This window comes from Thunnus albacares, chromosome 5 (genome assembly GCF_914725855.1).
Source record: "Thunnus albacares chromosome 5, fThuAlb1.1, whole genome shotgun sequence".
NCBI classification, from domain to species: domain Eukaryota; kingdom Metazoa; phylum Chordata; class Actinopteri; order Scombriformes; family Scombridae; genus Thunnus; species Thunnus albacares.
The window spans coordinates 948,632-1,000,969 of record NC_058110.1 but is presented as its reverse complement, the minus strand read 5'-3'; the positions used below and the strand labels follow the sequence as shown (position 1 = coordinate 1,000,969).

At 40.5% G+C, this 52,338-nt stretch overlaps 3 long non-coding RNA genes across 3 annotated transcripts; all 3 read right to left on the bottom strand.

Annotated features, from left to right (window-relative positions):
- Positions 1-14,866: 14,866 nt before the first annotated feature.
- LOC122983185 lies at positions 14,867-25,995 on the bottom strand. Its single transcript, XR_006403613.1, has 3 exons — positions 25,576-25,995; positions 22,405-22,410; positions 14,867-14,876 (listed from the first exon to the last, which is right to left on the bottom strand). It is a non-coding gene; the product is annotated as an uncharacterized LOC122983185 (long non-coding RNA).
- A 7,918-nt stretch (positions 25,996-33,913) lies between these two features.
- LOC122983184 lies at positions 33,914-37,818 on the bottom strand. Its single transcript, XR_006403612.1, has 3 exons — positions 37,798-37,818; positions 34,180-37,580; positions 33,914-34,094 (listed from the first exon to the last, which is right to left on the bottom strand). It is a non-coding gene; the product is annotated as an uncharacterized LOC122983184 (long non-coding RNA).
- Positions 37,819-46,291: 8,473 nt separating this feature from the next.
- LOC122983193 lies at positions 46,292-47,274 on the bottom strand. The gene is made up of 2 exons (XR_006403621.1): positions 47,204-47,274; positions 46,292-46,532 (listed from the first exon to the last, which is right to left on the bottom strand). It is a non-coding gene; the product is annotated as an uncharacterized LOC122983193 (long non-coding RNA).
- Between the last annotated feature and the right edge of the window lie 5,064 nt (positions 47,275-52,338).

Genomic DNA, 52,338 nt, shown 5'->3' with positions numbered 1-52,338 from the left:
AAAGTAGCATAAAAAAAAGACAAACTCAAACCTCAAAAACTATTCTGTCAGCCCTTTGAGAATAATCAACTGTTCTCTGTGGACATGATATCATTTCATGTACAATTTATAAAGCGTTTATAAACGCCACCAGACATCATCCTAAACGTCTGGTGGCGTTTGATTAATGATCTCCGTCCTGTGATTTTCACAGCCAATAAATGTGAATGGTAATCAACCAATCAATAAAGAAGAAGGGCAGACCACACTGATCAAGCACTGATCTCCTTTGCTGTTTGTTTGGGATTATATTATTATTTATTTATTTATACATATGATTGTGTTGTAACGTCCCTCAATAAGCAGGCGATGAGACGTTGGCTGGTTTCACTGCGACTTTATTGTGCACAGTATGACAGGCTACTGTGAGCCGTAGCCAACGTCATAATAACAAAGACTCTACAATAAGCTCTACACTAACCTCTCGCATCACTCCTGTGAACCCTGGCAGGAAGAACAACAACCCCCCATCTCTCAGCCAGTTACAGGTGCACTATCTCCTGCGCTCTCTGTCAGGTAGCTGACGTGACAGACATGTTTCACAACATGTTCACCGACTCTGGAAATATCAGTGCTTCAACTCAACTAGACCATCTTTCTGAACTGAACTAATGTTTCTTACAGTAACACTCATAACAGTTAAACACTCACATGAACACAGTCCGTTACAGTATGTTCAGATATGTGAAGCAGAGTGAAGTTAAATCAGCCATTTAATAGGTAACAGATTCATTCATGCTTGTTAACAGGGATAAACCAGCTTGTCTGCTGTTACTGTAACATTCCTGAAGGTGGCAGCAGAGGAACATAAATGTAATGATATATATATATATATATATATATATATATATATATATATATATATATATATATATTCCCTTGTAAAAAAAAAAAAAAACTTGCATGGGATTAAATGACATCTTTTCTACTGTAAAGAATCCATTCTAGTTTTGGTATAATACTGTAGATATTGATGTTATAGAGTGTTATTGATATTGTAAAAAGGTACACAGTCATTTTAATTCATTTAATTCTAGTGAATCTATTCAGAGGTGAAGAGCTCATAATGATGTTAAACAGTAGGCTGAGAGTGCTAAGTGTCCACTTGACTTCCACTATTGCTGTCTTAATGAGGCTATCCAACAACAACAAGCTATTGATGTCATTCCTGCTGAGTAACTCATGGAACTGGATTTATTCTTTAAATCATCTAAACTGGCTTCATGTCTTCTATTTTAACTCAATTACCAATAAAAGGTAAAAAAAAAAAAAGAAAAAAAAATTAAACATTTTTAAGTGTCTGTTGTATTTGACTTGTGTATTGTTGAAGTGTAAAAATACAGTGACACTGACGAATGTGTTTGTGTGTCACTAGTCCACTGTACACAGGTAACAGTGGAGTAAACAATGTTTCATCATGTTTGTGCTGAATATGATCAGATGTTCAGATTTTGGGTTTAGACTGATCAACAAGGCATTTAAGATGCTTGAAATGTTTGTTCCATGGTACAATCTCCACAACATTTTCTTCCAGGGTTTTTGTAAAATACAGCTTCACCTTGATTTGGGGAGAAGTAGAGGTTAGCTTTGTCTTGGTTGGCCTTGTCCTCGCTGAAAGCTTCTTTTGCAGCTGGCGTCTTCCTCTTTCCTCTGCTGCTCCTTCCTGTCCCCGGCACCAGGCAACTCTGGTTGTATGAAACAAGACAGAGAAGAACTGATATGGGTGAAATTCATGATAATACTTTATCTGTAAGAATCCTGTATTGTTATTGTTTCCACTTCACGTTGACCAGATGTTTCTACTGCATAGGTTTGGGCTGTGATGGTGTTGCTGACCTTTGAAGGTCAAATATGTTCTCTATAGTTAACCTGGTCTTTCAGGTTGGAAGAGGACATTGTGTACAGTGACTTACGCTGGGACCTAATGTTTCTTACAGTAACACTCATAACAGTTAAACACTGACATGAACACAGTCCGTTACAGTATGTTCAGATATGTGAAGCAGAGTGAAGTTAAATCAGCCATTTAATAGGCAACAGATTCATTCATGCTTGTTAACAGGGATAAACCAGCTTGTCTGCTGTTACTGTAACATTCCTGAAGGTGGCAGCAGAGGAACATAAATGTAATATATAAATATATATATATATATATATATATATATATATATATATATATATAAAAAAGCTTGCATGGGATTAAATGACATCTTTTCTACTGTAAAGAATCCATTCTAGTTTTGGTATAATACTGTAGATATTGATGTTATAGAGTGTTATTGATATTGTAAAAAGGTACACAGTCATTTTAATTTATTTTATTTCATTTGTAAGTTTATTTTATTATGATTGTATCACTATACGACCACAATGTAAAGTCTTTCAAGCCAACATAGTCACCTACAGCAGAGAAGGATTTTCATGGTGTTGTGGGAGCAAGCTGTGCTGATCCGTCTGTCCGTCCTCCTGAACTGACTGGTTGTGTGTCTCATTATAGAATAAAAGACTTGAATCACCCTGACTCCTGTGCCATAGATGCTCATGACATATTGTTTTACAGCAAGCCCTCCTGATGTATGAACACAACAATGTAATCTATTTCTTCACCATAAGATGGCGTCTGATGTAACACGAGCGTTACTGGTTAGAATGAAGGGCTGGAATCAACGTCTACACCGAGCACTGTGTTTCCAATACTTACAACAAATCATTATTTTAGTGTACAGCAAGACTCTTCATGTATAAACACAATACTGATTCTATTTTTGAGAGTGGTGGAAGATATGTCTTCACCAGAAGATGGAATAATCCACAACGGGGGAAAAACTCAAGACAGAGACTCATCAGCCAGACATTTCTCCGTTCTCTGTTAAAGAGCGGCTGAGATTGACACTAAAAGAAGAATTGCTGGCAGCCCTTTTGATAGACGAGTATTTTCTTTGTGTTTATTAACTGACACACAGTCTGTACTCTACATTTACTGCCTTATTGACAACTTACTGCTAACCTTCTTCTTTGCTCCACTTGTGTTCACATCACGTTTCTGCTGCTCGCTCTCTGCAGTTGCTCAACCACACACACACACACACACTGACACACACACACACACACACACACACGCTGCCTTATTCCCTAACGGAGCGACGCTACTCTCGTACCTTTCACGTAGACGTCCTTTGAAGAAGGAAGAGAGGGAGGATGACTAAAAAGAATCCACAATAACGTAGAGTGTGAGTGAAATCATTAGTAGCCTGTTGATATTAATGATCGTCTGATATTTTAGCAGCGGCGCTCATCATTTAGCAGCGGTGGTGCTGCCGCTGCTGAATGAATATAGTGGAAACACTGGAACCAGGTGAAGTGAAGATAACGTGTTACTGGAGGCTGATGGGTGTTTTTCCTGATGACTGCATGATTCCAGACAGGAAGTTTAGAAGAATAATGGACTTGGTTTCAAAGCCGCACTCCACACTTTGGTGTGGAACATTTTGGGTTTAATGAATGAGAGAGAAGAGTCCGTTAACATGAACGAGCCAGTATGTCAACTTGGCAGTATGTTGCCTGTTAAGGATTGAATGACTCTATACTCCTGTGCCAAATGTTTAACAGTAGTAGGAAAAGAAAAATGGCCAAACGCGTACTGTGCCGGGGATTTGACAAATCATTTGAAATGCTGGTTAACTGCATTAGAATTGAATAGTTTTGATGAGTTGTGTGATGTGGCGGTCTTGAACAGTTCTAGTTCTATTAACAAACACAGATTCAACATAAGGCAGATGTTCTGTATGACATGACAAACTCAGATTTGTCCCCCGTTTTAGGCTGATGTAAATCAGCATTTAGCCGTCATAGAAAAAAGGGTCAAAGTGATATTAAGTTGTGTGAAAGTTGAGTATTCATTAAAGGCAGACATTGAAGCAAGATCACTTTTATTGGAGATTTATGTTAAAAAAGAATCTAAAGTTCTACGCACGCCACTTTAAGGTGCTGCCCATTTAAATTCCCCAAACTTCATAGTTATCAAGCATGTGTTTGTTTGTTTGTTCAGGTCATCAACTGAAGAAGCACCTCAACCCCAACACATTTGTGTTTGGAGCTCTGAACAAACTGGAAAAGGAGGAAAACACTTAGATGTGACTCTTTCTATGGTGTCGTCTTCAGTCAAACTGCATTCAACTGAATCAAAGCCCGGCGTTTCTGCCAACACCTCTGTTAAACTGACGGTCAGACCCATTCAAAGCATCCTATTGGATGATCACTTCCCTCAGCAATCAGGCTGCTGTCATCTGTGTCACCTGCAGCTCCACCTGTCTTCACTTTGCAAGTAATCAGTACCATCTTGTGATCTACCTCACTGTCAAACAGTGGCTCCTACGATGCATTTTACACAAAATCCAAGAACCTTTGAGAATGTAGAGTCCATGTAGCAACAATGTTTCATTTATGTATCCAAATACTTTTGTTTTAAAAGCCATAAATCCAGATTTCCACCTCATTTTAAATCACTTGTGTTTAAATCTGCATAATAGTGTTTGAATAAAGAAGAGACGAGTCCAGTCTGTTTGCTTTCCAGGCTGCTCAAACAATCACCAAAGCATCACAGTTGAACTTCTACAGAGGACAAAACAAGGCCAGTGAAAATAAAAACTTTGGTACACTTTCTAGTGTAGAGCGCACCAATATAGGTATAATACTAGCCGTAGTGAAAATTCAAAGACATGGTGCTTTTGGATCTACGTCCATTCAGTGTGTGGAATTTGTATTTAATAGATGGACTTGTGATTGTGTGCAACACCTATGATAACAAAATCCTCATGTCACAACCGTCCTTACAGTTTTAGTTGTTGTCATGGTTTGGGGCAGGCTGGGGGGGGGTGTTCCACCACTGCAGCTTATATGAGTCCCAGCTCAGTAACCATGGTAACCATGGTAACTTAGTCAGCAGAACCAGCTGCTCCGTGTTAACGGTCAAGCTTAATTCAGCTGCATGTTAAAAAATGTCCGACAGACGGAAACAGACTGTCAAAAACTACGTAAATCTATTTCTGTACTTTACTCACAGTTACAGTGATCAGCTGTTTATATGGATCAAAAAGCTCTGAGACAGAATCATTCATATACAACATTTATGCTGTTTAAATGAGTTGCCTGTAGAAATCAAGTAGAAATCAAGCAGTCCGCCTACAGTGATCATTTTGGGTATCTTCATACATGACAACATGTGGAAAAACATTTTAAACCACGTCAATCTATTTCTGTACTTGACTCCCATCATAAGCGGCTGCTGCTGCGTGAACACTGACATCATGACGGAGACAGGAAGTCATTTTCTCTCAATGACCAACAATGTCTCCTGGAAGATTATGACAATTAAAGGGGGGAAGAAATTGAAGCAGAATTCACTGTCTGAAGTTGTGTACACCATTATTTTAATGATACATGTGATATTATCTAGTCTAGTGATAATATAACCACACTGATCTGAAGGGCAACACTACTGAATGTTCATTTATTAACAAATAAAGATAAAACCATCAACAGGGACAAGTGCTGCTCTTCACTTTCTCCACCCAGACTCATCAAGCCGGATGCGGTGATTGAACCATCAACCTTCTGGTGATAAGTTCACTCCTCTAACATCAGTTTTGTGCCGAGTCGTCTCCTTCACCTTGTTAACTGCAGTAGTTTTGGTCTTTTTGGTGAAAACTGCTTTATATTCTTCTTCTAGTTTCATCAGCAGGTTTGTTCTGCTGCTCTAGTTTTCTCTTCTTTTTGTGACATAATGTCGTCTTTTCTACAATCGACTGTTCTGGGCTGCTTATGTCCTCTGTGCACGCGCACACTTCAAGCTTATTCCAGTCTGGCTGGACTTAACGTCGACTGGACGCATCTAAGCTGCGTTAGAGGAAGGACTTGATCCTCAAGTGAAAGCTGACGTTAATTCCAGCCAGACTTGTTCAAGTAAGCACAGCGTCCTTTAGCTGCGTTGATGGAACAACTCTGGACTGAAACTGAAATATGTTATGTTAACTTTTAGCATTTTTATCCTCTATCATGCTGTGTCAAAACATTCATCATTACTTTATTTAGGTTTTATATTTTGTCCTCTCGTGCTCTGTGGAGCCTCATTGTTGTCTTGTTCTCTGTCTTTTCTATTGTGTGTATTTTTTGTGACTAACCATACTGCTGCTATTTTGAGGTTTGTAGTAACTGATTAAGTTAATAATCTGGCATTTAGCAGTGTTTGACATCCACATATTGAATTCAATGAAATCAAAGAAGAGAAAGAGATGAACCGAGAGGATTCTGGCTCTAATTCACAGACTGAGAAACCACTTGAGATCTGAAACTTTGATAGAAGCGTATGTGTGCCGTGCTGTAGTTGATGTTGTTGACAACGGTCGCTTAGATGCCACTGTACCATGTACTAGTTTTTAACTTTGTCAGTTAGAGCTGTTGCTTAACAAATGCTCACCTGTGTAGACTCTCAGGAAACAGGAGCATCACGTGCTTTGTGCATGCACACTTCATGCATCGTGAGAACAGCCTTACTGCTGCTAGCCTACTGCTCATGTCTTTATTGTTGATTTTAACTCATTTTAATTCATTGTTTGTTTGTGTATAAATCAAGATTATTATGATTTGTATTTGCCTTTAATCACATGAATCAGGGGATATCATTAAAACATTTCTTCTACTTCTTCACCCTATCTGTTATGAGATTTTACTGTTTTAGATCCTTGAAATGTTAAATATTTGATGTCTGTTATTGTTCATGAAATCGTTATATTCCTGGAGCTTTTAATGATGGTACAGTTTTTTGGTATATCTAAGAAGACCATATATGGAAAAAACAGGAAGTGTGTCAGGTGCCTTACCTGCTGATTGCTAATCAGGAGCCACCTGTGGCAGGTGAGTTGATATATAGGGTGAAAAAGTCTGTCAGTTGTTGCCCTGAGAAAGGTCGGTAGAGCTGAAACATTGGTCCCTGAAACAAATAATATTTGATGAAAAGATGGCTGCTATAGTTCATCATTGCATCAATGATCGGTGTGACTACGACTGCAACGTATGTCAGACTGCCACAGCCATCCAGGCAAATCTGTAAAATGTACACACTGAAAGCATATATGATCATAGCACAGTTATGAGGTGCACAAACACTCTCCAACATACAGGGTTACACCATGTAGCTGAGTGAAATCCTGTGAAAAATGTTGTAGGCTATAACTCATTCCTCAGAGATACACATCCAAAGGGGTACGTCTATTTGAAGGGGAGGTATCAGCACTGTGGAGAAGTCCAGATTATATATATATATATATATATATATATATATATATATATATATATATATATATATATGGCAGGAGAATATACTCTCCAATTACAGGCTTCTCTATAATATTGGAAAAATATACTATATGAACAGCAATATGGGTTTAGATCTAATAGGGAAACTTGGAGCTTGTGGAGGAAATATCACCTGCAATAGAAAATAAGGAATATGCAGTGGGAGTATTCATGGATCTCAAAAAGCATTTGATACAGTCGACCAGGACTTATTATCCAAGAAATCAACGATAACTGTTACTCACAAATACTGAAGGTGACTTGTGGGGTTCCCCTGGGCTCAGTGTTAGGACCATTGTTGTTTATTTTGTACATAAATAATATATGTAAGGTTTCCAAAATATTAAACTATATTTGCAGATGATACAAGTTTATTTTGTCACAGTAATAATTTGGAACAACTTTTGGATACAGTGGAAAAAGAACTGGAAATGCTAAAGAGTGAAACACTTAAACTAACTAAGACTAATTTAACTTTATAATATTTGAGAAGTGTTCAACTAACTCATACAGGAAACCCATGATGAATGATGTTGAATAGAAAGAGTGAAATTAAATTTGTTGGAGTAATATTGGATAATAAATTATGATTGAAGCCACATAAATTATATCAAAGTCAATTTCAATACTATATAAAGATTCTCTAAATAAAGTTTGTTATACACCTTATGCTGTTCCTTCATAGTCCCACATATAACTTACTGTGTGTGTATATATCTCAAATGTAGCTCAGTCTAAAAAAAGTTTTCATTTTAGACAAAACTGTAAATAAACAAAGATCAATAAATCATTTTTAAATGTTTAAAAAGTATTCTATTCAAACCAGTTAAGTTGAATGTTTAATACAGTTCATAGTGAATTAAAAACAGGCAGATGAATAAATCTTTGTCATTGTGTTGGTGAAGTTCATGCAGTTCAAGTAGTTTGTTTGCTGTTCACATGAGAGCAGCGTGTTTATCTCACAACCTAGTCCCAGAGGACATAAAGTTGTCCATCTTAACATGTTGTTGATTTGATTGGTTGTTACCAACCTGTCAGCCAATTGTAAAGGTGGAGGGGCGGGATGTAGAGGAGACCCCGCAGAGTAAAGCCACGGGCTGGTCAGACGACGAACAAGAGCTGTGTGAAGGTTGTTTACGCTGTTGAAGACATGGACGTATAAAGAAATGACTTGTCTCTCTATCAGAATTTGATCCATTTGGTCCGATCACATCTCAAAAGCCTAGAGGAGCCGCACGATTGAATTGTTTCATCCCCATTCAAGTTAGCCGGAGGCCTAAACCGGAAGTAGTCGACTCGGCCGGCGACCGTTACTAGTGCGCATGCTCTATGGGCCGCACAGATGCGGAAGTTGTTGAACTTTTTTGGCTTCGTGTGTCACTGGGCAACTTTCATAGGAATGAACGGGGCCCCGCCGCCGACGCTGTATCCAATTCTCTTTGTACATCCATGGATGAAGACTGTTTATGTTCGTTGTGTTGATGGATGCAGAGTTTTACCGACGGGTAACGGACATAATAGCCACATGCAGAAGGTAAATAACCTCTGTGTATGTATTTTTTGTATCGCTTCATCACGACGTAGTGAGTGTAAAAGGTAGATGCTAATCGCGATTAGCGCATTAGCGCGCTAGTTATATTAGCACATATTTCACCGTAGTAGCAGCTAATGTTACTGTTTGTTGCTAGTATGTGTTAATGTCAATTAGTTAAAAGCTCAAAATGAACTCGGCATGAGAAGTAAAGGAGCTTTAGGACGAGTTAAGTGACTGAGAACAACTGTCATGTACGTCTAATAGACTGAGGACCAGGAAACAGTCCTTGGACTCTATGGACGAGTTGATGTCTCCCGCTCAGCTTTCACTTCGTCTGGACTTGTCGCCCGCCAGCCTGTAACCTCACTCATCATTCCTCTCGTCATGCATCGCCCATGCTTCAACTCAGAGATTTGTGAGTAACAATTAACCAGTGCACCGGCTATTTTATTTTGTAGCTTGCATTTGCTAGTGCAGCGGCCATTTGTTTCAGTTCACTACGCTCCGAGCAACGACTCAGACCTGCAACGTTTGGTTCTGGTTTTAAAGGACACTGTTTTAATTTGGTTGCTGTGTGTGTGTGCCCTTAAATTAGGAGCTCTGTTATCGGTAAATAAGATAAAGAGAGGTCATAACTTCTGAGAAAGGTGGGAAAGCAAAAGGGAAATACATTTAAGTTTTGTGTAATAGTTTTATTTTATTAATTGGTTTAAATATTGGTTTTATTAAAGGGGACGTATTATGCTTTTCCATATTTTTATTTATATATATATATATTATGCGTGTATTTGTGTGTCGGATGTTCATGTTAAAAGTGGCCAACGTGTCAAATAACGAGGTAAACATATGTCGCAGTAATCCCTGTGAGCAGAAAGCAGCAGCTTCAGACTGCTCTGAACGCTGTTTCTAACTTTTTTTTTCTACTTTCAGCCCAAGCTGACGTCAGTTCGTGACAGATTTCTTTATATGGACATCTGCTACATGCACAGCACACAAGTTTGTGTAAACAAAACCACATAGAGAACCAAGAAGCCCACTTTTTATTAAATTTAAAGGCTCTAAAATTTAAAGATTAGGTTGAATTTAAAACGGTTCAAATCATGTACAAAGTTAAAAATCAATTGTTACCTAAAAGTATCCAAAAGTTGTTTCAAATGAGAGAAAGTCAACATGATTTGTGCAATAAATGATAAGTGAGGACTAATGTAAAATATCATTGTATTACAGTCAAAGGAGTTAATTTATGGAACAGCTGCAGTGAGGAACTGAAAACATGCAGAACATTTAGTAAGTTTAAATGAACATTTAAAAATAGCATATTAAACAAATATGACATGGACAATCAGAAAGAGACTGGCATAGAAGGACAGGGGAAGTTGTTATTGGTTTGTTTTTTTGTCTTAATATCTTGTGATCATTTTAACCCAAAACATGAGTACTAACAGCAACAATGAAAAGCTTTATATACCAAAATAAAGCCCTTCATCTGCTGATTTCAGGGAGCCTGAACACGTTATTTGGCCCTATAGTATTTGTGAAGCAGCTTGAACTAATATGTCTGTTTCTCATGTTCCTGCAGTGCTATAAAACTGATATAACCTTTGACCTCTGTGTATCATCCAAATTTAACTTCACACAAAGTGCACATAAAACAATCATCACAGCTGTCTTTTGACCAAAAGTGACCAGAGTGTGATATGTATTACAGCTTTTGAGTTAGCTGAGCTATCTAGTCCAATTAAGGCATTTTTTATTATTGGGCCCTTTGTGTTTACGAGGGAGTTGTGCACTAAGCCGCCATCCAAATGTTATTATAATAAGACAAGCTATACTTTAACATACTCATTCTGGTTTGTTTGGCTGTAAAATGAAAGTTTAAACAGTATATTAATGACATTTATTAACACATCTTACCAGAGACCTGAGACAGCTATCAATAGAACAACATTTTGGGGGGGAAATGAATCATGATGGTTAGCTTACTTTGAGTGCAGCTGGTTCAAGTCATTGGAGGCCTCCCCGTGGTAGAGATGAAGAACCATTCATCTTCCTCTGCGTCACCCCTCTTGTGCGTCTTGGAGTTCAGGAGTTGTGGCTGCACCTGTGTGAAATACATGTCAACCCACTGTTGGCAGAGGAAAAATAGAAATAAAGATTAAATTCTGCTCTTGAACAAGTTCTGACAGATTCTCTCAGGAAATTTGATGAACTTACAAACTCCTCTTCCTGTGACAGCTCAAACGTGGCCACTTGTTGTGCAGCATTCTTGTGCTCCTTTACACTAATAATGGTGTTGCCTGACTTGTTCGTCTTTCTGACAATCCACACCTGCACCTGCACAAAACAAGGATATTACATTTATTAACTAAGGATAATGACTTCAAAATCAGAAGACATTTACTAATAATCACATAAAGTACTCTGAAGTTCCTTTGGTGCCACTTACGTCTAGCTCCAAGAGGAAACCCGGCCACCAGAACTGTTTTTATCTCAGGATAGAGATGTTTTACCGCCTTTTTGAACTTCTCATACTTCTCGACCTTCCTTTCCTCCACATCCACCAGTGTGCATTCTGTTTTTTCAAACAGATAGTCACGTCAAGAATCAAGGCAGTGCGATCCCGGATCATGATGAGGTCCAGTACTCCCGTAACACTGTCTCCAGACACAAGTCTTTTTCCCTCATCACTTGCCAGCCCATGTCTTCACCCTCCTTTTTAAGGTCGTCACATATTTTGTTTCGCTGGCCTGCGATTTCCTTTTGAGCTTTACACAGTTCCCAATAATATGCTGCATGGTCTCTTTTTCTTGTTCACAGAGTCTGCACTGTTGTGACTCTTTGGGCCCCCTTCCTCTCGACAGCAGTGAGAGGTTAGGGAGTGTGTTAGTACGGAGTTGCAGTGCCGTGATTAGTTCGGATTGTTTCAGCCGATGCTTCTCTGGGTCCCGGGTCCAGCTGTTGGAGATTTTGTCATTCCTGAACACAACAGTGCCCAAGCCCTGCCTCACCAATTTGCTCCAGTTGTCAAACACCCTCTCTCTCCACACTGACGTGTTTACCCCGCTTGTGTCGATTTGCCCTAGGTCCAGCTGACTTGTTTTCTCGGGCTTTGGGAGGGAGGCTCTGGATATTGTTTTGGTGCACTGGTAGGTTGAGTTGTACAGAGACATCGTTCTCTTGAGCTGGATTGCCGGGATGTGTGCAGCCATTTTCGTGATGAAAAGTCCCCCATCCACACACCTGCTGTACAGCAGGCCATTGGTGGTGAAAGGCTCCAGATGGAGTCATTTCTTCACCTGTGTGCGAATGTCCCTGTCACATTCGTCCAGCGCCGTTTGAGAGGCCGAGCTGTGGTCTGCGACGTACACCACCCGTGGAATGGCGTACGTTCTCAAAAGCTTGACCTTCTGAGATGGTTTCAGGGGGACCTTGGATATCTTGTCCATCAAATCTTTTATTGTTTTCTGAGTGGGGTTTCAGGATCCTTTTCCAGGGAACTTTTGAGAGAGTTCCGAGTGGGTCAGGGTGTAAGACCCGCCACTCTTGACTGCGATCTAAGTGATGACAAGCGATCAAGCCAAGTGACCCCTCTGACTGACTGTGATAGGACAGGTCGCCTGCTGTCATAGAAGGAAAGATGTGGTCCACCCCGAGACGGGAGCATGCTCGTCAGCCGACGGCATGTGTTGCTGGAGTAGGGGCGGCTCCAGGCAGCACGGACATGGCGAGTGGAGTAGTAGTCAGGAGCAGGCTACTACTCAAGAGAAGGAAGGAGGAGAGCCCGGCTGGGACTCCTACCAGGAGAAAGGTACCACCTGGAGCGAGGAGAGCTCTCTTCCCGGCTGGGAAGAGAGCGGGAATGATCTTCCTTAGCACGGAGAAGGGATGGAAGCCCAAGCGGGCTAACACTGAACCCCACACCCAGCCTCTCCAACATGTGGAGAAGTGGATCAAGTACCAGATTGAAGCGCAGTGGAGACATCGGATCGCCCTGTTTCACGCCCACCCTGATTCCGATCTTTCTGGTGTCGCCTTTAGCAATTTTTACCGCCGAGTAGCAATTCCTGTAGGAGTCCTTGATGAGACCTTTGATCAACTCATCCACTCCACGTCTCTCAAGCACCTCGGCAATATGCTTGTGGGAGACGGTGTCGAAGGCCTTGGTCAGATCAATGAACACTACGGCTAGCCGTGTGGCATGTCGCTCAGTGTGAGGTCTTAAAAGTACTTACACACTTACCGCAGATGAAAAGAATCACCCTTGGCTTGTGGGCTTTCCTTAGGTGAGTCTTGGCGGCCCGCACCAACCCACTTCGAGCTCTCAAAAGCAAACGGACAGCAGCCAAAGTTATCAGATCGAAGAAGATAAACTCATTCATCCATTCATGCTTGGTGGGGTCAGAACGACCCTGCCTGGTACCCCTGCCACTTACCAAAAATTGGAGCATTTTCATCTTGACGTTCAATTTTATGGGCAGGTGTCACATTATTATGGGCACCGTGGTGTCCTCCTGATGTTGAGTGCTCTCTTTTCACTAATTCTTGGCCACTCCTCCTTGTCCGAGTGTTGTCTTTAAAAACCCATGCTCAATTTGCACGCTACACTCTTGGACTTCCCGTGAGTCCAAACTTTCCATATTATTTAGTTGGACACCAAATATTTTAAGTGTTCCACAAGGATCAGAACTCTCTGATCCCATTGCGAATGCCCGTTGGTGCGCCCATCTGTGCTTCCAGGATTTACCCTCTTCGCCATGCTCTCCACAAGCATGTTACCAGCGGGACCACTAGGAGGTGAGGGCCCGCTATGATGCTACCATAGCCAGAGCAGCCCTTACCCAAGGAGATACTCTTTACCAGGCTATGGTTCTCTTCGCCCCAAAGGCTGTGGACAGCCCATGGCTGCCGCACATCCCAGGAGGCCAGCGGGAGTGGCACGCCGTAGCAGTCCAACCTTTGAGTCATGGTTACTCTCGCCAGGGTCAGCATGGTCCCGGCAGAGTGCTGAGGAGACGATCAAACCTGACTATCTAGAGGAAGTAAAAGTTATAACAAGGTTTCTGTAGGTGAACCGGCGGAAGGATCATTACTGATTTGCCTACCGTCGCAGGAGCGCGCACAGCAGTCGCCTCCGTAACGCTGAGGGCTGGGGTTGGTCTCTTCCCCTCTCCTGTCGTGGTTGTTCTTAGGAGGGGGACACCTGCATTACAGTTTGACAGGTGTACTGCCCCAGTCAAACCACTGTCCCCGGAGCAGGGACTTTGCTCTGTGGACAGTGGCACACTTGCAACGATTTCATAATTCAGATGAATCGTGTTGCACACAAACATAAAATGGGTGTCCACGCATGAAGTGTGAGGCCCCAAGTCTAACGAGATAATCTGTGTTCATGTCAGACGCTCCTGTGAATTCACAGTAATTTACCTTTTTAGTTTGGCTTTTTGCAAGCTCGCAAACATCACATATGCTGAAAATGGGACCCCCTGGATCATGAAAGGAAAAACCTTAAAAACATTGAAATGTGGGTCTTCCCTCAGAGCCTTGGACTATCTTTTAGTGTCCTGGAAACTATTTTTCATAATTTTTCATATATAATAGGGTTTTTATGAATTTTGACACAATTTTACTTATTTCCTTGCAAATGGTCACATCAAAAGCACGTGCAATGAAAAGAGGAGGCCATACCGTGTGTTTTGAGCTGTATTTTGTCTGTTTTTAGTAGATTTGGCGTTTACATTAATTTGTTTGAGTAATATGCCAGCCACTGGATCAGAGTAGGGAGTAGCATCATCTTGGACATGCTACAGTTCTTCTATAATTAGTTTGATAGCTTTGATGACACCCAGCACTGCAACCCACTCACATTCTGATATGTTTACCAGACTCCTTGTCTATAAAAGGTATGTGCACTTTGTAACCGACATCAGTCTGCAATTACACTCTGTTGTGACTGTATGCTGATCAGGAAAGAGTCCCCAGTTTTTTTTTAACCAAGGTTTAGTAGAAACCTGGAGCTGCACTGATGAGTCCACCTTAAAGAGAGTTTACTGTTATCACAATAGTGTGTGGAAGAATTATTACTGGGTTATAATATTGTGTGAAGTAAGACTCAGAAAACACGCATAGAAAACGTAGATATTTTCCCTGTTCTGATCACCTTTTTGGGTATACTAACATTGATTAGTTTTCTGATATTCTTAACGGGTGTACTTTGGAGATTAGTTGAAGACATAACTTAAATCTTTTACTACATTTTTTTTGTCTTTTAATCTGCCAAAATGGGTAGTGTTAACAGTAGAAATCATCAAACAAAGGATAGATATGATAATGTGGACCTGTCCGCTCCAAAAATAAACTACATGAGAGTGAACTATAGTGATTCATCTGTGAAACAAATAAAAATTTGGATTACTGAATCTAGCTTTCCGAGTACAGGGTTAGGGTTAGTTTCAGTATCAGACAGCTAAATCAGCTGAGAGAAAGACTGCAGGAGAAGGAAAAAGAGACTGAGAATAAAAAAGGCAAAAGTAAGTTGATAACAGATTGGAAAGCTTTTAGTTTATGGATGAAAGAAGCACAAAACAGGGACAGGAGACCACAGGCAGGGACAGGTAGGATCTCATCTGTGTCTCAGTGTGTCAAAATGCAGGATTCTGAACTCGACCGGGTGCCGCCCAGGAGACGCATCAACCCGCCGCAACAACAAGATGAACAGCAGCCCAAGCTCGTCAGACGCCTTATCCACGGCCAAGAGCACCACCGCCACATAACTCTGACTTTCCTCCATCTCCGGTTCCCCTCATCTACCCTGATACATCTGTCTTACCAGGACATTGCAACAAAAGATTAACAGGACAAAGCTGCCTCTCCTTCTCATACCAGGTCTGGTCTGGTATTCAAAGGATCTCAAAATCCATCCATCGTCTCTATGAATCCATTCATCACCCTCCCATCTCCAGTGAGAACTGACACAGAGGGAAACATGCACCGGATCCTGAATCTCCCCATGATGGAGGTAGCAGGTGCAGATGGACATGCGATGTTAATCCACAGACCATGGACTATGGAGGACGTTAAACAGGCAATGACTCACCTTTCATCACCATCAGATGGAGGTGGCGCGAAATTTGCTGCTGAACTGATTGTGTTTGCAGAGAGTTTCGCCCAACAAGCTCTGAAGTGAGACGGCTCCTGGTGGTAAAGATGGGCAGTAACTGGGCCAAGATCTCAGCAGGATATCCAGAGAGTGATGTGAGACTGGCTGACCCCGACGGCGCATAATGACAGCACAGCCTATAGAGTTCACATCACAGATCTCTGTGAGCGCATCGAAGCAGCTTTCCCTGTGAGATTGGACATGAGCAAAGTATCCTCATGTAAACACGAAGATGATGAAAGTGTTTGCAACTATCTCACTGGTCTGACAGAAGTTCACAACACACACAGCAGCCTGACACCTCCAGCTGACCTGAATAATAATGCTGTTACAGTATGGGAAGCACATTTGAGAAACAGCTTCCTAAATGGACTGAAACCTGATATTTCCAACATGGTGAAACATATATGCATCACCTGGGACTCAGGCAAATTAAGCCTCATGGAAGCACATGCTGTCCTCAAAGAAAGCCAGAAGAGGAAAGGAGAAAAGAAAGAGAAAGATCTCCACACGGCTGCATCGACTATGTTCCAAGGACATGCCAGAGGGCACGGACACGGCCGCAGCAGAGGTGGACTTAGAGGGGGCCGTGGAGGACGACGCACGACTGATCCAGATGCTTGTTTTCACTGTGGCGAGAGAAGAAAAATCCAACTTACAAGCACAAGGCCGATGGACTCGGGGCGGCAGCCCGGGAGGGGGAGGAACCGGCACCTTTGACCACACTGACGCATGATGAGAGACAACCTACACATCAGATGGGTGATTGCACCACACACACACACACACACATACACACACATGTATGCACACAGTGATTGATGATGCCAAAGCTCAGTTAGAGAAGAAGCAGGAAACTGAACTGAAGCTAATGCAGACATGCCGACACACACACTCCTTGTACATGGTAAGCATGTAACATTTCTTGTTGATCTGGTGCAGACCAGTGGTGACAGGGTTATGCAACGATTTGGCAATATTATTCAAGTGGTTAGTTATCTCTTGTATGGTGGCATTGTGGTCACGTATGAAAGTACAACATTCAGCTCCAGTTAGTGCACAGGTTCTTCCTTGAGAAGCCAGTAAATAATCCAATGCAGCATGATTTTGTAAAGTCATCATTCTAACAGCAGTCATTTCTTGTGAGAACATGGACATGCCTTTTGCAGTAGTGTTTGCAAGGTCTTCAACCAAATGAGAAAGGTCTCTTATTTGATCCAAAGCCGCCATGACTCTGTAACTTGGAATGAGAGCACCGAAAAATCTTGTCCATGGTGTTTGTGTGTGTGTGTACAAGTCTCTTTTAACATTGCATGCTTCAGGTGGCACAGTAAAGACTCTCATGGCTTGTATCACATGATCCAGACCGCATCTTCCAGACCATCCGGTAAAAATTCATAAGCTTTCATGCCACAAATCCAGTATACACCCTTTGGTAGTGGTATAGAACAATGACCGATTATTGTAGCAAGGTGATTATAATCATCATTTTAGAGGCACATTCCTTTTTGACTTATCAGTGAGTTCTTCTGTTGAATTGTAAATTGTGTCACATTTGGATGTTCCTAAGTGAATAGTTCCTTTACCTTCAACACACCATTTTAATGTCTTTGGAACCATTGTGAGGGTGAGAGGGTTCAGGAGTCTTGCAGGAATAATTGTTGATTTGAGGTGGGTTGGGACAGGCACAGTGTTCGTAGGTTGAGTTAAAGTGTATTATGTGGCAGGTGTCACAGGAAGTAATGTGCAAGGCCATCAATGGAAGTCCGTCTGAAAAACAAAGCTACAACCTGACCAGTTAAAAATAAAATAAAACAAGCTGAATACAAGCCAAATTAAAGTTCTCTCTGTCTTTGCTAAGGCTTCCAGTGAAATGCAGATTATAAACAACATGTTCATGCTCATGAACGTTAATGTGAAGCAACCAGCTTTTTGAATATCACCGTTTGGGTTTAGCCAAAACACTTTCCTGTTGCTTCATATGTCCTTCATCTGTCCTGTCACCATGACGATGTGTTTCTTTGGCTTCTCTAAACAGGCATCAACATGCCGATGGCTTTTTATCTTCATCAAGGTGCCTCAGTGTTTCAGCATAAAAAGGAACATATCATGCTGTAGCAATATTGGTTAATCAGATATGAAATATTCCGTTTAGACTGGCAGTTTGGAGACACGTGGTTTTTAGTTCATATTGATATCAGTAACTGACAGATGTTATTTCATCAGAAGCTCAGATAACCTGGAATAACATGTAAATGTATATCATTGCTTCACATTACATTGCATTGTATTCTGTTAAGATACAGAAGAGAAGATATGTTGCAGATTATATTTAAGGACCAGTGGAGATACTGATGCTTGTTGCATTGAACCTTTGTCCAGACATTTTACTGCCTAGTTCATAATACATGTGCTCGATTGGAAGAGCAAACAGAACTGAAGTGAAATCTGAAATACTTTTGTCTTCACCTGGTTAATACTGAGAATATTTGTTTTATGACCAGATTGTTGTGAGAATGTGTTTCAGGCTAGTTTCTCTGAGCTGCAGGTTTAGTGTTTTTCATACTTTTCACCCTCCAACTGGTGAAGTATCAGTTTTTGGGTCATGGAACAGATCTATGTTTTGGGACTTTAAGCCCACGTAGCTCTGTAGTGTTTTTTGTTTGTATTTGGTCTGCTGGTATTTAAGGCTTTCTTGAGCCTGCTTGTGTTTTTGGTTGTCTGTTTGCACTGTTTCCCTCCTGTCTTCCTGTGCTCTTCCCCAGCCTGCTTTTCCCTCACACCTGTCCTGCATTCAGCCTCGTAGGCCCTTTTCTCAGTGTTTTCTCCAACCTATCAGCTTCTTTCCTGTTCTCCTGTTTCATCTCCTCATTAACCTCACTTGAGTTTCGCAGCCCATCTCCCCACCTGCACCTCATCTCCTCGTTAGTTCATTTAGTATTTCAGTCTTGTGTTTTAGTTCAGTCTTGTTGGATCCTTTGTAGCTCAGTTTTGTTCTGTCCTGTTCAGTTTTGCTTTGCCTGCATTTCTGAGACTTAATAAAGATAATTCTTCAGTTCCTGTGCCTGATGTCTCCTGCATTTGGGTCCATCTGCTCTGCTACTATGAACTCCTGTACTAAAAGTGAACTTTATAAATGTAGAAAAACAACAGTCAGTCACTTTTCAAATCAATTTAATATGATTTATTTCTGGCTTCAGGTTTATTTCTCCCAAAAAAGAACAACTCTGCTTGAAACATCTTGATATTTCAGTAAAAGCAATAAGTAGTAAATCATCAGAAATTGTTCTGGGCTGCTGTTTTTATTCCAGATCATCTTCATCCAGGACTTCAAATCTGTGAGTTTGCACAGATTGCATCTTTTGGCCTTACCATTCTGAAAAACACCTCAATCTTCCCTGTGGTGCAGAGAGGCAGAAAGAAAGGTTAAAACACTTAACACTTATTTTAACACTTTAATGTCCTAAAATTAAAAGCATGATAAAAACAAAAACTGGATTTTTTCACCTATTTTCACTTTTATTTGAATACAAATATAAATAATTTTGCTACAAATATAAATACTGGGCTCTCTGCACATCACTAGTAAGAATACAATTCAACATGTAATTTTCAATAATAAATGAATATTTACTTGGCTTTAAATTGAAGAATTGAGGGAATTTTCTGTTTTCCCCTAAATTCAGTACCAAATTATATTTTTCTTTCCAGGATACTTGCATGGAAGTAATTAGGACCATGAAATAGTGTGAACCAATCCTTGGCTGGAAAAGTTCAGTTAATATAGTATTTTGTTTTTACAGTTCAAATAATTTCAGAGAACTTTGCAGCTTGGCAGTACTCATAGGGGAAAATAGAGACTGTTTAACTGGAACACTTCTAATTAATTAATTCCAATTTTTTAGCCAGCAAAACCTAAAGTATTTTAGTAAGTGCACAACAGGTCAGTTGATCATGCAAAAATGTGAAATTTGTCAACATGGTAAAAATGAAATTCATTATATCCTTCATTATATTATATCCTCCTCCATTATATTAGCTATAACAGCTAATTCTCACCTCATTTATCTCCTTTTTGAGCCACGGGAGATTTGGGTTGAGACACATAGTTATGCCACTGTCGGTTATAATCCTAGAAACAGGAAACAGAGAAATGAAACAATTAGACATTTTTACCTGAATGTTGGCTGATGCTTCTATCCACAACACCTTATTAAACATTAGTCCCACTGTGTTTTTTTAATTAAATATTGACTTGAAGAGAGCCCAGTATTCCTCTGTTGTTGTTACAGCAGTGTCTTAAGTGTCGAATATCAGACAAACATTTATCATTTGACAGATTCCTTCATGCAACCAAACCTGAATGAAGCTCAAGTATCCTGTAATACAGTATATTTAACCATGAAACAGCTATGATTTCATGTCACTGAGTGGTGTTCTGGTATCATAAAGTTCTTCTCGACTAGTTTTCCAGCAGATTACAGTAATGACATCAGAGAGAGATGAATACAGATTTATTCAGGTTAAGTATGTTTAAAGACATGTTCAAAAAAACATGCTACACTTACATGAGGGCATGGTGCCGGCAATGAGGTCGTGGATGCTGTACATAACACGCCATAATTGGCCCAATAGAAGTCTTCCTTGGAGCACTGCTGGCTGCACAGCAGTCATGTCCCATACCACGAGCTGTGCCAGACCATCACACACAGAGAGAGAGTTACTGTGAATCAGTTTTTTACTCATCAATACAACAAGCATGACACACTGTTACACACTGGGAGGTACCCAGACAACGTGATCGGTCCAAGATTGAACACTAATACTTCTTTATTCATATAGACATCAGGCTGTGATTCATTTCTAAAGGGGTTAAAAACTTAGAAACGTAGGTCTTTCCCAGCTTGCAGTTTTTATTGAAGCAAGACTCTACATCTGCAAGGGGCTGCATAAAGGGCCAGTATAAGATCAATAAGGAGCTTTTAGCTGTAAATCATACAAAGATATTCCAGTAGAGTCCAAGAATATAAATATAGGCCTAGACCTTTAAATTGTCACTGTTGTTGACTTCTCGTAATCAAATTATATTACTATATTTATTGTTTCTTCTGTTGGTTTTTACTGTCAATCAATCTAACTTTATTTGTATAGCACCTTTCATACAGGTCAGTGCAATTCAAAATGTTTCACAGATCTCACATTGTAAACAAATGTAAACAGTAGAACAAGCACTATGAAACTATGTTTGAAAATGTGCTAAATAGATGAATACATAAATAAACAATAGTAATAATAATTGTTTTTACAAACTGTACACTAAATGCTATTGTGTGCAGCAGTCTATAGGTCAGAGGAAAACCTTTCATGTGCAGTACTACATTACTGTGCAATGTTCTATAAAAACATGAGATATTTCTCCTTATATTTGTTGCATTAAGCACAAATTCATAATGACATTGCAGAACAATAGTTTGTTGACTAGTATAACTTCATTACTCTGTACTTAAAGCCGGTGACAAATTAATTGTGAGAAGGACGCATAAATCAATGACTAATTCATAGTTTTAAAGATAGAAGATTAGAGATAAAAGGATATTGAATTATTAAGTGGCAATTTTAACAATTGTTTCTTTATCGTAGCTTTTTGAAAAAAAATCAAATTAGTTGTATTAGAACTTAAAACTGAAAAGGTGAATAATTATTCCACTTTTATACTCTAAACTCTACAAATTAGACGCATTTTCTTGCAAAATAATAAATAGAAGCAGGTTTTTACTTTACTTCCAGAAGTATAGTATGATTTTTTTCATTCTTTTTTTCTTATTGGTTTACTTGACAGAATATACAAATGGATAATATTAATGTTAATAGAAAAATTGACAAAATATCATCTACAGCATGTTTTACACTTGTTATGCTAGTAGCAAATTTTTACTGTATATCCAAAAAGTCAAAGGCGGCTGAATTTGTTTCAGATTCTTGAAAATATCTTCAAGAATTTAAAACAAGTCCAGTTGCTCTTGACTTTTTGAATCTACACCAGTGGAGGCTGGTCCATAGAGGCAGAGGAGGTTCATCCTCCATTTTTTGAGAGGCAAAAGGGAGATCAAAATATAAAAAAGAATATTTGGTTGAAATCAACCATTACAAATCTCAGTATTATTTATAAAGTATTTTTTCTCTGTTCTTTGGAAAAAATCTATTACTGAAATTCTGTTTAAAATGTTTCAACAGTGACATCTGCAGGGCAGGAGGAGAAAGGGCAGTGTGTGAAGTGGAGGGGGGGCAATTGGTGGAGGTGGAGTGGGGGACAGAGGAGGACGGGTGCCTGCTGTCCTCCGCAGGGCGGGATCTCTTACATTGGACTTAATGTATTTCAATTTTTTTCATGCTAATCTATGATTGGCCATGACACGTAAAATGACGCTCCAAGGGAGGCTGTCCTCCCTAACCAATCAACAACCAGAATGTAATATTGACATCAAGATGGTCCAATGATAGTTTCCAGATTTCATCTTCAATTCTCTCCACTGTAAGGCAGAGTAGCAGCAGTAGATAGCTCCTTGCGTTAGCCAATCCAACAGCTGGCTTGTTGTGGCAGCCTGAAGGACTCTTTATACATGAATGGAAGAACTGTTAAGGACTGTTGTTAAGCTAATGGGAGAAATTATCTGGACTGTGTAGCGCAGCAGCAGCAGGATGCTGCCGGGGAGGCTGGAGAGAGAAGCAACCGGAGAAACAACCAGGAGAGTTAGCTTGTTTGTCATTGTTGCTAATGATATCAGACTGGTTAAGCAGCAGCCATAAAGTTCTGTTAACTAACAAACAAGATGACCAACAGCCACAAATGGACGTTATGACATGAATACTTCATCTCCATGAAAGACAGAAGACGACGTCAGATAATGTGAGTCAGATACAGCTTCTCTCTCTCTCTGTCTCTTTGGTCTCTAATTTCATCTCGGATGGTTAAATGTGTGGCTGTTGTGTGAATTTATCTCCTTAACAAGAATGCAGCAGAGATCATATAATGTGTTGTGGGTCACGTTAGTTTGCTTGTTGAAGTTACAGTGAGCTGTCTGGTGAATGTTATCAAGTTTTGATGATGGACAGAGGCTGTTTCATTCACTGTTTAAAAGATGACGGTTTCATGCCTCATATTGCAATAACTGAGCATTGAATATTTTATATATTTTATTTTATTTTATTTAAACATCGGACATCTTAAATGTTGTTTTCATTTAAGACCATGTGCAAAAGTTCCTTGCTGTTTCTGGCTGTAAATCTGTTGCAGATAAATAGAAAACAAAGTTTTATTTGTCTCCCCCCTTTTTTCCCGCTGATCCTAATACTGAGCTGATCCATGACTCAAATCTGTGATACTTACTGAACCATGAGTTTTGTGTTCATGTTAACACTCCTAGTGTTAACATGTCAGCTTTGTAGACTATATTTTGTATGTCGTACATATAGATAAGAGTGTGTAAGTCATGTATTTAATACATGCATTAATACTTTCTGATGTGAACCTACACTTTTAGATGTTTTTCAATCTTTTTAGTTTTCAGCACTGATCTGAACCTGTATCACATTATAAGCTTTGTGCTTCTTTATATATTTCTGTATACTAAGAAAATATATTGGAAACATGTGTAAATCATGTGATATGTTGTCTGTTTTTGATGAGAACATAAATTTGTTGTCACAATAAAACAATACTATAAATTTGAATTTCACTTTGTTGGTAAAATCACACATCTGTACCACTCCATGGCTAAAATTATCTCTTCTTTGTTTAGAAACAATATGTATATGCTAAATGCCTTTAAAGAAGCAGCCTTTTCACCACTCAAGCAAAGTGTTTTATTGGCATATAAAATTGCCCCCCACCCCTCCGATTTCATCAGGTGGGACAATGATATAGTTTGATGTGGTTTGTTGTAAGATTCCATGTTGGTTTTCCTCCTGTCCTCCCCAATTATTTGAGTCACCAGCCGCCACTGATCTACACTCACTGGTAACTTCATTAGATACACCTGTGCAACTAATACAATCCAATACAATCCAACATCTCTGCCATGAATTCTACATTTAGTAATTCAGTGAAAACCGCTTAAAGTGATCACTTCTATCCGGGTCAAATTGATCACTATAAGCCATTTCTATTTCTTAATTTCTCATGAAGATGACCATTTAATTGGCATCTGCATATTTATTACATGAATATAAAGTAATGAAACGGGCAGCTTCACTATTTACTGAATTTTATTGACTGTTTCAAAAGCAGTGGAAGAAAGAAAGCTGGTGAATGAGAGGAAGAAAATGTTAATAATGCAGCAGCCGCTAAATACATATCATAGGTGTATTATGGGAGGAAGGTAAAAAGAAAATAGAATTACTGTACTTTAATTTTACTTTCTCCATATGTTATTATGTATGAAGAGACCCAAAAGGAACACTGTAAGCCGACTATTGATTACTGTAATCAAATTATTTAAACAGCATTTGTATAGGACTGATTCTGTCCTGAGCTTTTTGATCCATATAAGCGGTTGATCACTGTAACTGTGATCACTATATGCAGTTTCCACTGTATTTTTCCCTCCTCATGTATGTTAACAGAGTGGACAAAACGTTAGGAACACCATTCAATATAATGCACTCCAGTGCACCACCACAACCCACTACGACCTCAATAATAAACATAAAGAAGAATTATCACCTTTCTGACAATGTCAACAAAAACTGAAAATGTAAAAGCTTCATAAATGTAGAATTTATGGCAGAGCTGTTGTATTGGATTTCATTAGATTGCACAATTGTTCCTAATAAAGTGGCCGGTGGGTGAACGATGACCTGGATGACTGAGAATCTAATCTAAAGCTAATAGTGAATTGTTGTGAACAAGCTGAAAACAAACACTAATTAGCGACATATCTTAAATAAGTTTCTTGTAGACTTTGAGGCTGAGACAGGAAACAAAATACCTGAATCTTTTCTAAACAGTGGAGTTGAAAGGCTTTTTGTAACTAGTGAATGATTTTTGTAGCTTTTATATGCTTGTCAATAAGTAGACAAGGTCTGATGTTTGATTATTACAAACAAGTTTACAATAAATAGATTGTAAAAGCTCGTTAAACATTAGTGATATATTAGAAAAATAAACCTGTCAACATAACAATAGCCTTTATTGTGCTCTGATTAACATTATTGGTTATCGATATCAGCTACAACACACAGATAATTGTTTATCATTTTCTGCATCTCTAGTTATTAGAAATAAACATACACACATACTAATTAAAGTCTAATTAACTTGTACTGCCCAGTTATCACATACAGTGTCTTTACAGGCTCACATCCTGAACTAGCCTGAGTTCTCTGACAAGACAAGGCCTAAAACCTTAAAACATAAGAAAATGAGAGAAAGCTCAACAGAGGCAGTTGAAGTGTTATGATGTTTTGTACTTACGGTCCGGGCTGATGAATTCACACAGACACACTGGGAGCAGGAGGAGAGTGATGATTAGGATCCTCATGGTAGCTGATCGATTGACTGCACAAACTGACAGATGATATTTATTGGTAACAGCAGAATGATCGTCTTCAGGTGGTTTTGGTTACTTTTAAACTCCAGCCCTCTAAGGGCAGTACTGATGACGTACTTTCTTACGTGTTATTTTTGTATGTGTAAATATTGTGTGTGTGTGTGTGTTTGTTTGTGTGTGAGGGGTCATGATGCTATCAGACCTCCGTCCCTCGTCACAGAATCTTTATAGCCCTCTTTGCCACTTCAGACCACCAACATGTCAACAACATCTTTCTGAGAAACAACCTGATACACTTCTAAAGAAGACACACACAAAACCACACAGAGGCTGCGATTATAACAGTAATTAAAGCTGAAAGTATATATTTGGTGGCAAGTTTGTGTCATGACTCCTCTAAAATGAACTCAGGTTGACAGTGGCTCACATTCTTTAGTGTTGTGACATAATCAACTGATAAACACCTTAAACTGCTCAAAATGAACTCGGATAGTCTTGAGAGGCAAAACACTTTATTTTAGTCCTTATTGGACCAAAGATAAGAACTAAATGATGCTTTAATGCTCCTCAATCTGCACTTACATGAATGATTTTTCTGATTATTTTAATGTATAATTAAGCAACCGATCCCCTAAACTTGCAAAGTACTGGAAAACTGAGCCGTGAAATGAAGAAGAAAGTCGATTGCAAGAGCCAATAAAATCTTCTGATTTTAATTGAGTAAAATATACTGTAGGTGCATTTACAGCCCGTCTTAATTTGGTCTTTTATTTCCCCTCTAACATCATATTTAGTGCATCTAAGAATTTTTTGACAGGTTATCATTTCAGATAACTTTCTCACACACTTTAATGGAAACTAATTCGATGACATGAATGTGATAGTGTTGACATACATGCACGCTCAGACCACCACTTGTCATTTCGTTTCACTTTATAATTAGCATCAAACATAAAACTTTTCAGCAAAGATGATGCGTCCTTTTCGAAACTTTGCCCAGGTTACTACAATAAAGTATGTTTCTTTTGATGGTTGTCTGCACCACCATTGTATGTGTTGAGGCAAAAAAAACTTTGCTGTGTGGTGAGGAACAAGAAATTACAGGATGATTAACAACACTGAGCTTGCTCTCAGATTTAAGGAATTTATTACAGAGTATCAAGTCAAATTAAAATGAACCAACAGCAATCAGCAAACAGAGACAAAGTCTCGCTATTCGGCCGAATAGGGTGCAGCCTCTCTTAACCAAGGTGGCATCAAGAGACTGAACACAGGTCAACCGAAATGACTGTCCTTATATGCAAACCGATCCATGCAGATGGTAATGTATCCATTTGATGTCTGTCCTGATTTCACCCCTGCACACAGTTCAACTCCGTCCACTGTCTAGACGCAGGGCTGTCAGTTTGTTTAAGACCAGTCATTTGAGTTCAGTGCTATTTACTTGTACAGTTCATTCAAACATACTTTGATGGCACAAAACTATCTTCAGTTAAATGCTAGTAAGACTGAAGTGGTTTTATTTGGTCCCTCCGACTCCAGTTGGGGTATAGCTAATCTCTTAGGGCCCCTGGCCCCTTACCTTCATTCTCATGCCAGAAATCTCGGTGTTATTTTTGATTCGGCTCTAAAATTAAACAAATTAATTCTGTTGTCAAAGGTTGTTATTTCCAGCTACGAAACATTGCCAAATTGAAACCACTTCTCTCATTCAACACAACCGCTCTGATTTCCTCCTGTCTGGACTAATGCAATGCCCTTTATTTGGGAGTTAGCCAGTCATCCCTGTCTCGCTTGCAACTAGTGCAGAATGCTGCTGCTTGGCTAATAACTGGCATAAGGAAGAGAGACAGCATCACACCTATACTGGCCTCCCTGCATTGGTTACCAGTCAAGTATAGGACTGAGTTTAAGGTACTTTTATTTGTTGTTAAGGCTCTACATGGCCTGGCGCCCTGGTACATCTCAGAGCTCATCTGCCCCCTTCACAACAGCAGATCTCTTAGATCCTCTGGCCAACTGTTGCTCGCCGTCCCTGAGGGGTATAAGGGTGACCGTGCATTTGCTGTAGCTGCCCCAAAACTTTGGAACAGCTTACCTCTTGGAATTAAGTGTTCCCCTTCCCTAGACACTTTTAAGGCCAAACTAAAGACTCACTTGTTCGCTCGGGCCTTTGACTGTCGTTAAAACCCAGTGTTCTACTATAATTTGTTTTCTATTTGTTCTTGTTTCTTGTTCGATGTTACCCTGTTGTGTTGTTTTCATTTATTCTTGATATCTTATTGTACAGCACTTTGGTCAACTGTGGTTGTTTTTAAATGTGCTTTATAAATAAATTTGATTTCATTTGATACTTTGTCCTTACAGAGAGTTCATCATTCTTACAATTTATAAAACACCAAATCAGAATAACAGATTAAGAAACAAGATTTCCCCTACAAATCCTCCCTTTTGTCATTTTGACAACTTAACATTCAAATTAACTATTTTAAGCTAACAGAGCAAAGAGCAAAACTTCAGCAATGTAAATTCACAGAGATTCAATACATCATTTGAAAAAGTTAAGGCAGATAGATATTCTCCCCTTTAAATCTGAGAAACGATTCACAAGACCCAGACAGGACAAGGCGGCCATGAAAGCGCTGGAAGCCAAAGTAAAAATGGATGGGACCAAACGCTATGCGACACCTCTCCCTCGTATCCACAATGTCCCAAACCTACAAGCACCCATAGAGTCAGTTATGCTCCTCCTGCGCCAGACTGAACACCATTTAGCCAAAAAACCAGAGTCTCCGCTGCCCAGCACCAAAGAGTCACCTCCTTCCTGCCCAGTCCTAGGTGGGCAGGACTTAGCCTCAACCTAACAGGCCACACCTGAACTGGCTCAGGCCTTGCTCAGTCTCTCCCGTTGTCTGCTGCAGCATGCTGACTTGACCGTGGTATTAGCTGTCTTCTCCAGTTGACTATGCACAAGATGCATTATTTGAGTAAGTTGAAGACGTTGTAGTTATTGCTGTTTCTTTGCTTAATGACCAAATTAATGTTTTGAGTTAAGATTTAAAGTATTAGAGTACCTTTTGTGTTCTGATTATTGCTTTGATTAAGACTTACTAGAGTACCTTTGTTTGCTGATAATTGTTTTCATCTGCCTTTTAGCCTTTAAATCAACTATGAAAGTCAACTATTTGTTCAGACTCGAACATGTACAAAAATTTATATTTTGAGTAAAGATTGAGAAAAAGAAGCAAAGTCCAACTACTACTGTTTGTTTACGTGATGTTCAGAGACAGAGGAAGCTTCCAGAAGCTAACCAATCAGAACACAGTGGGCTCATTGGAAGGGAACAGGAGATAAAATGGCCTTAGTTTTTAACTGTAAATCATGCAAAGATATTCCAGTAGAGCCCCAGAATATAAATATAGAGCAGGAAATGTGCAGAGTATGACCTCTTTAAACATTTGGAACTTATTTTTCTTTTACTGAAAATAAAAATCTTCATCTTGCTGCGACTCACCGTTACAGAGCTCCATTCCACCAGGACGCCAAAAAATAAAGAACAAAAAGAGCAACACAGCTGCCTGTCTAGAGTGCAACAACACATGTTGTGTGTATCCCTGTGTTTCCTCTTATTCTAATAATGCAATAAATGTTTACAACAAAAAATAAATGTAATAATTTAAAAAGCACAACATTGTGAGTTTGGACGAAGGAGATAAAACCAATACTTAAAAGATTATAAATACATCTCAGGAGGAAAGAGGTGATGAAAAGCCTCTTTCAGTCTTGTCACATCCACTTGAGTATGTTTAATGAAAACACACATTATGTTTTGAATCTTTTTTGGAAATTTGAAGGAGATCAAATCAATATTGTGCTAAAAGTGCTTAAAACCCACTTCCACAAATCGAGATAACATCCATCACAATTACTGACCTCTGCTGCTTGTCTAGAGTTCAATCACTGTGTTTACTTTCATTCTCTATTACAATAACTTAATAAATGAGTCTTTTGAGCACTTTTTCGGTTCCATAATTTGTCTCCGTCTAAGAATCCCCCCCAAAATATCTAAATTTAGAAACTTCACTTTCACATCCGTGTCTTCTTCTTCTTTATTCATGTGAAGTCAAGGCTGTAGTTAACCTCAATGGTTAAGTTTGATATAAGAAATCAAGCAACATGACCTTTAAGGAGACGATGATCAACAAAATATCACGTCATGAATTAAACGTTAATTCAGAAAACAGCAAAAACACACACACACACTTTGTGGTTTGGGATAAAAATATATTAATAGCTTGACAATACACTTTTTGCATATATATCAGTTGCGAGGACAGAAGTATTTGCATTCAGAGGAGATTATTAAGGCTAGAATATAACATATGTGTGTATATACATGTTACTGTGTGTGTAACATGTTCTCATGCAGTAGCAGGAAGATGAAGACAAGCGGTGATGCTTCACAGGTATCCAGATGTCATATTGGCGATGACTAGAAATCAGAAAGAAGACAAATCACAAACCGCTCTCAAGACTACCGAGCCGATCGTAATGGGGCGCCAGTTGTTAATGTCGCCGGCTTTACTCTAATCACTAGACTTGGGGATCAGGGTGGTTCGGCTCTGTTTCAGGCACCTCGGCAACCGTCCGCTGTACAATATGGCGCTGAACAAGTCTGAACAAGTCCGCCAGCTTCTCGCCCTTCTTGTCCCACATGAGTAGGACGTTGCGTCCAACGCCATCTTCCGAAGTGCCTGTAGAGCCTCAGCCGGTGAGATGGGAGGGCATAGGGACGAGTTGTTCGCCTCCGGCAAGGAGGCGAACTGACCAAGACTAACGAAACTGTCGTCCCTCTCCCATATCCCCTTGTATGTCTCCGTGACCAGTCTGGGATCAATACGGCAAACCGTTTGTTCCCTTCTGTTGCTCCGATACAGCGTCTGCAAGTTCTTGTATCGGAGCCTCTTGTTCATTTTGAGGCGTTTTTGATGATCCGACCAGGTCTTTCTTCCTGTACTCACGATCCGAGCGTGGCCCCGAGTCCGCAGTCTCGCGAGTACCTTCCTCAGATAGCCATTGATTACCTTGCAGGAGGAGGTCAGTGGTGACACGCCATCAGCACTGTTCGCCTGCAAGGTCTTTGTGAGGTGCTCCTTGACCAGAGCCACCGGTGCTCTGGGAGGCAGCTCCTCACTGAGGTCTGGCAACTTTCCTAAGGCAACCGCTGTGGGGGACTTATCCACAGTTTTTCTCCTCAGCCTCCTGAGGCTCCTCCATTTCCGCTGTATCTGGGCCTTCGTGTAGTGGGGGAGGGCCAAAACCGCTGCCTCGAGGAACCCAGATTTTCCGCCGAGGTCGCCGTGCACGCGCTCCAGGGTTGCCAGTTCGGCCTGGGTCCACCCACTATCGGTTGCCTTAGCCTTCCGCGCTCTGGCCTTGCTGACATACAAGCCCAGGTGTTTCCTCCTCTGATGGGCCGAGAGGCCCCTCTGTGAGGAGAAAGATTTAGGGCATGTATCGCAGGCAAACCCCGTGATGGTACCCGCTCCGGATCGGGTTGCCCCACACTTCGCTGCGTGGCACGTCGCTCGGTGTGGGGTCTTGTGAGTACCGGCACACTTACCGCAGATGAAAAGAATCACCCTTGCTTTGTGTGCTTTCCTCAAGTGGGTCTGGGCGGCCCTTACCGAGCCCAGACTGGCGGCGCACAACCTGCATGGTTGGACTAGCCATGGCACCCGGAGGCCCACCATGATTGTCGATGGAAGACCCTTGCTAGCCCGCTTGGGTTTCCATCCCTTCTCCGTGCTCAGGAAAATCATTCCTGCTCTTTTCCCAGCCGGGCTCTCCTCCTTCCTCTGTCTGAGTAGTAGCCTACTCCGGACTACTACTCCGCTCGCCCTGTCTGCGCTGCCAGGAGCCGCCCCTACTCCAGCCTCGCGTGCCGTCGGCCGACGGACACGTTCACGATCACGCCTCGGGGTTGACCACATCTTTCTTCCTATGACAGTAGGCGACCTGTCCTATCACAGTTAGTCAGAAGTGTCAGTTGGCTTGTTGTTTGTCATAGCTCTGATCGCAGTCAAGAGTGGCGGGTCTTACACCCTGACCCACTCAGAACTCTTTCAAAAGCAAACGGACAGAAGCTAAAGTTATCAGAACGAGCAAGATTAACTTAACTCGTTCATCCATTCATGCTTGGGCGGGGTCAGAACGACCCTGCCTGGTACCCCTGCCATTGCCAAAAATTAGAGCGTCAGCACCTAGACACTCAATCTTATGGGCAAGAGCCACATCGGTGCAGACACCCTGGTGTCTTCCCGACGTTAGTTGTTCCCAGCGCTCGATCCTGACTACCGTTCCTTCTTTCTTTTCCGGACATTGTCGCTGCACGCTACAATCTTTAGTCTTTGTTCCCAAGTTTGAGTTATTCATCCGTGAGTACATTGGGGACAGACTAGTCTGATCCCACAGTGGATGCCCGTTGGTGCGCCCATCCGTGCTTCCTGGGTTACAGTCTTCGCCGTACTCTCCACGAGTACGTTGCTGGCGGGACCACGAGGAGGTGAGGGGTCACTATGATGCTACCATGGCCAGAGCAGCTCTTACCCAAGGAGATATTCTTGCCGGGTCATGGTTCTCTTTGTCTCCAGGGCTGTGGGTAGCCCCCAGGCCATCACACATCCCAGGAGACCAGCGAAAGCAGCAATCACTCACCGCTTGGCCTTTAAGAGAGTCATAGTTACTCCCGCCGTTTACCCGCGCGTCATTGAATTTCTTCACTTTGACATTCAGAGCACTGGTCAGAAATCACATCGTGTCAACACCCTACGTGGGCCTTCGCGATGCTTTGTTTTAATGAAACAGTCAGATTCCCCTGGTCCGCACCAGTTCTAAGTCAGCTGCTAGGCGCCAGCCGAGGCGACCCGCCAGGACCCGTAGCTGGGGAGATCCGCGAGAAGGGCCCGGCGCGCGTCCAGAGTCGGACACCGCCCCGCGAAAACCCCCGTCTGGCGACGCGAGGCGGGCCGCACACCGCGCTTCCAGCGGGGGCGAGAGGGGGGTGAGAACTCCAGCAGAGAGCTGATCAGACTGAGAAGACTCGGTGGACAAACAGTGTCTGTGTTTTCAAAGACGGGTACGGTACGGCCCCAATGACAAACCATGTCTGCCAAAGTATTTGTTTCCTCACTATGCAAAGTTGAGTCGTGGGTTGGACCATGCCTCAAGAGGAGGGATGATGGATACTATTTCACAACACTGGTTCACAAAGACTTTTACTAACTATGCCCCAAAATTTAGTCAATCATGTGTTATCTGTGCCACCAACAATATTGGCAGAAGTATTCAAACACCACAAGGTGCACACCCTTCACCAGATAAACAATTTGATCACTTGATCACTGTCGAACATTTAGTAAGTTTAAATGAACATTTAAAAATAGCATATTAAACAAATATGACATGGACAATCAGAAAGAGACTGGCATAGAAGGACAGGGGAAGTTGTTATTGGTTTGTTTTTTTGTCTTAATATCTTGTGATCATTTTAACCCAAAACATGTGTACTAACAGCAACAATGAAAAGCTTTATATACCAAAATAAAGCCCTTCATCTGCTGATTTCAGGGAGCCTGAACACGTTATTTGGCCCTATAGTATTTGTGAAGCAGCTTGAACTAATATGTCTGTTTCTCATGTTCCTGCAGTGCTATAAAACTGATATAACCTTTGACCTCTGTGTATCATCCAAATTTAACTTCACACAAAGTGCACATAAAACAATCATCACAGCTGTGTCTTTTGACCAAAAGTGACCAGAGTGTGATATGTATTACAGCTTTTGAGTTAGCTGAGCTATCTAGTCCAATTAAGGCATTTTTCATTATTGGGCCCTTTGTGTTTACGAGGGAGTTGTGCACTAAGCCGCCATCCAAATGTCATTATAATAAGACAAGCTATACTTTAACATACTCATTCTGGTTTGTTTGGCTGTAAAATGAAAGTTTAAACAGTATATTAATGACATTTATTAACACATCTTACCAGAGACCTGAGACAGCTATCAATAGAACAACATTTTGGGGGGGAAATGAATCATGATGGTTAGCTTACTTTGAGTGCAGCTGGTTCAAGTCATTGGAGGCATTATAGATTGGCCTCCCCGTGGTAGAGATGAAGAACCATTCATCTTCCTCTGCGTCATCCCTCTTGTGCGTCTTGGAGTTCAGGAGTTGTGGCTGCACCCGTGTGAAATACAGGTGCAGCCACAAGCAGAATAAAGATTAAATTCTGCTCTTGAACAAGTTCTGACAGATTCTCTCAGGAAATTTGATGAACTTACAAACTCCTCCTCCTGTGACAGGTCAAACGTGGCCACTTGTTGTGCAGCATTCTTGTGCTCCTTTACACTAATAATGGTGTTGCCTGACTTATTTGTCTTTCTGACAATCCACTCCTGCACCTGCACAAAACAAAGATATTACATTGATCAGTAAGGATAATGGCAAAAAAATCAGAAGACATTTATTAATAATCGTGCCACTTACGTCTAGCTCCAAGAGGAAACCCGGCCACCAGAACTGTTTTTATCTCAGGATAGAGATGTTTTACCGCCTTTTTGAACTTCTCATACTTCTCGACCTTCCTTTCCTCCGCATCCAACAGCGTGCATTCTGTTTTTTCAAACAGATAGTCACGTCAAGAATCAAGGCAGTGCGATCCCGGATCATGATGAGGTCCAGTACTCCCGTAACACTGTCTCCAGACACAAGTCTTTTTCCCTCATCGCATGCCAGCCCATGTCTTCACCCTCCTTTTTAAGGTCGTCACATATTTTGTTTCGCTGGCCACGCGATTTCCTTTTGAGCTTTACACAGTTCCCAATAATATGCTGCATGGTCTCTTTTTCTTGTTCACAGAGTCTGCACTGTTGTGACTCTTTGGGCCCCCTTCCTCTCGACAGCAGTGAGAGGTTAGGGAGTGTGTTGGTACGGAGTTGCAGTGCCGTGATTAGTTCGGATTGTTTCAGCCGATGCTTTTCAGGGTCCCGGGTCCAGCTGTTGGAGATTTTGTCATTCCTGAACACAACAGTGCCCAAGCCCTGCCTCACCAATTTGCTCCAGTTGTCAAACACCCTCTCTCTCCACACTGACGTGTTTACCCCGCTTGTGTCGATTTGCCCTAGGTCCAGCTGACTTGTTTTCTCGGGCTTTGGGAGGGAGGCTCTGGATATTGTTTTGGTGCACTGGTAGGTTGAGTTGTACAGAGACATCGTTCTCTTGAGCTGGATTGCCGGGATGTGTGCAGCCATTTTCGTGATGAAAAGTCCCCCATCCACACACCTGCTGTACAGCAGGACGTCGGTGGTGAAAGGCTCCAGATGGAGTCATTTCTTCACCTGTGTGCCAATGTCCCTGTCACATTCATCCAGCGCCGTTTGAGAGGCCGAGCTGTGGTCTGCGACGTACACCACCTGTGGAATGGTGTACGTTCTCAAAAGCTTGACCTTCTGAGATGGTTTCAGGGGGGCCTTGGATAACTTGTCCATCAAATCTTTTATTGTTTTCTGAATGGGGTTTCAGGATCCTTTTCCAGGGAACTTTTGAGAGAGTTCCGAGTGGGTCAGGGTGTAAGACCCGCCACTCTTGACTGCGATCTAAGTGATGACAAGCGATCAAGCCAAGTGACCCCTCTGACTGACTGTGATAGGACAGGTCGCCTGCTGTCATAGAAGGAAAGATGTGGTCCACCCCGAGACGGGAGCATGCTCGTCAGCCGACGGCATGTGTTGCTGGAGTAGGGGCGGCTCCAGGCAGCACGGACATTGCGAGCGGAGTAGTAGTCAGGAGCAGGCTACTACTCAAGAGAAGGAAGGAGGAGAGCCCGGCTGGGACTCCTACCAGGAGAAAGGTACCACCTGGAGCGAGGAGAGCTCTCTTCTTGGCTGGGAAGAGAGCGGGAATGATCTTCCTTAGCACGGAGAAGGGATGGAAGCCCAAGCAGGCTAACACTGAACTCCACACCCAGCCTCTCCAACATGTGGAGAAGTGGATCCAGTGCCAGGTTGAAGCGCAGTGGAGACATCGGATCGCCCTGTTTCACGCCCACCCTGATCCCGATCTTTCTGGTGTCGCCTTTAGCAGTTTTTACTGTCAAGTAGCAATTCCTGTAGGAGTCCTTGATGAGACCTCTGATCAACTCATCCACTCCATGTCTCTCAAGCACCTCGGCAATATGCTTGTGGGAGACGGTGTCGAAGGCCTTGGTCAGATCGATGAACACTGCGGCTAGCCGTGTGGCATGTCGCTCGGTGTGAAGTCTTAAAAGTACTAACACACTTACCGCAGATGAAAAGAATCACCCTTGGCTTGTGTGCTTTCCTTAGGTTAGTCTTGGCAGCTCGCACCGAGCCCAGACTAGCGGCGCAGAACCTGCACGTTTGGACTAGCTATGGTACCGTCGCAGGAGCGTGCACAGCAGTCGCCTCCGTAACACTGAGGGCTGGGGTTGGTCTCTTCCCCTCTCCTGTCGTGGTTGTTCTTAGGAGGGGGACACCTGCATTACAGTTTGACAGGTGTACTGCCCCAGTCAAACCACTGTCCCCGGAGCAGGGACTTTGCTCTGTGGACAGTGGCACACTTGCAATGATTTCATAATTAAGATGAATCGTGTTGCACACAAACATAAAACGGGTGTCCACGCGTGTAGTGTGAGGCCCCAAGTCTAACGAGATAATCTGTGTTCATGTCAGACGCTCCTGTGAATTCACAGTAATTTACCTTTTTAGTTTGGCTTTTTGCAAACTCGCAAACATCACATATGCTGAAAATGGGACCCCCTGGATCATGAAAGGAAAAACCTTCAAAACATTGAAATGTTAGCTGATCTACAGTGGACATCACTTGTGGGTCCTCCCTCAGAGCCTTGGACTATCTTTTAGTGTCCTGGAAACTATTTTTCATAATTTTGAATATATAATGTATATATAGGGTTTTTATGAATTTTGACACAATTTAACTTATTTCCTTGTAAATGGTCACATCAAAAGCACATGCAATGAAAAGAGGAGGCCATACCGTGTGTTTTGAGCTGTATTCTGTCTGTTTTTAGTAGATTTGGTGTTTACATTAATTTGTTAGAGTAATATGCCAGCCACTGGCATATTACTCTAACAATGGTTTTTAAAAATGCAGACGGCACAAAACCTGTCAGGGATGGAACACGTTGGTCACTTTGGTGTTCAAAAGACACAGTTGAGAGCGTTGTGTTGTTGTACAACTGGCATCTGTGCAGCAACTTTTAGTGCAATGGAGGTCAAAGGTCAGAGCTTTTTACCAGGCTTACCTGAACATGAAAAACATCAGAGCATAATATTTTGGCTTTGTGAACATGTGTTTACATTCTGAACAAACTGCAAATCCTGAGCTTTAACTTGGCGTATATCCTTCTGGTAGTGCTTGTAATTTAAAATCAGGACAGGCCTGCACACTTTTTTATCCCAAACACACATGCTGCCCCTGATTACCTGAGACATTTCTCCAAATGCTCCGACTCCGTTACTGCCGCAGAGACGCCTGAGGCAGCGTTGTTTTTATCTCCATGAGATGAATCCCAGGATGCTGGACTTTAATGGGGTGTCGGAGCGTCGTTTATGCCACAGTCATAATTCATGCACATAACAGGGTAGACTGAAGAGCCCTGGGAACTGAAATTGAATCTGAGCTTTAAAATGTGATATGACTCCAGTAAATCAGATCATGCTAGCTTGAAAGACCAGGTTAAATATGGAGACTAGATCTGACATCTGACCCTCCTCTGGAAGCTGATTGAAATCGACCACGCTAAAAGTCTGGTTATTAGCAGCCATGGAAAGCCAACACTTAGCTGCTCCTCTCTCCTCCCCCCTCTCCTTAGGGACTCCTCCCTCCTCCTCCAGTCTTCTCATCTCCTCCTCCTCCCTCCTCCTCCCATCTACTCAGCTACTCCTCCCATCTCCTCAGCTGCTCCTCCCTCCATCCTCCTCCTCCTCCTCCCGTCTCTTCAGCTCCTCCTCCTCCCTCCTCCTCCCATCTACTCAGCTCCTCCTCCCATCTTCTCAGCTACTCCTCCCTCCATCCTCCTCCTCCTCCTCCCGTCTCTTTAGCTGCTCCTCCCTCCTCATCCACCCATCTCCTCAGCAACTTCTCTGGGGAACACCCCCAACTCCGGGAGTGATGTTCAAACAAGGAAATGTGCATCATGTAGCAGGTGGATGTGACTCCCCTCATTGAGACCTGCTGATAGATGTAACAGCGGAGCAGAAGAGAGAGACTGAGATAGTGATGTAACAGACATGCGTGCTGGTATTTGACATGTTTTTTGGGGGGGGTTTCTTCCCGAATACAAATGATTTTTAAAATATTTATATGAAACAAATATTAGTTAAAAAAAACACTTTGTGCTTTGCTGAATACATTATTTGTATTCGGGCACAACCCTAATCTCTACTCTCTTCTGGGCTCATTTCTTTAGGAGCTACTCCACAATCTTGTTAAGATGCTCCAGATGCTCATTAACACACAAACAGGATTATTCCTCCTCCTGCTTTAACTTCTTTATCACCTGGCTGCTATGAAATCTCTCTAAAAGTTTGTTTTTCTTTTTGCATAAAGTTTGTAAGCCCATTTTTTATCCAAGGCTTTTTATTATAACCACGTTTATGTTAACATGGTGTTGTTGGACAATGTTTATCATACAATGATAAGTCATATATTTATCATATATTTCATATTAATCATATATTGCAAACACAGATAAATAGTCGCTTAATGTTGCACAAATGGAGGTTTTTCTACTGGGCTTGGTGATCAATAGGTATAGCCCTCTTCTCAGATTTTCTGGACATCAGATTTTCTGGATGCATTATAATGCATCCAGAAAATGTTTAGATATGTTATGTTTAGATACATTTAGGAGGTCAATATTAAATAAATCTCCACAGATTGCAGACGTTTTATTTTCATTAATTCTTTCAAACTATCTTAAAATGTTTCTACATGTGACCCCGGTGTTCTGTATACACAAGTATATTCCTCATCCCTCTTGCTTCAATTTCCATGGTTATGCATTCCATTAAATCATCAATTACAGTTGTCATATATTCGACTGGTTTGCATTTCAAGTCACTGTCCACATACTGGGCCACACCCCCTCCCCTGTTGTTGGTTCTATTGATATAAAGAAGCTCAAAACCTTCAATATGGAAATCAATACCTTTCTCTTGATTTAACCATGTCTCAGATAATCTCAGATAAGTCTCAGGCTATAAAATTGAAATTAAGTTTAAATATATTCAAATTTTCATTGATCTTAGGTAAATGGTAAATGTTGATTTTTGTTTTATTTTGAGTCACTATCAAGGTGTAGAAAATCTTAATTCGCTCATACGGCGAGTTTGAATACATTTTCAAAAGAAGTGCAACACCGCTGCAGCTGTGAAAGAGAGGGAGAACATTGCTGCTCGGGTCAATGCGTAAGTTTAAATGTAGTCCTTTGCAATCACAATATTACAGGGGGAAACTGCTTGAATGGTAGCCTATTAATTTATTTCATTTAGGTCCAATCCGGCTGGGGAGAAGCGCACTTGGCAGCAGCTCAAGATGAAATATAAAAACATTGTTTAAACAGGTGAGACCTCGGCATAATCTCATGGGGGAACCTCATTTTCATCATGTTTTACATTGTAAAGTAAATATTAAGTGGCTGTTTGACTGTGCAGTTTTATCCCCAACATAATGCTGGTTTGACAAACACAAATGTCTTCTTATCTACATCATGTTCTGTTAAATAATTAATCCTATTTAAACTAACACAGACTTCTACTCAGCCAACAGAAAGAAGGCAGATGCCCGTAAAACGGATGGTGGTCCAGCACCGCCACCTCTAACGGAGGCAGAGGAGCTGGCCCTAAACCAGACTATAGGAAGGCCAGTGGCTGAGGGAATCCCTGGAGGGAGCTCATCCTCTAAGCCCACCCCCCAAGACACAAGTGCCTTTATAAAATGTAATATTCCTAGGCCTATATATCTTTTTTGGCCTATTCATACAAATATTTATTTCCCTTTCATGTCTTTTTTTTCTTTTGTCCCAACAGATTCTGATGGTGCTATCTGCCTGGTGGAGCCCCCTCACGCCACAACAGACCTTGTAACTGTAAGTAGGCAATACTCCAAAGATTTAGCCAAATGGCAGTTTAAGTATACTGAAACATATCACTCATCTAGGATGAAGAGGACGAGAAAACTGTTTCTGCTGCCTTTACAGACGGGGATCCAGAAAGGCCTATAGAGGTAACATCTTGATATGTTACTGATAGTTCTCTTCCCATTCACATTTCTTACCATTCTGGTGGAAAATAGAGTGACATTTCTAGAGTGAGTATTAACACAGTCTCATCCTTTTTAACAGAGCATGGCTGGGCAGCAGCAGGAGGGTCTCTCAACTTCCACTGCACAGATTGACACAGTGAGATAGATGTTCAGTAAACACCAGAGGTTCATTCTGTGGAATTCATGTGCAACTGTATAATTTAATGTCCTCCTTATGTATTCCTAGTTACCAGTAAAAGAAGTTTACGGAATACACCTGCAGAAAAAAATACAGAAAACTGACAAAGAAATGCAGTACATGGACCGCCAGATTAGGAAGGCAGATCTGGAAATTGAAATACTGGAGCACAAGCTAGAGGTGGGTGCATGGTTACAGGTGAATTATGTTAATTATGTTAACTATTGGAACATAAACTAAACTAGCTTTTGTATTTGTAGGAAATAAAGAAGACCAAATGAAATGTGTATTATGTCTTTATTTGACTGCTGTGGTGGTGGTGATGATGGTGACTTAAACTCTAAAGTGATTCTGGCATATGGTGTCTCTGACTGCTCTGCTGTCCTGGATAGCTGGCAGGTGGATGGGGTCATCATCATCAGGGTCTTCAATTTGTAGGGCAGGGTGTTGCTCTCCTCTAATAGTGGCAATATTATGAAGAACAACACATGCCACAATAATATCACAGGCCCTCTAAGGGGTCACCCTGAGGTGACGTAGGCACTGGAAACGGGCTTTCAGCAGGCCTATGGTCATCTCCACCCAGGCTGTCGTACTGCAGTGAGCCCAGTTGAAGTTCTGTTGGGGGCCTGGTTCAGGGTCAGGGTAAAGGGTCAGCAGCCTAGGTTGGCATAGTTAATCCCTGTCACCCAGCAGAAGGCCATCAAACTCTCCTGTAATGTATAGTGGATACATTAGAGTGTATTAAAGGAGGGAGACAAGTGAATTATATTGTGCAAAACTTTAGGCTGCTTACCACGTTGCAGTCTGTTGCTCAGGTTAGACTTGCGATATATCCTCGAGTCATGAACAGACCCAGGCCACTTGGCCTCCACATTGGAAATGATGTATGCAGCATCACATATGATCTTGACACTGCAGAGAATGACAGATGTTAGTTGAACTATGATGCAGTCTTTAACATTTTGAAACAGTAGTCAATCTAAATGTACCTGTACATTTATGCTGTGAATGGACTTCCTATTCACATAATCGGCTTCATTACGTGAGGGAGCCGTGATGGGAATGTGTGTGCCATCTATGCAGCCAATCACACTGGGAAATCTTAAAAGAAACTAAAATTACTAATCCCAGTCTGAGGTTGCAGCACAATGTTATTAACAGAATATAACTTAAAATTAAAGCTGCAAGCAGCGTTGAACGGGCCCTCGCGCCTCTGCGGATGTCAGGCTGCGGTGCAATCGAAGGGCTTCTGTCACGGGCATGTAGATGTCTTCAGACCCAGGCTGTTTTCAGACAGTGCAAGAAGGAGATATACTTCACTTCCTTTGTCCTCTATTTTGCCTGCTGCTGGGGCTGCTTTGCTGAAATTTCATAGGGGGCTCTATTCAGCCAGTTTGCATCACTGATGGAATATTGTCATGTAGACGTGTTCAGGCCGGGAGTCTTATCAAACATGTAAAGTTTGGTGCAGACTGGAGCATTTACAATAAAGTTATAGCAACTTCCTCTGTCATGGCGAAACATCAAATCTCAACGGTGTGAGGATGACAATTTTCTGCAGGGTGAGACATGTCTGTCTTGCTCACACCTGTGGCATCAAAATTATGCAAGTTTTGGGCCCATTCACTTGAATTTCAATTAGTTAAATTGAAAACTCTTGATGAGTTTGTGTGTAAAACAAATTACTCTCCTAATTTTCATCAAGTCTATTTTTAGAAAAGGAAATAATTTTAACCCACATGACCTGGTCAAAGTTTGACTGAAATGTGTACTGTCAGGTGTGTAGAGACAATAAGTAACTGCAGCTGGACACAGAAAAATACTCATATATTTGAATGGAGAGTGTGAGCGAACCACTAGGTGTTTGGGCCTTAATAAGGGAAAAACTGCAGTACAGAGCTACAACTTTTAGTTTTGATGTACTTTATCACTAAACTGTCACTCTCACTCCATTTTTTCCCTTCCCCTCATAGGTCATCCCCACTATTGAATTATACATATAAGACCTATAGTTATTGTAAAATAAATGATAATAACACCAAACTTCATACAAAGTTTGTATAATGTACTCTATGTATATAGGCCTTTCTGCTGTATCCTACAAAAATGAACTGCATTCAACCCCCACACCAGTGGCGGCTGGTGACTCAAATAATTGGGGAGGACAGGAGGAAAACCAACGTGGAATCTTACAACATACCGCATCAAACTATATCATTGTCCCCCACCTGATGACATCAGAGGGGTGGGGGGCAATTTTATATGCCAATAAAACAATTTGCTTTTAAAAACAAAAAACCCCTGAGTGGTGTAAAGGCTGCGTCTTTAAAGACATTTAGCATATACATATTGTTTCTAAACAAAGAAGAACTCATTTTAGCCATGCAAGAAGGGAGATCAAAATATAAAAAAGAATATTTGGTTGAAATAAACCATTACCAAATCTCAGTATTATTTACAACATAATTTTTCTCTCTTCTTTGGAGAAGACAGGTAAAATGATGCTCCAAGGTAGGACGGCCTCCCTAATCAATCAACAACCAGAATGCAATATTGACATCGAGTTGGTCCAATGATAGTTTCCAAAATTCATCTTCAATTCTCTCCACTGTAAGGCAGAGTAGCAGCAGTAGATAGCTCCTTGCAATAGCCAATGCAACAGCTGGCTTGTTGTAGCAGCCTGAGGGACTCTTATACATCCATGGAAGGACCGTTAAGGACTGTTGTTAAGCTAATGGGAGGAATTATCTGGACTGGGCAGCGCAGCAGCAGCAGGACACCGCCAGGGAGCGGCTGGAGAGAGAAAGAACTGGAGAAACAACCAGGAGAGTTAGCTTGTTTGTCATTGTTGCTAATGATATCAGACTGGTTAAGCAGCAGCCATAAAGTTCTGTTAACTAACAAACAAGATGACCAACAGCCACAAATGGATGTTATGACATGAATACTTCATCTCCATGATAGAAAGAAGAAGACATCAGATAACGTGAGTCAGATACAGCTTCTCTCTCTCTCTGTCTCTTTGGTCTCTAATTTCATCTCGGATGGTTAAATGTCTCTCTGTGTGGCTGTTGTGTGAATTTATCTCCTTAACAAGAGTGCAGCAGAGATATATATAATGTGCTGTGGGTAGTTTGCTTGTTGAAGTTACAGTGAGCTGTCTGGACTCACTCATTCATGTGGAATTGATCCCGTTTTTAATTGAGTGGTTGTTCAGTCATCTGTTGATGTTGTATGATTAGTGTGCAGGAGGTCTGGCTGCTTGCTTCTGACAGTTTCTTTAGTTCACTTTCAAGCTGAGCCACATATTAAGTAATAAGCTTAAAGTAATGTTATTTTATACCGTAAGGATCAAAGCAGTGATCAACAAATGGTGAACAGAAGATGGGAAGGGAGGGCATTTGCATACAATATCAAGGCAAATCAAGGGGCAAATACAGGAGGGGTCAAATCAGCAGGGGTCAGGAGGTAGGAGGGACACAACTGGTGTATGTTTGATCAAAGGGTTGTCTCAGACGTCACCTGATCATCAAGTCTCCAAACCAAATGTGTATTCTTCTTCAATTATCAAGTCTGCTCCCAAATGTGTATTCTTCTTCAATCCACGCTTTTTTTATGTAGCCATAGTCTACTCAGTCGAAATCTATTTCAATTTTAAACAAAAAATCTGAATTTTCCACCTCCATGGGTAGAATAGGTTGAGTTGCAGTGGTGTACATGATTTTAGTGGTTGTTTGATAAATGAGTTACAAATGGATTTAAGACAGGTGATCAAAAGGCTAATAACAGTCTAGATTCCAAATCCAAGCAAGACAAATTCAAAGATTACATAAATTAATGCTCCTAATTTTTCTTCAAACCAATCAAACAGACCAGTGGTGACAGGGTTATGCAACGATTTGGCAATATTATTCAAGTGATTAGTTATCTTTTGTATGGTGGCATTGTGGTCACGTATGAAAGTACAACATTCAGCTCCAATTAGTGCACAGGTTCTTCCTTGAGAAGCCAGTAAATAATCCAATGCAGCATGATTTTGTAAAGTCATCATTCTAACAGCAGTCATTTCTTGTGAGGGCATGGACATGCCTTTTGCAGTAGTGTTTGCAAGGTCTTCAACCAAATGAGAAAGGTCTCTTATTTGATCCAAAGCCGCCATGACTCTGTAACTTGGAATGAGAGCACCGAAAAATCTTGTCCATGGTGTTTGTGTGTGTGTGTACAAGTCTCTTTTAACATTGCGTGCTTCAGGTGGCACAGTAAAGACTCTCATGGCTTGTATCACATGACCCAGACCGCATCTTCCAGACCATCCGGTAAAAATTCATAAGCTTTCATGCCACAAATCCAGTATACACCCTTTGGTAGTGGTATAGAACAATGACCGATCATTGTAGCAAGGTGATTATAATCATCAATGGGGTCTGATGATGGCTGTTGTTTTAGAGGCACATTCCTTTTTGACTTATCAGTGAGTTCTTCTGTTGAATTGTAAATTGTGTCACATTTGGATGTTCCTAAGTGAATAGTTCCTTTACCTTCAACACACCATTTTAATGTCTTTGGAACCATTGTGAGGGTGAGAGGGTTCAGGAGTCTTGCAGGAATAATTGTTGATTTGAGGTGGGTTGGGACAGGCACAGTGTTCGTAGGTTGAGTTAAAGTGTATTATGTGGCAGGTGTCACAGGAAGTAATGTGCAAGGCCATCAATGGAAGTCCGTCTGAAAAACAAAGCTACAACCTGACCAGTTAAAAATAAAATAAAACAAGCTGAATACAAGCCAAATTAAAGTTCTCTCTGTCTTTGCTAAGGCTTCCAGTGAAATGCAGATTATAAACAACATGTTCATGCTCATGAACGTTAATGTGAAGCAACCAGCTTTTTGAATATCACCGTTTGGGTTTAGCCAAAACACTTTCCTGTTGCTTCATATGTCCTTCATCTGTCCTGTCACCATGACGATGTGTTTCTTTGGCTTCTCTAAACAGGCATCAACATGCCGATGGCTTTTTATCTTCATCAAGGTGCCTCAGTGTTTCAGCATAAAAAGGAACATATCATGCTGTAGCAATATTGGTTAATCAGATATGAAATATTCAGTTTAGACTGGCAGTTTGGAGACACACGTGGTTTTTAGTTCATATTGATATCAGTAACTGACAGATGTTATTTCATCAGAAGCTCAGATAACCTGGAATAACATGTAAATGTATATCATTGCTTCACATTACATTGCATTGTATTCTGTTAAGATACAGAAGAGAAGATATGTTGCAGATCATATTTAAGGACCAGTGGAGATACTGATGCTTGTTGCATTGAACCTTTGTCCAGACATTTTACTGCCTAGTTCATAATACATGTGCTCGATTGGAAGAGCAAACAGAACTGAAGTGAAATATGAAATACTTTTGTCTTCACCTGGTTAATACTGAGAATATTTGTTTTATGACCAGATTGTTGTGAGAATGTGTTTCAGGCTGGTTTCTCTGAGCTGCAGGTTTAGTGTTTTTCATACTTTTCACCCTCCAACTGGTGAAGTATCAGTTTTTGGGTCATGGAACAGATCTATGTTTTGGGACTTTAAGCCCACGTAGCTCTGTAGTGTTTTTTGTTTGTATTTGGTCTGCTGGTATTTAAGGCTTTCTTGAGCCTGCTTGTGTTTTTGGTTGTCTGTTTGCACTGTTTCCCTCCTGTCTTCCTGTGCTCTTCCCCAGCCTGCTTTTCCCTCACACCTGTCCTGCATTCAGCCTCGTAGGCCCTTTTCTCAGTGTTTTCTCCAACCTATCAGCTTCTTTCCTGTTCTCCTGTTTCATCTCCTCATTAACCTCACTTGAGTTTCGCAGCCCATCTCCCCACCTGCACCTCATCTCCTCGTTAGTTCATTTAGTATTTCAGTCTTGTGTTTTAGTTCAGTCTTGTTGGATCCTTTGTAGCTCAGTTTTGTTCTGTCCTGTTCAGTTTTGCTTTGCCTGCATTTCTGAGACTTAATAAAGATAATTCTTCAGTTCCTGTGCCTGATGTCTCCTGCATTTGGGTCCATCTGCTCTGCTACTATGAACTCCTGTACTAAAAGTGAACTTTATAAATGTAGAAAAACAACAGTCAGTCACTTTTCAAATCAATTTAATATGATTTATTTCTGGCTTCAGGTTTATTTCTCCCAAAAAAGAACAACTCTGCTTGAAACATCTTGATATTTCAGTAAAAGCAATAAGTAGTAAATCATCAGAAATTGTTCTGGGCTGCTGTTTTTATTCCAGATCATCTTCATCCAGGACTTCAAATCTGTGAGTTTGCACAGATTGCATCTTTTGGCCTTACCATTCTGGCTCACACCTCAATCTTCCCTGTGGTGCAGAGAGGCAGAAAGAAAGGTTAAAACACTTAACACTTATTTTAACACTTTAATGTCCTAAAATTAAAAGCATGATAAAAACAAAAACTGGATTTTTTCACCTATTTTCACTTTTATTTGAATACAAATATAAATAATTTTGCTACAAATATAAATACTGGGCTCTCTGCACATCACTAGTAAGAATACAATTCAACATGTAATTTTCAATAATAAATGAATAATGAATGAATATTTACTTGGCTTTAAATTGAAGAATTGAGGGAATTTTCTGTTTTTCCCTAAATTCAGTACCAAATTATATTTTTCTTTCCAGGATACTTGCATGGAAGTAATTAGGACCATGAAATAGTGTGAACCAATCCTTGGCTGGAAAAGTTCAGTTAATATAGTATTTTGTTTTTACGGTTCAAATAATTTCAGAGAACTTTGCAGCTTGGCAGTAATCATAGGGAAAATAGAGACTGTTTAACTGGAACACTTCTAATTAATTAATTCCAATTTTTTAGCCAGCAAAACCTAAAGTATTTTAGTAAGTGCACAACAGGTCAGTTGATCATGCAAAAATGTGAAATTTGTCAACATGGTAAAAATGAAATTCATTATATCCTTCATTATATTATATCCTCCTCCATTATATTAGCTATAACAGCTAATTCTCACCTCATTTATCTCCTTTTTGAGCCACGGGAGATTTGGGTTGAGACACATAGTTATGCCACTGTCGGTTGTAACCCTAGAAACAGGAAACAGAGAAATGAAACAATTAGACATTTTTACCTGAATGTTGGCTGATGCTTCTATCCACAACACCTTATTAAACATTAGTCCCACTGTGTTTTTTTAATTAAATATTGACTTGAAGAGAGCCCAGTATTCCTCTGTTGTTGTTACAGCAGTGTCTTAAGTGTCGAATATCAGACAAACATTTATCATTTGACAGATTCCTTCATGCAACCAAACCTGAATGAAGCTCAAGTATCCTGTAATACAGTATATTTAACCATGAAACAGCTATGATTTCATGTCACTGAGTGGTGTTCTGGTATCATAAAGTTCTTCTCGACTAGTTTTCCAGCAGATTACAGTAATGACATCAGAGAGAGATGAATATAGATTTATTCAGGTTTAGTATGTTTAAAGACATGTTCAAAAAAACATGCTACACTTACACGAGGGCATGGTGCCAGCAATGAGGTCGTGGATGCTGTTCATAACACGCCTTGATTGACCCAATAGAAGTCTTCCTTGGAGCACTGCTGGCTGCACAGCAGTCTTGTTCCACAACACGAGCTGTGCCAGACCATCACACACAGAGAGAGAGTTACTGTGAATCAGTTTTTTACTCATCAATACAACAAGCATGACACACTGTTACACACTGGGAGGTACCCAGACAACGTGATCGGTCCAAAATTCAACACTAATACTTCTTTATTCATATAGACATCAGGCTGTGATTCATTTCTAAAGGGGTTAAAAACTTAGAAACGTAGGTCTTTCCCAGCTTGCAGTTTTTATTGAAGCAAGACTCTACATCTGCAAGGGGCTGCATAAAGGACCAGTATAAGATCAATAAGGAGCTTTTAGCTGTAAATCATACAAAGATATTCCAGTAGAGTCCAAGAATATAAATATAGACCTTTAAATTGTCACTGTTGTTGACTTCTCGTAATCAAATTATATTACTATATTTATTGTTTCTTCTGTTGGTTTTTACTGTCAATCAATCTAACTTTATTTGTATAGCACCTTTCATACAGGTCAGTGCAATTCAAAATGTTTCACAGATCTCACATTGTAAACAAATGTAAACAGTAGAACAAGCACTATGAAACTATGTTTGAAAATGTGCTAAATAGATGAATACATAAATAAACAATAGTAATAATAATTGTTTTTACAAACTGTACACTAAATGCTATTGTGTGCAGCAGTCTATAGGTCAGAGGAAAACCTTTCATGTGCAGTACTACATTACTGTGCAATGTTCTATAAAAACATGAGATATTTCTCCTTATATTTGTTGCATTAAGCACAAATTCATAATGACATTGCAGAACAATAGTTTGTTGACTAGTATAACTTCATTACTCTGTACTTAAAGCCGGTGACAAATTAATTGTGAGAAGGACGCATAAATCAATGACTAATTCATAGTTTTAAAGATAGAAGATTAGAGATAAAAGGATATTGAATTATTAAGTGGCAATTTTAACAATTGTTTCTTTATCGTAGCTTTTTGAAAAAAAATCAAATTAGTTGTATTAGAACTTAAAACTGAAAAGGTGAATAATTATTCCACTTTTATACTCTAAACTCTACAAATTAGACGCATTTTCTTGCAAAATAATAAATAGAAGCAGGTTTTTACTTTACTTCCAGAAGTATAGTCTGATTTTTTCATTCTTTTTTTCTTATTGGTTTACTTGACAGAATATACAAATGGATAATATTAATGTTAATAGAAAAATTGACAAAATATCATCTACAGCATGTTTTACACTTGTTATGCTAGTAGCAAATTTTTACTGTATATCCAAAAAGTCAAAGGCGACTGAATTTGTTTCAGATTCTTGAAAATATCTTCAAGAATTTAAAACAAGTCCAGTTGCTCTTGACTTTTTGAATCTACACCAGTGGAGGCTGGTCCATAGAGGCAGAGGAGGTTCATCCTCCATTTTTTGAGAGGCAAAAGTGAGATCAAAATATAAAAAAGAATATTTGGTTGAAATCAACCATTACAAATCTCAGTATTATTTATAAAGTATTTTTTCTCTGTTCTTTGGAAAAAATCTATTACTGAAATTCTGTTTAAAATGTTTCAACAGTGACACCTGCAGGGCAGGAGGAGAAAGGGCAGTGTGTGAAGTGGAGGGGGGGCAATTGGTGGAGGTGGAGTGGGGGACAGAGGAGGACGGGTGCCTGCTGTCCTCCGCAGGGCGGGATCTCTTACATTGGACTTAATGTATTTCATTTTTTTTCATGCTAATCTATGATTGGCCATGACACGTAAAATGACGCTCCAAGGGAGGCTGTCCTCCCTAACCAATCAACAACCAGAATGTAATATTGACATCAAGTTGGTCCAATGATAGTTTCCAGATTTCATCTTCAATTCTCTCCACTGTAAGGCAGAGTAGCAGCAGTAGATAGCTCCTTGCGTTAGCCAATCCAACAGCTGGCTTGTTGTGGCAGCCTGAAGGACTCTTTATACATGAATGGAAGAACTGTTAAGGACTGTTGTTAAGCTAATGGGAGAAATTATCTGGACTGTGTAGCGCAGCAGCAGCAGGATGCTGCCGGGGAGGCTGGAGAGAGAAGCAACCGGAGAAACAACCAGGAGAGTTAGCTTGTTTGTCATTGTTGCTAATGATATCAGACTGGTTAAGCAGCAGCCATAAAGTTCTGTTAACTAACAAACAAGATGACCAACAGCCACAAATGGACGTTATGACATGAATACTTCATCTCCATGAAAGACAGAAGACGACGTCAGATAATGTGAGTCAGATACAGCTTGTCTCTCTCTCTGTCTCTTTGGTCTCTAATTTCATCTCGGATGGTTAAATGTGTGGCTGTTGTGTGAATTTATCTCCTTAACAAGAATGCAGCAGAGATCATATAATGTGTTGTGGGTCACGTTAGTTTGCTTGTTGAAGTTACAGTGAGCTGTCTGGACTCACTCATTCATTTGTTTTTAATTGAGTAGTTGTTCAGTCATCTGTTGATGTTGTATGATTAGTGTGCAGGAGGTCTGGCTGCTTGCTTCTGACAGTTTCTTTAGTTTGTTTTTAAGCCGAGCTGTGTATTGAGTAATAAGCTTAAAGTAATTAGAATAACAAGTGTTAACTAGTGGTGTAACGGATTGCAGTTGATCCGTGATCCGTACGGATCGCCCCCCACGGTTCGGCAGGCATATGAACTGCAGATTAATTGCAAAATTTAATGTCTCATTTAAGACAAAGTAAACAAACTGCTGTAAGTACAAGTCATGGACAGACAGCATGTCGCTAACAGGGATTTTGAAGAGCAACGATCAAACCAGCATCTAACGGTCCAATTTGACATTTCAGTCGTGTTTACCTGCTGTTTAATGTGCTGCAGCTGAGCCACTAACTAACGTTAGCGGTGAATGTTTGTTATCAAGTTTTGATGATGTGGACAGAGGCTGTTTCATTCACTGTTTAAAAGATGAAGGTTTCATGCCTCATATTGCAATAACTGAGCATTGAATATTTTATATATTTTATTTTATTTTATTTAAACATTCCTAGTGTTAACATGTCAGCTTTGTAGACTATATTTTGTATGTCGTACATATAGATAAGAGTGTGTAAGTCATGTATTTGATACATGCATTAATACTTTCTGATGTGAACCTACACTTTTAGATGTTTTTCAATCTTTTTAGTTTTCAGCACTGATCTGAACCTGCATCACATTATAAGCTTTGTGCTTCTTCATATATATCTGTATACTAAGAAAATATATTGGAAACATGTGTAAATCATGTGATATGTTGTCTGTTTTTGATGAGAACATAAATTTGTTGTCACAATAAAACAATACTATAAATTTGAATTTCACTTTGTTGGTAAAATCACACATCTGTACCACTCCATGGCTAAAATTATCTCTTCTTTGTTTAGAAACAATATGTATATGCTAAATGCCTTTAAAGAAGCAGCCTTTTCACCACTCAAGCAAAGTGTTTTATTGGCATATAAAATTGCCCCCCACCCCTCCGATTTCATCAGGTGGGACAATGATATAGTTTGATGTGGTTTGTTGTAAGATTCCATGTTGGTTTTCCTCCTGTCCTCCCCAATTTTTTGAGTCACCAGCCGCCACTGATCTACGATCACTGGTAACTTCATTAGATACACCTGTGCAACTAATACAATCCAACATCTCTGCCATGAATTCTACATTTAGTAATTCAGTGAAAACCGCTTAAAGTGATCACTTCTGTCCGGGTCAAATTGATCACTATAAGCCATTTCTATTTCTTAATTTCTCATGAAGATGACCATTTAATTGGCATCTGTATATTTATTACATGAATATAAAGTAATGAAACGGGCAGCTTCACTATTTACTGAATTTTATTGACTGTTTCAAAAGCAGTGGAAGAAAGAAAGCTGGTGAATGAGAGGAAGAAAATGTTAATAATGCAGCAGCCGCTAAATACACATCATAGGTGTATTATGAGAGGAAGGTAAAAAGAAAATAGAATTACTGTACTTTAATTTTACTTTCTCCATATGTTATTATGTATGAAGAGACCCAAAAGGAACACTGTAAGCCGACTATTGATTACTGTAATCAAATTATTTAAACAGCATTTGTATAGGACTGATTCTGTCCTGAGCTTTTTGATCCATATAAGCGGTTGATCACTGTAACTGTGATCACTATATGCAGTTTCCACTGTATTTTTCCCTCCTCATGTATGTTAACAGAGTGGACAAAACATTAGGAACACCATTCAATATAATGCACTCCAGTGCACCACCACAACCCACTACGACCTCAATAATAAACATAAAGAAGAATTATCACCTTTCTGACAATGTCAACAAAAACTGAAAATGTAAAAGCTTCATAAATGTAGAATTTATGGCAGAGCTGTTGTATTGGATTTCATTAGATTGCACAATTGTTCCTAATAAAGTGGCCGGTGGGTGAACGATGACCTGGATGACTGAGAATCTAATCTAAAGCTAATAGTGAATTGTTGTGAACAAGCTGAAAACAAACACTAATTAGCGACATATCTTAAATAAGTTTCTTGT